Source organism: Papaver somniferum, chromosome 10, assembly GCF_003573695.1.
Source record: "Papaver somniferum cultivar HN1 chromosome 10, ASM357369v1, whole genome shotgun sequence".
Classification (NCBI taxonomy): domain Eukaryota; kingdom Viridiplantae; phylum Streptophyta; class Magnoliopsida; order Ranunculales; family Papaveraceae; genus Papaver; species Papaver somniferum.
The window spans coordinates 7,251,891-7,323,979 of NC_039367.1; the positions used below are offsets into that span (position 1 = coordinate 7,251,891).

At 35.2% G+C, this 72,089-nt stretch overlaps 1 long non-coding RNA gene across 8 annotated transcripts; it reads right to left on the reverse strand.

Moving 5' to 3' along the window:
- Positions 1 to 21,947: 21,947 nt before the first annotated feature.
- LOC113318612 lies at positions 21,948 to 27,890 on the reverse strand. 8 transcript variants are annotated; one of them, XR_003344691.1, is made up of 6 exons: positions 27,498 to 27,880; positions 26,692 to 26,741; positions 26,207 to 26,598; positions 25,440 to 25,522; positions 24,841 to 25,047; positions 21,948 to 22,296 (listed from the first exon to the last, which is right to left on the reverse strand). It is a non-coding gene; the product is annotated as an uncharacterized LOC113318612 (long non-coding RNA). The 8 variants fall into 8 exon arrangements; XR_003344688.1 differs by adding an exon at positions 23,876 to 23,939 and having other exon boundaries at positions 24,841 to 26,598; positions 27,498 to 27,890; XR_003344693.1 differs by having other exon boundaries at positions 24,841 to 26,253; positions 26,447 to 26,598; positions 27,498 to 27,888.
- Between the last annotated feature and the right edge of the window lie 44,199 nt (positions 27,891 to 72,089).

Below are 72,089 nucleotides of genomic sequence, written 5' to 3' on the forward strand. Positions count from 1 at the left end.
GATACTTATCTATCTAAGGAAGAGTTTGGGATGGGTTGTACGGTTCATAAACGTGTAAATAAGTCGGCAGAGAGATTATTTCCGTGACTTGCACGGAAAGGAAGAGAAGAATTTTACTCGAGATTTTTAGGTTTCTGAGGGATATAAAAGGCGTTGTCGAGTTCCAGGGGAATGGATAAAAAGTTACGAACAGTTTGGGGTAGTTTAGATAACCACAGAAATCTCAAAATTGAAATTACAGACATTCAGTTCTGCTGGTGTAGGGGAAGAACACGAAGAACATACTACTCCCAGAGACGGTCGTTTCTTCTACAACAGTTTTCATATATCGTTTCTGTAACAGCTGTTTGTAACAGCTGTTTTGAGCAGGAGTTTAAGCAAAATGGTTGAGGAAAATAGGATTGCTCCAATGGTTAACTACAAAGGAGTACACCCTACCCACATTCTATTTGCAGATGATGTCTTTCTTTTCTTCAATGGGCACAAAAGGAATATACAAAAGGTGATGAAATTATTAAGTGATTATCAATTATCCTCAGGCCAAGTCATAAATCAAATGAAGAGAAAGCTTTTTGTAGGAGGAGTAACTGAAGCAAGGAAGTACCAAATTGCTAATGAGCTTCAAATGAATCTTTCTCCATTCCCAGACAAGTATTTGGGAGTAAACTTGAAACCAGGAGATGTGAGGTCAAGTACAGTTTGGAGTGTGGTGGAAATGATACAGAACAAACTAGCTGGTTGGATTGGGAAGATGTTATCATTCAAGGACAGACTAACCCTTATCAAATCAGTTTTGTGCAGCATTCCCATTTATAACATGTCAGTCTATAAGTGGCCTTCAAGTGTAATGAAAACTTGTGAGAAAATTATAAGAAACTTTCTATGGACAGGGGATCCATATGAGAGAAAATCTATAACTTTAAAGTGGAATGAAACATGTTCACCAATGGAGGAGGGTGGTCTGGGCATAAGGAGAATGGAAGTAAGAAAGAAGGCTTTACTGATGAAATTAGTATGGAAGATACAAAATTCTGAAGTTGAATGGGCAAGATTTATGAGAGCAAAGTATATAAACGCAGATGGTGAATGGATTTCAGGTTATAAAAAGTCTTCAGTATGGCCAGGTTTGAAATGGGTACTAGATTAAGTAAAGTTACATACTAGATGGATCACTGGTTCAGGTGAGCAAATATCACTATGGAGTGATGCTTGGATAAAAGATAAACCACTTAATGAGATATATGAAGAGGATGAATATATGATGCAGAACAAAAACATGAAAGTTGCAGAGTTGATTGTTGCTGGTGAGTGGCTGATTCCTTCTAGAATGCTTCAATATTTTCAAGTAGAAGAATTACCTGTTTTATCAAAAACAAAAGATACTAGGGTTTGGACTGGAACTATGTCAGGTGAGCATTATCAAAAACTGACATGGGCAAGACATGTTTGGCATCCTACTCTTCATCCAACAATAGCAAGCAATGTATGGAAGATAGTGAGGGGTATCTGCTCAACTGATGAAAAAAGAAAAAGCAAGGGTTACAGTTTAGCATCAAAGTGCTATATGTGTGGTGTTGATTCTGATAATCTTGAACATATATTATGGTTTTGTAATTTCAGTCAGATAATATGGAAATGGCTAGGTGGTATCTTCTTGTTCTGCAACCCTGAATCATATGAAGATGTTATGAACTTTGCAAAGAATAAAAGTGGAGCTGTAAAGGATATATGGTTACTTGTTGCTTCCATTACAATGATAGAGCTACGGTTCTCAAGGAATAGAATTTGCTTTGAAGAAGAGAAAGTAAACTTGGGTAATTTCAAGAGAAGAATAAAACAGTATACAAAAGACTGTGCAGTGAGAATAAAAGGCTATATGTGGGAGTGTAGCTATGATTACATGGTCTTTAAGAATTTTGATCTTAAACATCAACCAATAAAGCCTCAAAGAATTATTGAAGTGAGTTTCTTCTTACCTGCAAGAGATCAGATACTCATATGTTGTGATGGGTCATCTAGGGGCAATCCAGGTGCAGCAGGATATGGTTTTGTGTGCAAAGATGAAATGGGAGGTTGTATATATGCTGAAGCTACTGGCCTGGGAATTGCAACTAATTACATTGCAGAATTAATGGCTATTATAGGCGCAGCTGAATGGGAAATACAGAACAACAAACTTGATATATGTATTAACTCTGATTCTAAAGCAGCAGTGAGTGCATACATGTCAGGAAGACTGCCTTGGTTCATGTAGGTAAGATGGAAGAGATTAAAGGATCTATTGAATAATATCAAACTTGTACATAGCTTGAGAGAAGTAAATTTCTCTGCTGACTCCATGGCAAAGAAGGGTGCAGGATTGGTGAGAGGGGGAAAGATCATTTTCAATTCAAAACCAAGTTTCATCCCAGTTTTGGAATCACCTGAGCAAATTTACTATAGGTTTTGCTAAAAAAAAAATTCTTATGTTTTTACAGTTGGACTTTAGGAGTGAGTTTGCCTTATTTTTTCTTTTGAGTTTTCCATTTTATTGGGCCTTGGTGGCTCTTTTTGATGTAAACTCTTTAGTTGGTTGTATTTGGCCATAATGAGTAATAAAATGGTTTTGATTGAGCAAAAAAAAAAACACCGTTGCAAACTGTCTGCTTAACTAGTTTTCTCTTGTTTTTCACCCTTTTGAGCTATGAAAACCAATTTTGAGTATGTGAACAATATGAGGAGCTAAACCCCTTAGCCGAGGCGACGGAAGAAGCCATTGTTCCATGAAAAGTGATATATTTTTATTTTAATTAATTCTTGCAATTTCTTTTATGATTATTTGCATGGAACTAATATTGGAAAATTGATTTTTATTGAATGATTGTGATCTGTTTTGATGGAGCATGCTTAGTTTAAGACTTTTGATGTTTCATGCTTGATGTATACAATTGTTACTTCAAAAATCTACTAGAGGCAATATATTAGAATCACTTTAAACGCAAAGAATTGCATGAATATTGATTAGATTAAATCACTTAATTGGTCAATGGTGGAATCCTCTGTCTCGGTGCTTTTTATAATCTTGATAACAACTTCATCTTGAGTTTTTATTTTAATTTAAGTCTAAAACAAATCTTCACAAGTCTGAGTGAACGACAACCTTTTACCACTATCTACAACAACATAAAAAACTACATCAATTTTTGGCGCCGCCGACGCGGATTTGTATTAGGTTTTAGGTTTTAGATTTATTTTATTTCTTTTAGAATTTTTGTTCTCTTTTACGCCTTTGGTATTTTTCGATTCTTTTCAGATTCGAGCGAAGCTACAACGAAAGAAAAAAGTACTATAAAAGGAAAGCATCGCCAAAGAAGGAAAGAAGAGAGGGGATCCAAAAGGAGTGAAGAATAAGATTTTTTATATAGTTATTTTGTTTTATTTTTAGAAACTGTAAATAGGGTTTTATTTTTTGTAATTTTTCTTTTTATTTTTGGACACTTTTTGGACTTTATTTTTGGACTGGGACATTATTATTTTTTAAACCCTACGGAAGGGTTGGTTTAAATAAAAACTGTGTGCAGAGAAGGACGGTGATTACGATATCGCCTCGGCCCCTCAGGTTTGTACATGACATAGGAGTCGTGGCCCGAGTCGACTTCAGCGGTTCTTCGCCCGTCTGGTACGGGAGGTAAGTTTTTCGAAACACCCGCGAATCCCCTGTCAGCGGGTTTACTGTATTCCTTCGTTTGCATATATGCTGAGGACTTGAAAACGGCTGCTTTAATTTCCTAGTAAAGGGCAAGGACTGGCCATACAAGATAAGGGTTCGGATTTCATCACCGTTCTCTTCTTGCCTGCCTTAGGAAAACGAAACCAAACGCGAACCTAAGCCTAAAATTTTGACTAGAACGAGACCGATAGGGTAACGAGCTTAATAGGAAAGTCGTTCGAAAAATATTGGTTACTCTTTTGAGCATACTTCGAAGTTCATGATGGTTTCTGTGAGTTGAATGCGTGACTGCGCCGCCTTGTAACCGGTGAGGCCTTGGGTATCAAAGCTCCACTGAGCTTCCCTCGCCTCGATTCAACTTACTTTGACTCAGATTGATTCCATAGGGTTTTGCTCAGATTGTAACGAGTTCCTTTTCGAAAGAATAGAAGCTGGTCTAGAAACAATCTAAGTGGAACCATCATGATTTTTGTTTGCTAGAAAATTAGGTTTGATTTGGTTGAGTCAGCCTTGTTTTGTGATTGCATAGAATCCTAAATATCCCGATAGAGCCAAAAATGGCAACTTTAAAAGCTTTGCTGAACCCTACTAGGACTACTCGTCCCTCCTGTATCAGGTTAGCTGAAACTGAAGCAAATTATGAACTTAGGCCTGGGACCCTACAGATGCTCCCAATCTTTTTAGGGAAAGAAAATGAAAACACATACTTCCATGTTAGGGACTTTGAGGAAATTTGTAGTACCCTAAAAATTAGAAACCTTGATGATGATGCTTTGAAACTCAGGTTATTCCCCTTAATCTTAAAAGATAAAGCCAAGTCGTGGATGTATAGTTTGGCTTCCGAATCAATCGAAACATATGGACAACTTACATCTGCCTTTTTGAACAATTTTTTCCCTAGGCACAAAACATAGTCTATTAGGACGCAAATCTGCACATTTTCTCAACAGGAGGGAGAATTTTTTTATAGGTATTTGGAAAGGTTCAATGACTTATTAGCCCAGTGTCCTCATCATGGTTTAGAAAAGGTTAGGCTAGTTCAAATCCTTTATGAGGGTTTAGATTATTCGACAACAACCATGGTTGAGTCTCTATGCACTGGTGGTTTTGAAAACCAAACTGTTGATGCGGCGATGGAATTTTTGAATGAAATCGCCGAAAAGACCCAGCAATGGGAATATAGTAGGGAACCCAAGAAAACAATTCTTCTAGGTAGAGGAAACGTTAATAGGGTAGAAGGAGGCTATGAATCAGATGCCAAAATTGCTGCTATAGCAAAAAGGTTAGAAGCCTTAGAATTGGGTCATATTAGTGGTAGAATAGATCCTTTTTGGGAAGGCCAAAATAATGAAGAGCAAGCCAATGCTCTCTATAATAACGCTAGGTTTGATAACCGTCAGAAGTTTGACCCATATTCAGAAACCTATAGTCCTGGTTGGAGAAACCATCCGAACCTTTCATGGTCTAAGGGCAAGAGTCTAGGTCAGTTTAGTAATTCTAATGCTCCCCCAAATTTTGGTTACACTAAGAATTCATCAGGCCCAGAAAATAAAACGACTAGCTTAGAGGAATCTATTAAGATGTTAGCAAAAACTCAGGATATGTTAGCACAGAGCCAAATTAGTTTTCAGCAGGAAACCAAGCAGAACTTTCAAACTAATGCTCAGAGCCTTGCTAAGCTAGAACTTCAAGTCGGCCAAATAGCTAAGACCTTAAGTGAGAGAAATAACGGAAGGCTCCATAGTCAGACTACCCCCAACCCTAGAGGAATTCATGAAGTAGGTGCAAAACCATTTATCAAGTGAATTCTGTCACAACCCTTAGGAGTGGTAAAACGGTAGACAATAGGGTAGCCAAGCCTAATAGTGGACATACTGTATATCCACCTTCTAGTTCCCAAGATGAGCCCCAGAAGGAGCCACTAACTGAAGAAACCGATAAAATTTCTAGTGATGCCAATGTGGTTCCCGACAGGTCTCATTTTGTACCCAAAGCCCCATATCCACAGTTGTTAGCTCCAACAAAGAGAGAGTCGACTTTCAATGAAATATTAGAGATATTTAAGCAGGTAAACATTAACATACCTTTATTAGAAGCAATTAGGAAAATGCCTGCTTATGCCAAGTTCCTTAAGGACCTTTGTACACGAAAGCGTAAGCTTAATGTCCATAAGAAAGCCTTTTTAGCTGGTCAGGTAAGTTCAATCCTTATGAACCAAACAGATCCTAAGTATAAAGACCCTAGATGCCCCACCATATCTTGTGTGATCGGTAATTATTCAGTAGATAAGGCATTGCTTGACTTAGGAGCTAGTGTGAACTTACTCCCTTATCATGTATACAACCAGCTAGGTCTTGGTAAGTTGAAACCGACTAAAATGACATTGCAATCAGATGATAGGTCTGTCAAAGTACCTCGTGGTGTCATAGAGGATGTTCTGATTGAGGTTGATAAATTTATTTATCCAGTGGATTTCGTTGTTCTAGATACTCAACCTGTTCAGGATCCTAGTGCCCAAATGCCGGTGATTTTAGGTCTCCCATTTTTAGCCACAGCTAACGCTGTCATCAACTGTAGGACCGGACTTATGAACATCTCCTTTGGTAATATGCCCACTGAATTAAATGTCTTTAATGTTAATAGACAACCTTATGACGATTTAGAGGAAGTGAATATGATTAACACTTTAGTTCAGGATCTAACTCAGGATAATTGGGATGACACTTTATTTGGTGATTCCTTAGATGAACTTGATGAGGAAACTCTTAAGTCAGTTAGGTGACCAAACTTTTGAACTAGAAGAAGCTCTTGAGTACTTTAAAGACTCTACAGACCCTGAGATTCAAGCCATAGTGCTAGGCCTTACGGAGAGTAGTGTTGACCCTAAGTTTGGGGGTAATGAACTAGAAGAAGCTCTCGAGTATTTTAAAGACTCTGAGGATTCAGAAATTCAAGCAATAGTTAGAGGTTTGTCCGAGAATACTGACTATCCTAAGTTTGGGGGTAGTAATGGTCAATTATCCCCATTAGAAGTCCCTAACTTGGGATTCGAGCCTAGTGTACCCGAGATATTACTTGAGTCACTTCCGACTCCGCAACCGGATCCTCCTGATATTGTCCATGAGGAAATTCTAAAAACTTGTTGTTCGAATGAGTCAATTTGTCAAGACACACATATGAAGCCCAAATGGGCACAACATAAAAACCCAGTTGTCTTGCAGGAAACCTTGGATGAGGATGTGCTATGTCTGTTCATTTTTCTGATTTGGTGCAGTTGTCTGATAATTGTGGCAATTTTATTTGCTTTTGTTAACCCACAGTTGTTTCGACTATTGATATATGATTTGAAAGGTAATTAGCCATTTTGTGGTATTTGACGTCTGGCTGAAGACTTTAAATTTAGCACTTCTTGGGAGGTAACCCAATCTCATGCAACACGGTGATATCTTTCCTTATCTCTTTGCTTCAAATGGTAACAGTTTCTCCTTGTTCATGCTTTTAATTTTATCTTTAGAACATTCAGGACAATGTTAGATTTAAGTTTGGGGGTATGGGAGAAACTTTTTAGTTGCAATATGAATAAATAAACTCCAGAACCTAGAAATTTATGCCTATTGAGGATTGCACTAACTAATCTAAGTGGATGGAAGCATTTTGATCGTAGGAGTTGAGGAACCAATCTGATTAGATGGAAACATCTAGAAGAGTCTATTCATAAAAGCACAGAGCTCAGGTGTTAGAAATAACATGATAGTTTCACCATATCTCGTTGAGTCCTTTTCACTTCTATTTTTATTTTATTTTGTTTTTAAACCATGTTTCTCTAAGTGATAGGTGGGTCCCACGATTCAAGTTTTTACCAATGCTAGGGTGAATTAGAGTGATTGAGTTACAAAGAAAAAGAAAAAAAAAGACCAGACCAAACGGATCAAAAAAAAAATCAGTGAATAAAGTCGACCACTGGTTCCCTTGTATATGCCAGTTGTGTTGAACTAGAATTAGGATTATCGATCACTGGTTCCCTTGTATATTCCAGTTGTGTTGATATTAGTCAGACTAGTATCTCAATCCATTAGGATAGGTTCATTTTTTCGGAGGCCTTCAGACAGATATGGGAAACGTCGTTCACTTAGTAAACATCAAAACCATCTATGTTTTTCTCTATATCCATCTTCTTGATCTATCCATGTGATTAGTTTTGACTCCGGATATTGATGTCCATAGTGCAACTATCTGAATAGAGCTCTGTCACTTATATATGAATTTTAGTATGCTTGAGTGCAAACTCGTGTACAGCAATTGGAATTTCGCATCAGGGTACTTCCTCTTGTAGTCAATAAGTATGTCAACCAAGGAGATTCTTCAGTGCCTTCCAAGGTTTAGCGTAAATAGCTAGGGTCTGGAGTAAAGGTTTTGTGGATATATCTCTGGTAAGCCCTCCCGAGACTATAACTCGGCCACTAGGGCCACCTAGGGGTTTAAAGGCTTATTGCATACGCTAAATGTAATCGACGATGCTTGCGACAGTGAGTTAGGATTTTATTTATTTCCGTTTTGCTCGAGGACTAGCAAATAATAAGTTTGGGGGTATTTGATGGACACATTTTTGTGTCCAATTTGTCTCGATTCTATATATTGATAGTGCTCATTTTTGTACTTATTATGGTGTTTTATGTGTGTGTAGGTATTTCTGTCCAATAAACATTTTTGGAAAAATCGGCTCGAAAAGTTGCGGGGCACCCCGGAGGACAATTGCTAAACGGACCCCAGGATTGGCTAAGGAGCACCCAGGCTATGTATAGCCCAAACTTGTCCGCAACACCCACTTTTGTCCATAGCACCCAAGTCAGATGATAAAGGCACCCCTACTCTAGATTAGGGGCAACCATCTTCATTATTTGAATTCTGGTTTTTGGCGGGAAAGTTAACTATCATACATGCAGATTTAGGGTTGAAGTTTTAATCGCGTTTTGAGGAGATTCAATGGCTGAAACTTATGGCAAGCATCCGTTAGAGCAAAACAGGGATACTAGGAGTGATTTCGTCGATCGAAAGTGGCTAGAAATTGATTTAGAAGGAAACAGAGGTGTGAAATTTTCACGGGTATTTCAGGCGAGAGCTGGTGAATTTGTTGCCGAATTCAATGGATGTCGTGGATTGGATATGTCTTGCTAGGCTCAAACAGGGTTGGTAATCACTTCAGATTCGGTAAATCAGGGTTTAATTCGTGGGTCAAGCAGCACAGGGGAGTGAGTTTGCACATGTCTCTACATGATTTATTTTTGGAATTCCAGAGAGACTAAAGGCGAGATATTCTGTCCAAAGATACTTATCTATCTAAGGAAGAGTTTGGGATGGGTTGTACGGTTCAGAAACGTGTAAATAAGTCGGCAGAGAGATTATTTCCGTGACTTGCACGGAAAGGAAGAGAAGAATTTTAATCGGGATTTTTAGGTTTCCGAGGGATATAAAAGGCGTTGCCGAGTTCCAGGGGAATGGATAAAAAGTTACGAACAATTTGGGGTAGTTTAGATAACCACAGAAAGCTCAAAATTGAAATTACAGACATTCAGTTCTGCTGGTGTAGGGAAGAACACGAAGAACATACTACTCCCAGAGACAGTCGTTTCTTCTACAACAGTTTTCATATATCGTCTCTTTAACAGCTGTTTGTAACGCTTATACACCATTGAAAATTGTCTGCTTAACTAGTTTTCTCTTGTTTTTCACCCTTTTGAGCTATGAAAACCTATTTTGAGTATGTGAATAATATGAGGAGCTAAACCCCTTAGCCGAGGCGACGGAGGAAGCCACTGTTCCATGAAAAGTGGTATATTTCTATTTTAATTAATTCTTGCAATTTCTTTTATGATTATTTGCATGGAACTAATATTGGAAAATTGATTTTTACTGAATGATTGTGATCCGTTTTGATGGAGCATGCTTAGTTTAAGACTTTTGATGTTTCATGTTTGATGTATACAATTGTTACTTCAAAAATCTACTAGAGGCAATATATTAGAATCACTTTAAACGCAAAGAATTGCTTGAATATTGATTAGATTAAATCACTTAATTGATCAATGGTGGAATCCTGAGTCTCGGTGCTTTTTATAATCTTGATAACAACTTCATCTTGAGTTTTTATTTTAATTTAAGTCTAAAACAAATCTTCACAAGTCTGAGTGAACGACAACCTTTTACCACTATCTACAACAACATAAAAAACTACATCATTACTCAATATTCAACAATTCATCGAATTTACAATATTTGCTCATACGAGCAATATCAACATCATTCAAGAACTATAACATGTTCAATCCATGAATCACTGAGCATTTGTCAAATCATGCTCCATTCAACAAAACTTAGACTCACTGTTTAATCAAGTCAACGACTGGCTTGTCAAATACACGTCTTCTTTGCAAACTCCACGATTCGTGAGACATCAATCACGTCACATGGGGGATATCAATTAGGGTTTTGGTCTGGCGGCCTACAACACGTGTGTTCATCCACGATGGAAACTGTGAGTAAGTCGTGCAAGCGGTTGAGGGAGTTAGAAAATTAGTGGGTGGACGATGAACCAAGTCTCCACACGACACGGAACTGATTTTACCACGATCTCCCACTTCCCACTCTTTCACTCAAGAAACCGTCACACTTACTGTGATCAATGTGTTCGCTATTCTGATAATATAAATAAGTCTCTGAATCCATGATTGAACAAGACATAGAAAATCCACGAGATACTAAACAGACAATCCATCTTCTAACCAAGAATCACCGTGTGAGCAACACTCTCTCAATCATTCGAACTTATTCATCATTTGCAGAAACCTACAACACATCTACAATCCTTGATCATCATTGATCCCACACAATTTTTAGTTTCCCTCCTACATATCAAGGCATCTCCTCTTTGTGACCGAATTGACTCTGGAACGACCATTGACTTGGTTTAGGCCGGAGTCCTACAGATTGATCTCTCGAACTCAAAGCACTCTCGCGTAGTGCATCTGTGTGAGGTTAAGCAGTTTGCTCGGTTGAGGGGTCTCTTCCGAACGATCGTCTCTTCACTTTCTTAAAAAAACAGCAAATCGTTTTTCCCCATCTACAGATCGATCACGCATAAAATGGAGTCTATTAACAATGGATGATCACAACTCAACGTCCGATCTAAAATCAGATCAGAAGTACCGCTAATCTCTTGATCTAGTTTGAGTGACCTTATGTCAGAAGAGAAGGCTCTCAAGAATAATCAAACTAGGTACAATCAAGAGTTAACAACTGTTAGTCAATCAAATCAATAATCGAAAACTAAAACAATAATGCAATTCTAGTTTCCCACCAACGGTACTAGTAGACGCTAATTGATCCCGAAGAAGTTTTTAAACTAGCATACATAAGAGATTTCGCCTAATTAGATTACTCTCCTCTCCAAGATAGTATTACAAGTAGTAATATTAGTCGTCTACAACAGTGACTATGAAACGAAGAGCCTGCATCAGAATAAGTTTATAAGAAGAACAAACTTTACTATTGATATACCAAGGTAGTTTGGATACCAAGGAATTTCCATAATCGATAACATTCTTAAGATGTGCAATAAAGCACCTAAATTCGGTTTTGTCTAATTCCAACAAATGTCCAACAGTATAACCTAAATATTTCTTGGACGACTCGATATTAGCTAGCACTTAACTAATATATCTTTCCAGAGATATGTTTTGCTTGCTGGTAAAACAAAACATATTAATTCAAAAATCTCAAAAAGATTCTCCATTATTTCGTGATCTCACCTTGATTATCAAGGAATATCTTTGAACAATTAATAAATAAGACTTCAACTCATGTTCAAATTACTCATTATGTCGATATCTTGAACTTTCTTATTTTGCAAACCCAACACAAACCCTAAAGTATACGTGACTTAGAGAAATCGTTTTTGCCTATGGGATTGGTCCTACCTTGACTCCCAACATAGGTTAGAACCAGTTGTGCCTTGAATTCCAATATAAGTTAGGATCGGTTCCACCTTGATTTCCTATATAGGTAATGTAAAAGTGGGGGTCTAACAACACCACCCAATATTTCACTTAGCAATCTGTACGGACTAACTCCAATATATTTTGTTAGAGAATCAACTAGACAGTCGGACTCAATCTAGACTAAAGTATATCGAGGAGTTAATATCTCTCTCTTGTTTTGATTTACTCAAACTAATAGAAATCAGCGAGTCTTTAATCAAGCACAAGGAATAACTTGGATGGTAACAAAGACCAATATCCAAGGATCAATCAATGACAATCAACAACCAAAAGTTGGATTACTCTAATTGATGATCTAACGCACAACCTGTATTATTTCAATTATAAAGATAAAACAATATAATGCGGAAATTGAAATAACAAAGACACCGGAAATTTTGTTAACGAGAAAACCGCAAATTCAGAAAACCCCCGGGACCTAGTCCAGATTGAACACACACTGTATTAAGAAGCTACAGACACTAGCCTACTCCAAGCTAACTTCGGACTGGACTGTAGTTGAACCCCAATAAATCTCCCACTGATCCAAGGTACAGTTATGCTCCTATGCCTCTGATCCCAGCAGGATATTGCACACTTGATTCTCTTAGCTGATCTCACCCACAACTAAGAGTTGTTACGATCTAAAATCGCAGGCTTTGACAATAAACAAATCTGTCTCACACAGACAAGTCTATCAAAGGATCAATCTGTCTCCCACAGATAAACCCTAAAGGTTTTGTTCCGTCTTTTGATAATAATCAAGGTGAACAGGAACCAATTGATAATCTGGTCTTATATTCCCGAAGAACAGCCTAGAGTTATCAATCACCTCACAACAATCTTAATCGTATGATAGCGAAACAAGATGTTGCGGAATCACAAACGATGAGACGAAGATGTTTGTGATTACTTTTTATATCTTGCCTATAGGAGATATCAATCTCAAGCCAATCAATCTGATTGTACTCGTACGATAGAAGATGCAAGATCAGATCACACAACTACGATAAAAGTAGTATCGGTCTGGCTACATAATCCCAATTAAGTCTTTAAGTCGTTAACCTGGTTTTAGAAGAAGAAAACCAAAGGTTAAAGGAGAATCGACTCTAGTATGAAAACTAGTATCAAACGTAAGGTGTGGGGATTAGTTTTGCACAATACTAGATGTCTCCTTTATATAGTCTTTCAAATCATGGTTTGCAATCAATGTTAGCTTAGTAACAAAGCATTCAATATTCACCGTTAGATGAAAACCTGATTTAGATTCAAGCTAATATTTCTCAACAGTTAGATCGAAAACTTAGCTTGTTACACGCACTTGACAATGCACGCTTCTAGGTTTGTTAACCGTACCCAAACGTATGCACTTGTTGGTTCAATAATAATTAACCAAAAGGTTAGCCATATGAGCATTTCATATCAACCATGTTCTTCTTCACTATAACTAGTTCAAATGACTTCAAACGAACTAGTTAGAGAGTTGTTCAATTGCAAGGAAATCTTATGTACTACACAAGACACAATTGAAGCAAAGATGATTTTGATTCACTTCAATCGGTTCATGAACTTTTATAACCACGGTTTGCAAACTGCATTCCTTAGTCTTTTTAAGTTTAAGTTCAGAAATCATCTTCAGATATATAACCTTCTTAAGTTCGCAGGCAAGGTTCGTGGACTTAAGCAACCTGGCAGAGTATATAAACTCCAACAGAAAATCTCGGCAAAATACCTTCCGCCGGTTCGCGGACTGGTACTCACGCAACTAGTTTGTCAACTCCAGCAGAATTTCTCGGGATGAGAAGTTCGGAAGTTCGCGGACTTGGCAACAAGCCATTCTTCCGGTTTCTCTTGATCAACAAAGTTCGCAAACTTTGGTTCAAGGAATATGACTTATACATAAATGTGTTTCCACAACAATGCTTATGTCCATCATTGGTTATGTAATCTAAACTCTCATTTCAATCATTGAAACATTCTTATAGGACGTTATATAGTTTTTACACCATTTCTCGTCAAAGCAATTTTCAAAGTGATTGAAACATATAAGGACTTTTGTCACTAGGTAAAGATAAACTTGATCGAAGCGAAAATATTACCAACACATATTTCGAGATATAAAATAGGCGAGGTATACTCGGCTCGAAATACCAAATGTGTATAATCCAAGTCTATATATATAGCATACGACTTCTTGTCTCAAAGAGTAAGAGATAAAGTAGATATACTTTTAAGTGATGATAAGTTCAAGTCTTCACATACCTTTTTGTCGAGAATCTCCACCGGTTCCTTGAGTAGTTCTTCTTCTTGTATGATGAATCGCCATGAAGTCCTTGAGATCAATTATACTTTCTATCCCAGTCCGAGACTTAGCTCTAATAGACTAGAAATCAAGACTTATAGTTTTTATCACTAACATTGACAAACATGCTTGAGATAGCAACGCATGCGAGGTTGACCGAGAAATGCTCTAACAATCTCCCCCTTTGTCAATTTTAGTGACAAAACTATCAATACATATGGAATACAAAAAAGATAAACAAACTTTAGTAGCTCCTATTCCACATGTCTAATCTTCAACATTCCTCGAAATTTTCGGCACTTCCAAGTACTCCAATGATCCCAAAGGTTGTAAGGTTAGGATCACCATTGTTGAATATCCGTAGCTATAACAATGAGAAAGCATCTGTCTCGATCATTGTTAGACAGTGTCATAGTATTATTACACAGTGTCAAAGTTCAATTGTATCACAACTTTAACAATAATACTATGGTGATATGTATCACTCCCCCTTACATAATGATCCGAAAACCATATGTATTTGTAGTATGAACTACATATTAATTCTCTCCCTTTTTGTCAATAAAATTGGCAAAGGTACAAGAACGAGATCCTAATGAAATTTCCAAAAGAGACGTTTTATAGACTAAAAGATGAATACATACCAACTAATTTAGATGCAATCATAAAGCCGAAGTTAAATGCATTCATCAAGGATTTTAAAGATACAAGATAACCCCTCTAATATTCCACAGCCGCACACCCCTCAAGATATGACCATTAAGCACAAGTTCAAAAGAACTCTCCCCCATTTGATGTCATTCCCGGAAGAACAAGAAGAGCGACCTTAATTTCAAAGAAAAGAAGGATTTTATTGGACACCAAAAACCATGAGAATGATTTTCTATATCCAAGAAACTCAATCAAATTAATCACAAGTAAACCCATGATTAATTTAATTGGAATACGCAATCGAGTTAAACACAAGAGGTGATCAATTCAATTGATTATGCTCAACATAAGAGAACTTATGGAGACAAGAAAAATACTCAACTAGATTAATTACAAGAGAACCCATAATTAATCTAATTGGAATAAACAAGCAAACTAATCTCAAAAGTAATCAATTTAATTGTCATTTGTTTTGCTCGACATAAGAAAACTCACGGTGCAATAACTAAATAACCAAACAAGATGATTACATTAGTTCAATATGCTCGACATAACATATCTTACGGAACACCAACTAAGCTAATAAATCAACTTGGTTGTTTAGTGCTCAACATAAGATGCATTACGGAGCCTCACAGTAATACATAAAAATATGGATCAGGGAAGATCAATACTCCGGAATATTCAAGGATTCATTCTATCTTCAATCATTATTTGCATAACGATATTAATAGACATAATCCTTGAAAACATAAGATTTTAACCTATCTTCCATCAAATGTTTGACAATATAGGCTTAACTTTTGTATTTGTCAAAAGTCTATTCATTCTTTTACCAGTACGTGAATACTGATCACAAACGACTTTACTTTTGACAGAGTATGGGACAAACATAGTTCACTGACTAAACACCAATATCCCATAACAAATTGCAATATAACAAATCACAAGGATTAATATTGCAAAAACCTCATCCTCCAAATATTTTTATAATTTAAAAAATAAACTTAAAAAAAAAAAGATGAAAAGTAATAGCTATGTGCAGTCACAATCATTGTTATTCAAGCACTAGTTATTCTTCCAACTAAACCAAAAAGAAAACATACTAGGCAACAAGAACACAAATTACTCATCTTCTTCCACATCGGAGATACCCCAAGATGCTTGAATTGTGTTCAATTCTTCCTTGATCTCGGAAAACTTTGCTGCAACCAATGACAATTGTTCTTGAACACACTTCACCCTTGACTCGACCTTACACACACCCTTGTGAATTTTTTGAAGAAGACTCAAAGAGGTAGGGTCACAATCATTAAGTGAAGGATCTCTTTGCCTTTTGCACACATTCTCCCTTATGCGCTTGAAGGTACACGGACAAACCGGTTTGGGAACTCCGAGAGAGTTGCCAATCGAATCAAGACCACGATCACGGAAGATTTGTCCAACCAAGCAGGGATAGCCTAACATCTTGATGGATGAAGTTATCGACGCCATTTGATAAATGATAAAACCACATATGTCGACACTTTGAGCACCTGAATCAAGGAAATAGACTAATTCCGCAAACTCATGACTCCATCAAGAGTTTTCAATTGTGGAGGGACAAAGATTGGGGATACCAAGTTTTCCAAATGCCATCAACGGGATACTAAAATCATTAGTAGGAAATTTTCCTTGATTCCAAGTCACCTTCTTGCCACAAATCCCAAGAGAGATTTCATCACAAGATGGACGTTCTTCACTTGGTCTTGGAAGACACGCGTTTCCCAACGGAATGTTGGTAATCCTTGAAATTAATTCTCTATCAACAAGAAATCTTTCTCTATTTACCATGGATTTGAATTCCATTTTATCATCATCAACATCATGAATGTTGGCATAGAAAATTCTTGTGAGAGAATCAAAACCTTGGCCAAGACCATCAAAGATGTTTCCAAGCTTGAATTTTTTGAAGCAAGCTAAATCCTCTTCATACCCACTAGAAAGGTACAATTTCTTTTCTAGGATAAAACCTTTAGATAAAATCCTTTCAAAAATTCTAGCACAAGAATCATTCACAAACCTAATCCTAAGAGAATTTTGGTCACAAGGAAAATCCATGCTAGAGGAATATGAGCTTTTGGAGCTTCTTGAGCTCTTAGAATTCATCATGATATCTAAGAAATTGAAGGGAACAAAAGGAATTTACTTACTTGAAGTAAACCTTGAACGCGCTTTCTTTCAATTTCTCTAAGGAGGCTTCAATGGAGGAAAACACAAAAACCCTAGAGGTTCACGTACGCGGACTGGTGATGAAGAAGGAGAGGGTGCGCGAACTTCTTCTTTATAAAAACAATAAAGGACTTGGACCCGTTTGTGAACCGCGACCCAAACAAGGAAAGTGGGATTTTCTTAGAAGTAGAAAGTTTTATTTGTTATTCTAAAAGAGAATTACAAAATTGTACACAACTCAACCATTTCTTGCCCCATTCCAAGATATATACAAATGAGGTAGTGCCAGGCATATTACCAAGAGGCATAATGTGCATAGGATTTCTCATGCAACATCTCTGGTTGATATGTGTGAACAGTCCCCGTGATATAATCAAAATAATGATGATAATCAGGGCAGTCAGAGCTTTATATCCTTCGTTTGATCTGGCTAGAAGGAAAATTCTTCTGATTCCTAGGATGTACAATATTATTTGATAGTTTAACATGTATAGAACCTTTTTCAGAAGAATTCTTAGACTTAACATAATTAAGTTTTTCTAATAGTTTAAAAACGCCTTCGAACACTCTAAATAGATCTTTATCAATTGATTCATTATGATAGTATTCCTTAAAGAGATCAATAGTTAATCTAGTGAGAATCCATATCCTTGAGCGTGACGAACGTTTCCTCATTCTTTCCTTCTTTTTATTTTTTCCTTTAGATTGGTTCTCATCATCCAAATATTCCTTTTTGGATGAGATGAGATTATCATGTGAACCTGAAGGTTTTAACCATAATAATCCTTAAACAATCTTTAAGGAACTCTGGCGTGCGTTACAGATACCAAGAGAAAGTTTTCCAAAGAAATTTCCCATGGGACAATTTTTAAGGAACGAACAAACACATACTTATTAGGTTTAGAGTGTTTGCCTGCTCTGATACCAATTGAAAAAGCGGGGTTCTAACAACACTATCCAATATTTCGCTTAGCAATCTGTATGGACTAACTCCAATATACTTTGTTAGAGAATCAACTAGACAGTCACACTCAATCTAGACTAAAGTATATCGAGGAGTTAATATCTCTCTATTGTCTTGATTTACTCAAACTAATATAAATTAGCGAGTCTTTAATCAAACACAAGGAATAACTTGGATGGTACCAAAGTCCAATATCCAAGGATCAATCAATGACAATCAACAACCAAAGGTTGGATTACTCTAATTGATGATCTAACGCACAACCTGTATTATTTCAATTATAAAGATAAAAGAATATAATGCGGAAATTGAAATAACAAAGACACCGGAAATTTTGTTAACGAGAAAACCGCAAATTCAGAAAACCCCCGGGACCTAGTCCAGATTGAACACACACTGTATTAAGAAGCTACAGACACTAGCCTAATCCAAGCTAACTTCGGACTGGACTGTAGTTGAACCCCAATCAATCTCCCACTGATCCAAGGTACAGTTATGCTCCTACGCCTCTGATCCCAGCAGGATATTGCACACTTGATTCTCTTAGATGATCTCACCCACAACTAAGAGTTGTTACGATCTAAAATCGCAGGCTTTGACAATAAACAAATCTGTCTCACACAGACAAGTCTATCAAAGGATCAATCTGTCTCCCACAGATAAACCCTAAAGGTTTTGTTCCGTATTTTGATAATAATCAAGGTGAATAGGAACCAATTGATAATCTGGTCTTATATTCCCGAAGAACAGCCTAGAGTTATCAATCACCTCACAACAATCTTAATCGTATGATAGCGAAACAAGATGTTGCGGAATCACAAACGATGAGACGAAGATGTTTGTGATTACTTTTTATATCTTGCCTATAGGAGATATAAATCTCAAGCCAATCAATCTGATTGTACTCGTACGATAGAAGATGCAAGATCAGATCACACAACTACGATAAAAGTAGTATCGGTCTGGCTACACAATCCCAATGAAGTCTTTAAGTCGTTAACCTGGTTTTAGAAGAAGAAAACCAAAGGTTAAAGGAGAGTCGACTCTAGTATGCAAACTAGTATCACACGTAAGGTGTGGGGATTAGTTTCGCACAATAGATGTCTCCTTTATATAGTCTTTCAAATCAGGTTTGTTAACCGTACCCAAAGGTATGCACTTTTTGGTTCAATAATAGTTAACCAAAAGGTTAGCCGCATGCGCATTTCATATCAACCATGTTCTTCTTCACCATAACTAGTTCAAATGACTTCAAATGAACTAGTTAGAGAGTTGTTCAATTGCAAGGAAATCTTATGTAATACACAAGACACAATTGAAGCAAAGTTGATTTGATTCACTTGAATCGGTTCATGAACTTTTATATCCACGGTTTGCAAAATGCATTCCTTAGTCTTTTTAAGTTTAAGTTCAGAAATCATCTTTAGATATATAACCTTCTTAAGTTCGGAGACTAGATTCGCGGACTTAAGCAGCCGGGCATAGTTTACAAACTCCAGCAGAAAATCTCGGCAAAAGACCTTCCACCGGTTCGCGGACTGGGTTAGCGGACTGGTACTCACGCAACTAGTTTGTCAACTCCAGCAGAATTTCTCAGGATGAGAAGTTCGGCAGTTCGCGGACTGAGTTCGCGGACTTGGAAACAAGTCATTCTTCCGGTTTCTCTTGATCAACAAAGTTCGCAAACTTTGGTTCAAGAAATAGGACTTATACATAAATGTGTTTCCACAACAATGCTTATGTCCATCATTGGTTATGTAATCTAAACTCTCATTTCAATCATTGAAACATTCTTAGAGGACGTTATACAGTTGTTACACCATTTCTCGTCAAAGCAACTTTCAAAGTGATTGAAACATATCAGAACTTTTGTCACTAGGTAAAGATAAACTTAATCGAAGCGAAAAGCTTACCAACACATATTTCGAGATATAGATAGGCGAGGTATACTCGGCTCGAAATACCAAATGTGTATAATCCAAGTCTATACATATAGCATATGACTTCTTGTCTCAAAGAGTAGGATATAGAGTAGATAGACTTTTGAGTGATAGATAAGTTCAAGTCTTCACATACCTTTTTGTCGAGAAGTTTCACCGGTTCCTTGAGTAGTTCTTCTTCTTGTATGATGAATCGCCATGAAGTCCTTGAGCTCAACTACACTTTCTATCCTAATCCGAGACTTAGCTATAATAGACTAAAAATCAAGACTTATAGTTTTGATCACTAACATTGACAAGCATGCTTGAGATAGCAACGCATGCGAGCTTGACCGAACAATGCTCTAACAGGTTAGGATCGGTCCAACCTTAAGATCTTCAATGAAAATCGGACCTTTAGTCCTCTTGATTTATACCCAGAGGTTCCTACCTGCACTTAATAGACCGAAGATTTTGGACTATTTTATTGTGGCTCTAAAAAAAAAAGAAGTGCAAGATTATCGCATGAGTTATACATGTACCCTTTCAATCTAACTGCAGTATTATGAATCATCAAATTGGTCTTGATTTAAAGTTTTCAACTCGACAACCTTCGCACATCACAGATTTTCTTAACTTCCACAATTCTGATCTCTAGTCAAATTCACCACAAGCTAGAGATCTTTAAATATAATACTTGTTCCTTTAACTCTTTCATAGGAAGCAGGTGGATCATATTCAAGCCTAAGCATGAAAATACCAGCTAACCGATCCAAATAAGTTTTCGTAAAATCACAATCCCTCAAGATATGTTACGAGATTCAGATTCATTCGTACAAATATAACGACAATAAATTATTGGAATACCTATCTGGGTAAGGGTCAGTTTGGAGCACCAATATTAGCAATGCAAAATATTACCTATTACACTAATAGCAATGGCAAACATTTGAACTTGGGGGTTTATACAGGGTCGGACAAGGCTAAGGTGGATCTGGTAACTAGTTCACATTTAATAAAATGGGTCGGGAGGGATGGTCATACACGTGGCTCGTCCAATAGCCTGTCATGTGATTTGGGCTAGGGCAGGCTCGGCCAAGTGGGCCTTGAATGTACAATCATATTATATTATTTTGTAACCCGAGAAAAACTAAAGTTTTATTCACTCAGTAATTATAATATTTTTATTAATATTATTACATAATTAACTAATTGAAAGCCTAACAAACTAAGCTCCAAACAACGTACTACTACATAAGTTGAACAGGTTGTCGTGCTAGCCTACCAGCGAGTTTCATGAGGAACAAAACCGAGGGAGCCGAAACGGATAGTGTGGCTAACGTCGTCGCAAGGGGAGGAAACTAACTCTACCGTCCATGTCAAACTCTGTAATATTGCGTCATTTAGGATTCGAATCTGGGACTTCTTGGAGCGCATGAAACCAGCTGAGTTACAAGCGCGTAATTATTATTTTTTTGAAGAAAAAGGAAAAGAAAGAAAGAAAAATAAGTTTTGAAAAGCATTTTTATTAACTAGAGTACTTCGTTCAGACTTAAATTTGTGAAATACAAGAAAGAGGGGAATTGACAATCCACCATCCTGGTAGATTTTCATAGATAACAAATTGACGTAACTTATGTGCTAACGTGTTTGCATGTTTTGGTACAAGCTTAAATTTAACATCTTCAAAGTTGACAATATTTACTTTTCCAAAATTGGGTCATCTGATTGACTAATCGTGAAATGTATCTAAATTTTTTCATTTTTTTCTCGCCTAACATATTATTATTATGTTGCAACTTAGCTATGAGCAAGGTGATTGGATATTATTACTGGGCTATTGAATCGGGTACTAATAACATACTATTAGACCGGGTACTGTACCGAATAAGAGAATTTGAGTCATTGTGTGTCCGCTCTATTATTTTAAGGGAAAAATAGGGTTTAGTCCAAAAATCAACCCAAAGATACAGTTTAGTCCAGTCTGGGTGAACTAGGTACAAATTAGTCCAAAAATATGGAAAATACAGTAATAACCCTCATTTTTTACTATCTAGTTCAAATATTTGCAATTTAGTCCACCCTGACTCATGATGATGTCATCTATCTTAAATGATATGAAAAATAATTAAAAACAATTTATCTTTTGAACCGCTGGTGCAAAATCGATAAACTTTATATATTTTAAAAGCATTTTCCGAGAGCTACAAAAAGAGTACCCATATGACTATATAATTTTCATTTTTAAAATTTTTTAATTTACATTTGTGTGTACAATTATGTACACCGTTGAAAAGATCCAAAAAAAATCCAAAATTCATGATAGCCAGACTGCCACCCTAGTCCACACAGACTGAGAAAAATACCAACCACGCCAAGCCAAAAAAATCCAAAATTCATGATAGCCAGAATGCCACCCTAGTCCACACAGACTGAGAAAAATACTAACCACGCCAAGCTTCAGTTGAATAACATCCATATTTGGAGAGGTAAGTTTAGCAGATAACCTGCATCGAGGACAGAACAATGAACACAAGAAATCGCAGCTTAAAAAGAAAGTGATTATCCTTTCACTAACATCCACATAAGAAAACAAAGCAAGAAAACGATCAAAATAAAAAGTTAGTCAGTTTATGGTCAGAGACACAATCCATGTGGGCATTACTATATAAAATTAATATGGCTTCGAAACATCCAAGTACAGTAATTCATTGCACTTTACCGAAAAAAGAGATTACTAACATGCACAACAGATCAATCATACTCACAGCCAGATCTACTGTTTCATGAGAAGTATATTGGTACATCAATATATTCATCCATGTGAAACATTCCTAAAACCGATACTTCATAGCCACAAACAAATCTACTTTTCCATTAAAAATACACTGGTGCACCAAGGTGTACACCCCTGCAAAACATGCATAAATTCAATCATTCATATTCACACTCGGACGCACTTTTTCATGGAAATTATACAGGTACAACAATGTGTACACCCCTGCAAACATTCAGAAAAATGATCATTCATAACCACACAAACCTACTTTTACATGGGAATGACAGATGTGCACCACTACGTACACCGCTTCAAAATATGCATAAAGATGATCATTCATAACCACACACAAACCTATTTTTTCATGAGAATTACTTCCCACAGGTGCACCAATATGTACACCGTTGTAAAACAAGGGAAACCTACTTTTTCATAAGATTTACACAGGTGCACAAATATGTATACCCTATAAAACATGCACAACACCAATCATTCATATTAACAATCAACAAGTGTACAACTATATACACATTAACTATCTACTTGTGTATAATTATGTCATTAAACGAAGGTTGTACTTATCAAATTCAACTAAGAAAGTCTAAAGCACACAATCATGTTATCAGTTAGGACCAATATTAAGGTAGGAATAATCAAGGGAACCAAAGTATACAACTAGAACAAATACCTAGCACCATGTTGCATCTTCTTGGGCTACAAGCATAGCAACATAAGTTGGGAACTCATCTTTATCATTATGTACAATTATATACACACCTACAAAATGATCCGATTTTTCCATATCTCCCCATGAGTTAACATCACAAATCATATTAAAGATGTAAACATAAAATAACAATAAATCTAAAACGAAAGATTCTTGTATAGTAAGAAGCATATTTGCGACTATGTACACATTAACAATTAACATGTGTATGATTATGTACACATTAATAATCAATAGGTGTACAACTATGTACACATATTGTCTACACATCTATCCAAAACATATATACCTAAATCATCCTATCTTTCCATGTCTCTCCCAACTATCATTGGTGGTCAAAGAGAACTTACAGCTGATGTTAATGCGGACATATTAAAACATCCAAAATTTAATAATAATAATTTGAAGGGATAAACAGTAAAAAGCTTCAGGACAAGTAACAAAGAGTTTTAAAAGAATTTGATGTTAATGTGTTAGTTTACGAACATAACTGATGTTGATGTCAAAACATAGAGATTTATTAACACAAACCTAAATGTAACAAAGGAAAATAGTCACCCAAGAGCTAGGTTTTACTCACATCAAAAGATAGAAGTTGGAGCCACACTAGAAATGCAAGCTTAAAGTTATAGTACATGGGACACCTGGAAACAAATAAAAATTTGCATAAACCTGAGTTTCATGCCTCCAAATCATTTCTACTCTAGTTATTTACCCAAGCATAAGTTTATGGAGTCATTATTTCCATATATCTACCGGTTTGTACACCCTAGTTATTTATCCAAACACAGCTCATACAGTCATTTTTTCCACTGTGTACCAGTTTGTAAACCCTTCTTAATTACCCAAGCATAAACTTATGGAATCCTTTTTTCACATTTGTACCGGTTTGTACCCATAGTTGTTTACTCAAATATTGTGTTTTTTTCTACGTGCAAACCAACTTGAACACATAGTCCAAGTGTATAAAAAATCATATTTTTGATTAGTGCACCAAAAAGTACACGTGCATAAAATAATCTTCTTTAAACAGGTACGCTAAAAATTATAAGAAAACAAATAAACAAATACTGCATAAATAAAGAATAACCAAAGCACAAATAATGCTGGAGCACAAAAAGAAAATCATACATGACATAAATTGCATGAATCGGATTGGCAATGTTATGCTTAAGTCTCATAATGCACATAGCTTCCACTTCTCTAGGACTATTATGTACACATCAATATGTGTATAATTATGTAGACATTAAGAATCAACGTGTACAATTATGTACACATTAAGAATCAACTGTCTAATTTGTGGAACTCACGATCCTAAAGTAAAATAAGATGAACACACTAGATATCAATCATCAAGAGTTATACAAGATAAGATTCAAAAAAAATAAACCTAAACATATATCCATTAACCCTAAGAATACCATTCAGAAGTAAAACTAGTACATGGACAGGAAAAGCAAATAAATTATGCATGGAAAGATGCATGGTAAGACATGAGAGCATATATTTCATCCAAGATTCCAACTATGAAAAATAAAATACCTGTTGGGTATTGGGATCAATATCAAAAACTTTGGTGGGGCTACTTTCAACCCAACTTTGTTTTCTTCAAGAGTTAAGGTTGCCATCACATCCTCATTAATGTGGACGTCTGGTTCATATATACATGAATGTAATAGTAGTCGTGGGTGACCTATTAGCATGATCTTTCCCAATCCCTTTTCTAGCTATAGCCCTCAATCTCAATTCCTGCCCACGACACAGCTTCACAATTATATCCTTAAAAACAAATGAAGACTCCCAAATTACAAACACACATAAACCAGATTAATCAGTACAAAATGAAGACCCTAGAAAAACAATGTAACAATTTGACTTGAATATACTCATGCATCTAATAATTGACCTGCATAACTCAAACTCAACTAAATCAAATGTACTACGAACCAACAAAGTAATATCATCTTACTGAACTAAGATGCAAAAATATAAACTTGGAATACAGGTGCACCAATATGTACACTTGCACTGCGTACAGGTGCACCAATATGTACAGTTGCATTACGTATAGGTACACCAATATGTACGTCACTGCTGGGACAGATCATAGTTGGTGCATCTTTGTCGACCATTTTCCTTACCGAATCACATAATGGTCCAGCAGCATTAACTACCACTTTTGCGTATGTAACGAAATCTTCACCTGATGCAGTTCGACGGACAGCTAGGATATATTGAAATATTTTAGTTACATAGGCTACTTAAACGTCACATATCTATAAATCTTTTAATAAAATCAAAATCAAGCTAAGAAATTGAGAAACAAAAGACGACACAGGGCGTGTCCACTCCTCAATACCCAAGGACATCTAGAACAGCTAACCAATTATAAAATAGCAGACATATTCTATTATTCATTAGTTGGTGCATCTTTGTCGACCATTTTCCTTACCGAATCACAGAATGGTCCAGCAGCATTAACTACCACTTTTGCGTCTGTAACGACCTCTTCACCTGATGCATTTCGACTAACTACTGACTATCCCTATTTGTCCCAGATTTGTTTTTTACTATATATATGCTCATGACCGGTAAGTGCAAATACTTCACCATTGAAAAAAATTACTTGGAAATGAACCTAATATATAGCCCCTGACAATATGTGTCTAATTTCTCCAATTAGTTTTGGATCCAAAATTATGCACACAACAACCATGATAGAGGTCCCAAGACTATATACATTATCCAGTAATTAAAATGAGTTGATTTTTTAGGATGGGAAATAGCACAAACGTCAGCTCTTTACTGTTTCATTACCAAAGTTCAATAAGTAAAAGAAAAGAAAATTTCAGCTAGATAATTTTCTAAGAAATTGAATAATTCATATATGTAAGACAACATGACTTACCTCATTGAAGCATTCAACCAAACAACTTTGATACAAGACTTGCACTCCTGCTATAAGGCAACGTAGAACTACCAATCACTAGTATTATTTATACTAAATCAAAGGCAAATACTCAAAACTTCCTAGCTAAAGTAGGCAGTAGAGCATTTTGTTAAAAGATCCCCAATCCTGAAAAGAAGATTTCGAAACACCATTGCAGTTTCAGGAATACATAATTAGGTTCTAAAGGCATGACATTACTTGTTTATGGGAGTGCCAGCAAACTCGTGGATGAACTAATTCCCCTCGCCCATTATCTGGATGGCAGTGACCATTTCCCATGTTATTCGTGGCTTATGTTTTTCATTAGTGCCTTAATCTCCCATACAAAAACCCTTCCGTCTATGCTTGCACTGCAAAAGAAATTAACATACCACAAAATTTCAAGGACCATATAAGCAATCAAACCTATATTAAGTAACAACATTAAAAAAATGAGATATTACCTTGCCAAAAGATGCACATCTTCCGCAAAGGATGCCATGTCGGTCACCCTCTGACAGGAAAACATTATTTAAGATGATTAGTAAAGCTTGTGACAAACCTTTATACGCAGCATTTTTAATAGTACATATTCTATTAAACCAGAAAGGGGAGAGACTGAAGAAATGAAAGGTTACACAAATTACAAATTGATGGTGCTCCGTGTTTCGAGTTCCCTCCTTGGTGCCTAAATAGGAATCATGAACTATGGGCCAGCAAATGTATTATGAGTTCTTCTCTGATCAATATATCATCTCAGAATTCATTAAGCACAATGTAACACAATGATCCTATTCAATATTGACGAAAGTTCACTAAGCAGTTTAATGTATTTTGAGTTCTGTTCTAATCAACGGATTATCTCAGAAATCATTAAGCATTTCAATATATTCACATTGATCCGTTTCAACAATAAACCAAAATAAAAATAACATGTAAAACATATTCAGTAATTCAGTGAGCTCTACAGTGATCACACTGACATATAACTCTCTTTCTATCTTTGAATTCTCCAATAGAGGAGCGATGGTTTTTGAGGATGGCGAACAGAAGAAAATTTACTAATAAAATCTGATTAAAAAAAAACAAACATAAGAAACATTTTCCCAAACAACGATATGTATCTACACTCATAGATTGAATGAGAAACTGAAATTGAAATCAAATTAATTAGGTTTTTCAAATCGTAATTTTTTTTCTGAAATCGATTCCGAATCGATAAATTAACAGCTGCAATCAAATTCAAATGATAAGAATAGATTACACTTACATTCCCAGTCGCTTTCAAGGATGAGCTCTTCAATAATTTAATTTGAATCTCATCTAGTTTTCCCCTGGATTGATTAATCGTCAATGAAGGTACTGATGAAAACGATTTAGGTTTTCAAGTTGAATCAAATTGAACCGATTGTTTGTTTGATTCTCAGATTTATTTTTGGGATTCAAATTTCATTGAAAAAGATTAGGTTTGATTTGTTATTCACGGGAGAGTTGTTTCAAGCATTGAAAATGAAAAAGAAGAGATTAGGTTTGATGGAGAGTTGTTTCGGACATTGAAATGAAAAAGAAGAAACTGAATTAGGAAGAAGAAATTTCAATGATGGGTATTTTCGGCAGTGAAAAACATCGATTTGGATTAAATCGTTAAAGACTGGACTGATTCGTTCTGAATATGGTGAATTTGGACCTCTCAGTACTAAGCTTGAAAGGACAGAAAATTTCTAAAATCCAACTAATTTGGGATTAAATGTTAATTTCTACTTATTTTAATGGGCAAAGTTAGGCCAACCCACAACGAGCCATGAGCTTCGGGGGCCTGGGCCGGACACTTAAGGTCTTTGAACACCGGGAAAATCTAAGTCCCTATTTGAATTACATAGATTATAGTACAAGACCACATTCAATGCACACCGCAAAAGGTAAGCATGCAATGTAGGCCTTTAACGGTAGTAAAATACATGTAGTTGTTGTGTTGTGTAAATGGGCTCATGCAAAATATTGAATGTATCTTTTGGATATACCCTTTGACTACATTGCCTCCTTTTATTACATCGTTTCTAAGCATGTCATGCGCCATAAGATACCGAGGTCTTAGGGTTTTGCAATTTTGAGCAGCCAACAAAAGTTGAAAAAGATTTCTCCAAAGAAGCTCAATACCATCCAAAAAAACATGGTGATTTCTTATTGTTTCAGCTACAGTCTTAACTGAAAACTCACATAAACAGTTTGGCATCTAGAAGGTTCATCCAGACAAGTTAAATCAATATCAGACCTTGGCATAACTAACCTAATAGGTCATCTTCCATTTTTAATCAATCTTTTGGAATTTAGGAAACCAAGTTTAAATGGATAGATAATTATCACCATTACGATTATAAATCTGAAAAGACGAGGGTACCAAAATATACCTCTATCTAAAACTTTTTCGCCTATAAGTCCTTTCTCCGAAAGTGATTGTCTATAAACTGAGTCGAGATAATACAGCGAATCGGTTCACACTTCGTGTGATCGTCTATGGATACAAGATCGAGACAATACAACAACGAAGTATGATTACTTGATAATAGATTCGGACTTAACCAAACACTATAGGATTGCTATCAAGTAATTAGGAATTAACGTTTGTGTATTTTACTTCTAATTATAATAAAAATAATTATAGTTGCGGAAATAGAAAAGTAAAAGACATAACAAGATTTTGTTAACGAGGAAACCACTAACGCAGAAAAACCCCGGGACCTTGTCAAGAATTGAATACTCTCAAAATCAAGCCGTTATACAAAATTAGACCAACTTCGTATAATTGAGACCAAGCAACTAAACCTATATTTCACCTAGTTCCCTCAGTATCCCTGCGCCTCCAACTTGTAATAAGTCACGCACTTGGAACAATTCCTTTGGTTTGTATTCCAAACAGTAAAGGAACAACAAATCTGTTCGTAACAACTTTTTTCAAACAACTTGATATAAGTTTGACAAAGGCTCTTCCTGTTTAACTAATAAACTCCTTTGTCAGGGTCCGAGATCTATATAAAAATACAACTACCAAAGTAGTTGGGTTTAGATTTTTCAATCAATACTCTTAGTCACAAAGACAATATATTGATGCCGATCTACACAACTAATCAATCAAGGTTATCACAAAGATAAACCGGTTATAGTTTAATCCCTTGAGCCGATCAAGTTTTGTGCACACCAGAGATTATGAACCCAAATACCTTCTTTGTCTTCAAATCTTCTTAGATCTTCAATAAACACCTGCACACAAACAACTTGAATCTATTGTGATCAATCACATACAGAACGGAGTCTGTTAACGATGGATTATCACAAGACGTCTTTAGATCTACAAACAGTTCTAAAGATCCCCGTCGATACTTCGATCTAATTTAAGTGAATCTTATATCAGAAGAGAAGACTCTCAAACATAAGCAAACTAGGTGAAATCAAATTTCACCAACTGTTAGTCAATCAAATCAATCGAAAACTAATAATTAACTGCAACTATCTAGTTTCCCACCAACGGTACTCGTAAATCTTCTCAACCCCGAAGAAATCTTTAAAACGAGCGGTCGTAAGAGATTTAGCCTAATTAGGGTACTTTCCTCTCCGAATAGACGGCTCCACCAGTAACAACACAACTAGCTAGTTTTGATGGCTCCGATGATTAGTTTGCTCGAAATGCAAACTTCAATATTTATAGACCAAGGAAGTTTGGACACCAAGGAATTTCCAAAACCGAATATTCTCAAAGATATGCAATAAAGCCAAAATCGGTTTTCATAAATCCTGGAAATGCAGTGTCCAAATATTGACCGAAATCTCAGTAGAAAATCTCCAATTAGTAAATGCACGTTACCAATTTTTATTTTCTAAAGATATGCATTTAATTGCTGGAAATTAAAAACATATAAAAACTAAAAACTTTAATTAAAAGATTCTCAATTTATTTCGATCCGGGATTCTCCTTTAGTTATTAAGGAATATCTTTGAACAATAAAAGATAAGATTTACTGCACATGTTCAAAGTATGTCGACATCTTTACTTTGTAAATCCTTTTTCATATTTACAGTCTTGGAACCGATTTAACACACTTCCAAAAAAGTTTAGAATTGGTTCATCTAACTTCCAAGAATTATGTGATTGATTATCCTATCAAATCACCATAAATGGGTTTCACGGTTCAACCAAAACACAAAGCTTCGGTTCTACCTCCATGTGGGTACTAGGATTGGTCACACTAGCTTTCCAAGATTGGTTGACTAGGCACTAGGATAGGTTACCACATTATTATGGTATTTACTTGTGATTGGTTGCAAAAGACATAGGATCAGTTACAAATTACTAAGACTTGTTGTACCTCTTATAAGGATCGATTCCACATACTTGTGATCGGTTGCACCTCTTACTAGGATCGGTTACCCAATATCTAAGTTGGTCATACCAATTACAAAATATCGATCATACCATCTCAGGTGATTACTGAAAAGACGAGGGTACCCAAATATACCTCAATCTAAAACTTTTCCTACCTATAAGTCCTTTCTCTGAAAGTGATTGTCTATGGACTGAGTCGAGACAATACAACTAATCGGTTCACACTTCGTGTGATCATCTATGGATACGAGATCAAGACAATACAACAACGAAGTATATTTATTTGATAAACAGGTTCGTACTTAACCAAACACAATAAGATTCACTTATCAAGTAAATATGAATTAACGTTTTTGTGATTTACTTTAATTATAATAAAACATTTATAATACGGAAAATAAAAGTAAATGACACAACAAGATTTTGGTAACGAGGAAAACCGCAAATGCAGAAAAACCCCGGGACCTAGTCCAGAATTTAATACTCTCAGGATTAAGCCGCTACGCAAAATTACACCAACTTCGTATAGTTGAGACCAACTAAACCTATAGTTCACCTAGTTCCGTCTGTATTCCCACGCCTCCAACTTATAAATAAGTCACGTACTTGGATCAATTCCTTTGGTTCGTATTCCAAACAGTAAAGGAACAAAAAATCTATTTGGTATCAACTCTCTTCAACCAAGCGATATGAGTCGGCCAAAGGCTCTTCTGTTTATCTTAACATAAACTCCTTTGCCGAGTCCTTAGATCTATCTTATGTTCAATTACCAAAGTAATTTTTAAGATTTTGCAATCAACACTCTTAATCCAAAGAATATTTTTGATACCGATCTACTCAATTAATCTATCCAATTCTATCACAAGGATAAAACCGATTATTAATTGGATCCTCTTTTTACCGAAACAAGTATTCTGAACACCAAAGATTATGAACTCACAAATCAGAAATCTTCAATATCATCTTCGTATGCAAATCTTCTTAGATCTTCAGTAAACACCTGCACACAATCACTTGAATCTCTTGTGATCAATCACGCACAGAACGGAGTTTGTTAACAATGGATTATCACAAGATCGTCTTTAGAACTACAAACAGTCTAAAGATCCTTGTCAAAACTATGAACTAGCTTGAGTGAATCTTACATCATAAGAGAATATTCTCAAGCATAAGCAAACTAGGTGCAATCAAAGTTCAACCACCATTAGTCAATCAAATCAATGAAAACAAAAGATAAACCGCAATTATGTAGTTTCCCACCAACGGTACTTACTAGAGCTTCTCAATCCCAAAGAAGACTTTAAACCGAGCGGTCGTAAAATATTTCGCCTAATTAGGTTACTCTCCTCTCTGAATAGGCGGCTTCACCATTAGCAGCACAACAAGAGGTAGTTTGCTGTTACGAAGGATTAGTTTGCTAGAAATGCAAACTTCAGTATTTATAGACTAGGGAGTTTGGACACCAAGGAATTTCCAAAACCGAAAATATTCTCAAGATATTCATTAAAGCACAAATTCGCTTTCCATAATTCTTGGAAATGCTCTGTCCAAAAATAATGATCGAAATCTCTCAGAAAATCTCTAATTAGTAAATGCACATTACTAATTTTTATTTCCCTACAAAATGAAATTAATAACCTTAATTAAAAGATTCTTAACTTATTTATGTTTCGATCATGAGATTCTCTTCCCTTAGCTATTAAGGAATAACTTTGAACAATTAAATAATAAACATTCACAGCACGTGTTCAAAGTATGTCGACATCCTAACTTTGTAAGTTCTCTTTCATACTTACAACCTTGAAACCGATTTGCCACACTTCCAAACAAGTTTAGAATTGGTTCATCTGACTTTCAAGAACTATGAGATTGATCAAATAACATACAATCACAAATCATGGGTTTAACGGTTCTACCAAAACAAGTTTCGGTTCTACCTCCATGTGAGTATTGTGCATAGTCACACTAGCTTTCCAAAATTCGGTTGACTAGGTACTAGGATCGGTTCCCCACATATATATGGTATCTAACTTGAATGTGTTACACATGTCCATAGGATCGGTTCCCCTTTGCCTAAAAACGTGTTGCACATGTCCATAGGACCGGTTACCCTTTCTGCTTTAAACCTTGCTGCACCTCATACAAGGATCGGGTCCCCTTTGTGATGTGTTTCACCTCTTACTAGGATCGGTTCACCTTTTCCCAGTTTTGGTCAGACATAAAATCACAAACCCGATAATACCATCTCAGGTGATTACTTAAGATCGGTTTCACTAATAAAAGCCATACCAATACATAAGTCAGGCCTTTTTGAATAGTTCTACCAAGAACACAAACAAGTTGTGAGCGGTTATACTCAATCACACATATTGGTTGTTCATAAGATAATCGATGAATAACAAAACCAATAACACCTAGAAATTTCTTTTTCTGTTCACAAACAAGTTTATGAACTTACTTCCTTAGAACACATGTAAACATTGTTCCCTAGGATGAAATCCTCACCTCATACCCATACATAATCACAATAGCATTCAAATGATTATGGCGATGTATTATCTACAAAGTTTAATGGTTAAGCAATAAACCTCGTATTGTACTCCTTAATACTATGTCTATATAGAGTTCAAATATGCTTCTTAGTTTTGTTTTAATATGCACGACTTGAAAGATAGGTTAGGGAATGAAATAGTTCAAGTAAAATATCACTAACCTCAAGTGGAAGGATGATTGTTATCGTTGTAGCTCCTTTCTTCTTCAAGTCTTCGCAATACTTGTAATGTCTCATATCCTAATACTTTCAAGATAACCTATACGAAGTTGACTCTAGTACATAATCAAGCGACACTTAACATGAGTTTTGATTCACTAAAATATGACAAGCAAACTTGACATACCAACGCTTGGTGGGTTCAACCGAGCTATGCTCTAACAATCTCATCCTTTGTAAATTTTAGTGAAAAAACTCTTACATCATATGGATAAACAAATTACAAGAATTCATTACGCATACGCTTGATTTCCAAGTTCAACAGCACAGTAAACTGCATACATTCAATCCTCAAAATATCGATGTTGACATTATAATAACAAAGCTAATACTTCCCCTAAGGAAGATAGGTATATATTCAATCCGCACGTCTTTGTTATGCCAGAAATATGATATGTTACTCCCCCTTAGTTTGTGCTTTCACTCTTTCTTTAGATAAACGTTCAAGCACCAATGTTCTTTTCCTTAGGGATACCAATCAATATAAAATCAATGCCAGTATCACTTGTTTACTCTATATATTTCTCCCCCTTTTTTTCACAAAATGACAAAGAAACGAAAAAATAAAGGACAACACGAAAAGAATCTTACAAATCTCAAAATATACTTGCAACCTGTAGAGTTAGGCACGAGGGTTCCACACACCATGTTCTGTTAACCAATACAAGTAGTTTTATTTTGATATGTTATCAAGGAAACAATTGTCCGGAAAAAAAATTCCACTTTAGTTTAGCAAACCAAAAATCAATTAAGTACCTTAGTTCCTTTGCTAAACCGATTGTACAAAAACAATCGCTTATTCGATAAGACCAAAATAAATATAACTCTATTTTTCTCATCAGGTTCTAATTATCCATAAACTTAGACCTTTCAATTTTAAACAAGACAATTACTAGGTTAGTTAACTAGCATTTTTGTTAAGGCATTCGATTAAACTTGAATAACCGAAACCTCACTTCGATAAGTCTAACTAAGATCAGAATTAACTTAGTTTCTCTTATCCGGAATCGAATTGGACTAAACAACTCATCACGTAAAACTTTTATTTCGTTAAGCCATAAATAATTCATACGAACCAAATAAATCAACTTGCATAATTATTCACCTCAACCGGAAGCAACTGAAACAACATAGACATTAAAGCACCGCAATTGCACCGAAATTTTGTAAGCCTAAACAATTGATATCACACAATAAAGCAAGATAACAATAGTTTTCTTAACCGGAACCAATTGAATCACACATACATCTATACACACATAATGGAATAAACATCAAGTGTACCGAAATTTTGTTAAGCAAAAGCAATAAATATATATGAAATAAACTAAGGCTTTTCTTAAATAGGAAAATAATTAACTAACAATATTTTTACCTCAAATTTAGCATCCACTTCTCCAATAAATTTGCATCTTCGTCCAGGGAGAGTTGATATCGAAATATCATCATATTGTCATCCTTATGCAAAAACAAAAGAATAACAACAACCAACCTTTACCAGAGAAAGGTTGAAACTCGGTTTTAACAATTGCAAGCAAAAGTTGAAAACCGTCGAAACACATATGCTTTTATGATAAACCAAAACCGATTCAATATATTGTGACTTTTTTCACATATTGCTTCTATCAGAACCCCTCATGATTCTTTGATAAAGCCTACCAATATGGGCTAGAACTTAATCCTGCTAAATCAAAAAGTCACCCAAACCACAAGGGTTCACAATATATGAGATCGAATATTAAGGTAGTAAAACCGAAATAAAACATCCCATAAACATACATAGCAATAATGTAAAAGCATTCAAGCATAGGCTATGTAAACCAAAAATTATCACAAGAAAATTAAAAATCAAATAATTTTATTCATAATAGACCAATACAATTATTGAAAGAAATCAAAAATTGATGTCTATTTTTCTCTTTTTTAGTTCTTATGACGATTGCTTTCAAAAACTGGATTTAAATTCTTCTGAGCACTTCCCTTTTCATTAGTAGAATTGTTCATCTCCAACAGTTGAGAATGAAGATTAGCTAGTACTTCTTTTGAATCCTTTATCATCAGCTCATGATATCTTATGCAACCTTTAACAGAGAGAATCTGTTTTCTTAGAGAATCTTGAGAGTTATCATGAAGAGGAACATCATGAGTTTCAGTCATAACTGATGCACATAATGCTAAATCATCAAGAAATGACCCTTCTTTTACCGATTTCTCCATTGAAATAAGATACTTCTTTCGGACAAGAAGAAGATATATAAGATGGGAGAAAATCAAGAAATAATTTGGTTTATGAAACCGAAACCATTTTTCCCAAAAATAATAGATATCTAATATTTTTTCACTTAAGAAACAGTCATGATCAAACTGCCCAGATTTATGCTTCCTCACAATCAGAATTTTGGCAATAAGTGAGGATTCATTCTTCAACACAATCAGTTTGTGTTGAGGTGAGAATTACTCTCACCATAGGTAAGAAAGACATCCTTTGGATGAATTATAAGCACAATAGACTGTGCTTCCTTGCGTTCTTTCTTTCTCTTGTGATTGCATGATTTTGCAATTTCCTTTTGAGATCTAATAAACTTATCAGCCTTCAAAAAATTTATCCCCTTAAGAAGAGTCTTGATAAATTTATTTTGATGGAGGATTCCACGAGAGATTGTGGTGTGGTTATTTCCTCCAATTAAAGAACGTGATGCCTATTATCAGAAGTACTAGTTTCTGATTCTTTTGGTATTTCACAAAATTTTTCTTTTTCAGATTTACCATACATGTTTTATCTGAAAGGAACTTCAAAATGTTTTCAAGTACCAGGATTAACCTTTCATTTTCCTTAATTCCCAACTCACGTTTTTCTAGGAGTTGATTAGACTCACCGGAATCATCACAGTTAGAGTTGACAAGAAGTGCATCAGAATTGGATATTTCTTCATTAGATTCTTCCTCCGAAATATCATCAAGGGTGGAGACATACGCCCTATTTCACTTTCTAGTTCTTCTGTTGGAATAGTGTTTTGCCATATGTCAGAATCTACGACACTTGAAGCATTGAAGTTCATCATCACCCTTTTTATGGCAAACAGATAATGTATCAGGAACACGTTTATCAATAGATAAAATTTTCTTAATCCGTTGCGCTAGAAGCACAATAGTTGAGTCAAGATCCTTTTCAACAGGTGCATTAACCTCTTGGCAATGTTTCTCAGTTTGATTCTTCAGCAGAATTTCTCTATCAAAGATCTTTAACTTTCCTATAAGAGAGCTTCGAGAAAGTGTAGAAAGATCATTTCCTTCTATTATGGCATGTTTCTTAGACTCGTATCTGGATGGTAACGATCTGATAATTTTGCATACTATTTCCTTTTCAGGTATTGCCTTTCCAAGGAAAAAATATGCGTTAACAATCTCAGAAAGTTTAGAGTTAAACTCCTCTAAAGTGTCGTTATCATCCATATTGAGATGTTCATATTCAGATGAAAGGGAAAGAAGTCTAGCTTCTTTTTCAGATTCATCTCCCTCGAATACAGTCTCAAGAATATCCCATGCTTCTTTAGAAGTTCTACAAGCCAGTACATGATGTAGAAGATCATGACTAACTGCATGAATGATGGCATTCAAACCATCAGAATTCTTCTTTGCAAGAATCCTTTCTTCAAGAGTATAAGACGCTAAGCGTTTAAACTCTTACTCCGAATAGTCTATCGGACTTTGGTATCCGTCTTCGATTAATAACCATGTAATTAAATCTCGGGATTGAAGAAAAGCTTTCATAGCCGATTTCCATAATGGGTAATTTGTCTCATTAAATCTTGGTGGTACGTTAACTGAATCACTCATTAGATTCATTTCTTATAGGTATCGCACCAAACAAAGATTGTTAGATCTTTTCGTGTTTGCCTGCTCTGATACCAATTAAAAAGATGAGGGTACCCAAATATACCTCAATCTAAAAAAAATCCTACCTATAAGTCCTTTCTCCAAAAGTGATTGTCTATGGACTAAGTCGAGAGAATACAACTGATCGGTTCACACTTCGTGTGATCGTATATTGATACGAGATCGAGACAATACAACAACGAAGTATGTTTACTTGATAAAAAGGTTCGTACCTAACCAAACACAATAGGATTCACTTATCAAGTAAATATGAATTAACGTTTGTCTGATTTACTTTAATTATAATAAAACAATTATAATGAGGAAAAAAAAGTAAATGACATAGCAAGATTTTGTTAACGAGGAAAACCGCAAATGCAAAAAAAACCCGCGACCTAGTCCCGAATTGAATACTCTCTGGACTAAGCCGCTATACAAAAGTACACCAAGTTGAGACCAAACAACTAAACTTATAGTTCACCTAGTTCCGTCTGTATTCCCACGCCTCCAACTTATATATAAGTCACGTACTTGGATCAATTCCTTATGGTTCGTATTCGAAACAGTAAAGGAACAACAAATCTGTGTGGTATCAACTCTCTTCAACCAAGTGATATGAGTCGGACAAAGGCTCTTCTATTTATCTTAACATAAACTCCTTCGTCAGGTCCTTAGATCTATTTTATGTTCACTTACCAAAGTAATCGTTAAGATTTGCAATCACCACTCCTAATCCAAAGAATTGTGTTGATGCCAATCAATCCAATTCTATCACAAGGATAAAACCGATTATTAATTGGATCATCTTTTTACGGAAACAAGTATTGTGTACACCAAAGATTATGAACTCACAAATCAGAAATCTTCAATATGTTCTTCATCTTCAAATCTTCTTAGATCTTCTATAGACACCGGCACACAATCACTTGAATCTCTTGTGATCAATCACGCACAGAACGGAGTCTGTTAACAATGGATTATCACAAGATCGTATTTAGAACTACAAACAGTCTAAAGATCTCTGTCGAAACTCTGAACTATTTTGAGTGAATCTTATATCAGAAGAAAAGATTCTCAAGCATAAATAAACTAGGTGCAATCAAAGTTCAACCACCGGTAGTCAATCAAATCAATGAAAACAAAAGATAAACCGCAATTATCTAGTTTCCCACCAACGTTACTGACTAGAGCTTCTCAATCCCAAAGAAGACTTTAAACCGAGCGGTCGTAAGAGATTTCGCCTAATTAGGTTACTCTCCTCTCTGAATAGGCGGCTTCACCAGTAGCAGCAAAACAAGAGGTAGTTTGTTGTTACGAAGGATTAGTTTGCTATAAATGCAAACTTCAGTATTTATAGACTAGGAAGTTTGGACACCAAGGAATTTACAAAACCGAAAATATTTTCAAGATATTCATTAAAGCACAAATTCGGTTTCCATAATTCCTAGAAATGCTCTGTCTAAAAATTATGATCGAAATCTCTCGAAAAATCTCTTAATTTTAAATGCACATTACTAATTCTTATTTCCCTATAAAATGAAATTAATAACCTTAATTAAAAGATTCTTAACTTATTTATGTTTCGATCCTGGGATTCTCTTCCTTTAGCTATTACGGAATAACTTTGAACAATTAAATAATAAACATTTACAGCACGTGTTCAAAGTATGTCGACATCCTAACTTTGTAAGTTCTCTTTCATACTTACGACCTTGAAACCGATTGCCACACTTCCAAACAAGTTTATAATTGGTTCATCTGACTTTCAAGAACTATGTGATTGATCAAATAACATTCAATCACAAATCATGGGTTTAACGGTTCTACCAAAACAAGTTTCGGTTCTACCTCCAAGTGAGTATTGTGCATAGTCACACTAGCTTTCCAAAATTCGGTTGGCTAGGTACTAGGATCGACTCCCCACATATATATGGTATCTAACTTGAATGTGTTGCGCATGTCCATAGGATCAGTTCCCTTTTTCCTAAAACCGTGTTGCACGTCCATATGATCAGTTCCCCTTTCTGCTATAAACCTTGTTGCACCTCATAGAAGGATCGGTTCCCCTTTGTGATGTACTGCACCTCTTACTAGGATCAGTTCCCCTTTTCCCAGTTTCGGTCAGACATAAAATCACAAACCCGATCATACCATCTCAGGTGATTACTTAAGATCGGTTTCGCTAATAAAAGTCATGCCAATACATAAGTCAGACCTTTGTGAGTAGTTCTACCAAGAACACAAACAAGTTGTGAGCGTTATACTCAATCACACATATTGATTGTTCATAAGATAATCAATGAATAACAAAACCAATAACACATGGCAATTTCGTTTTCGGTTCACAAACAAGTTTATGAACTTACTTCCTTAGAACACATGTAAACATTTTTCCCTAGGATGAAATCCTAACCTCATACCCATACATAATCACAATAACATTCAATAATTATGGCGATGTATTATCTACAAATTTAATGGTTAAGCAATAAAACCTCATATTGTATTCCTTAATACTATGTCTATCTAGAGTTCAAATATGCTTCGCAGTTTTGTTTTCAATATGCACGACTTGAAAGATACGTTATGTAAGGAAACATTTCAAGTAAAATATCACTAACCTCAAGTGGAAGGATGATTGTTGTCGTTGTAGCTCCTTGCTTTTTCACATCTTCAAGTCTTAGCAATACTTGTAATGTCTCATATCCTAATACTTTCAAGCTAACCTATACGAAGTTGACTCTAGTAAATAATCAAGCGACTCTTAACATGAGTTTTGATTCACTAAAATATGACAACCAAACTTGACATACCAACGCTTGGTGGGTTCAACCGAGCTATGCTCTAACAATTACTTAAGATCAGTTTCACTAATAAAAGTCATACCAATACAAAAGTCAGGCATTGTGAATAGTTTTACCAAGATACATAAACAAGTTATGAGCGGTTATACTAAACACACATATTGGTAATCCAAATATTTGCAACGAATAACAATACCGATAAACCTAGCGATTTCCCTTTTGGTTCACAAAACAAGTTTATGAGTTGTACTTCCTTTAAACGAATATAAAACATTGTTTCCTAGGACGAAATCTTCACCCATACCCATACATAATCACAATAGCATTCATACGATTATTTCGATGTATTATATACGGAGTTCAAAAGATAAACGTTATACTTCGTATTATAATTCCTTAATACTATGTCTAACTAGAGTATAATCATTCACAGCTTCGCGGTTATGTTTTCAGTATGCACGACTTGAAAGATACGTTAGGAATGAAATAATTTAAGTCAAATATTATTAACCTCAAGAGGAAGGATGATGTCGTCGATGTATCTCTTTACTTCTTCACATTCTTCAAGTCTTCACGTAATACTTGTAAGTCTCATATCCTAGTAACTTTCTAGCTAACCTATACGAAGTTGACTCTAGCATATAATCAAGCGACTCTTTAAATGAGTTTTGGTTCACTAAAATATGACAATCAAACTTGACATACCAACGCTTGGTGGGTTCAACCGAGCAATGCTCTAACAATCTCCCCCTTTGTCAATTTTTGTGACAATACTCTTATATCATATGGATAAACAAATTACAAGAATTCATTATACATACTCTTGATTCCAAGTTTCAACAACACAATAACCTGTATACATTCAATCCATAAATGCCGTTGTTTACATTATAATAACAAACCTAATACTCCCCCTAAATGTAAGATTACGTAGATTTTCAATCTGCACGTATTCGTTATTCCCTTTGTAGTTAAGATAACCACAAGTATCAATATGATACGTTACTCCCCCTTAGTCTATGCTTTACTCTTTCATTAGATATAACGTTTAAGCACCATTGTCCTTTCCTTAGTGATACCAAATCACTTGTTTACTCTATATATTTCTCCCCCTTTTTGTCACAAAATGACAAAGGTACGAGCAAATAAATAACAAACCAAAAGGATCTTACAATCTTAAAAGACTTGCAACCTATAAGAGTTAAGCACGAGGGTTCCACACACCATTTTAGATAACCAATATCAAAATCAAAACTAAAAAGTAATTTGTTTTGATATGTTACCAAGTAAACAATTGCCCGAAGCAATTTTCTCTAATGGTTTAGCAAATCATAAATTGACTATGTACCTTAGTTCCTTTGCTAAACCAATTGCACAAATACAATCGCTTGTTTGATAAGACCAAAATAAAGATCAGAGTTAAGTCTCTTTTTCTCATCAGGTTCTAATTATTCAAATAATAACTTAGAACTTTCACTTTTAAACAAGGCAGGTACTAGGTTAGTTAACTAGCATTTCTTGTTAAGGCATTCGATTAGACTTGAATAACCGAAACCTCCACTTTGATAAGTCTAACTAAGATCATAATTAACTTAGTTTCTCTTATCCGGAATCGAATTGGACTAAACAATTGATCCCGAAAACCCTTTTTGTTAAGCCATAAACAAATTATACAAACCAAATAAATCAACTTGCATAATTATTTATCTCAACCGGAAGCAATTGAAAAAAACATAACATTAAAGTACTGCAATTGCACCGAAATTTCGTAAGCCTAAACAATTGATACCAAACCATAAAGAAAGATAAGAATAGTTTTTCTTAACCGGAAACAATTGAATCACACACACACATCCATATACAAATAATTTAATAAACATAAATTGTACCGAAATTTTGTTAAGCAAAAGCAATAAATATATGCAATAAAATCAGGCTTTTCTTAAATAGGAAAACGATTAACTAACAAATTCGTTACCTCAGATTCTGCATCCTCTTCACCCCTGAAAGATATATCATTAAGCGCCAGTTCACATAGAACTCTCCCCCGTTGTGTTGTCATCCTCCCGTCAAAACAAAAGAAAAACAACAAAGACCAACCTTTACCAGAGAAAGGTTGAAAATGAGTTTTAACTAATGCGATGCAAAAGTTGAAACCCTGAAACACATATGCTTTTATGCTAAACCAAAAACTATTCAACATATTATGACTTTTTCACATATTAGTTTCAATCAGAACCCCTTATGATCCTTTGATAAAGCATACCAACATGGGCTAGAACTCAATCCCTCTAAATCAAAAAGTCACCCAAACCATAAGGGTTCACACCATATGAGATCGAATATTAAGGTTATGAAAACCGAAATCAAACATCCCGTAACATACATAGCAGTAATATAAAGCATTCAAGTACATGCTATGTAATCGAAAAACTATCACAAGAAAAATTATAAAATAATAGTTTTATTCATATATAATAGATAGTTTTATTCAAAATAGACTTTATTGAAATAATAAAAAACTAATTCCTATTTTTCAACAAATTTTTCAAAGATCATCTTCAATTTCCTCAAAATTTTCAGGATCTTCATCAACAGCATCTCGACTGATATCTCGGATTCTGCACACAGTACCTTGATTATGTTCACAGGCTAAAGCATTAACCTTTCGATTAATATTCCGAGCATACTCCCTATTACCGATTCCAAGTTTAATCAGCTTTCTTTGGTTACGGATAACAGTTCTTAGTAGTGCTGCCTAGCATCCAAACTATTTTGGACAAGGAGATGAGTCATATATTCCTTTTCGTTTTCTTTATCTTCACAACCAGATTTCTTGAAGGTATTATCGAGATGAATAACTTCATTAGGATTCATTCCACTCAAGGCTTTCAGAAGTTTTGCTTGAGATCTGGTTTGAGGACACATCATGTTACCATAGGTTCTCAAATAATATGAGTTCATATATTCGAGAAACATCTAACACATTCCAAACATGTGAGTCGACCTTAAATAAACATTTCTGACCAGATTTGAAAATATTTCGCATCTGATGTGTTAGAAAATCACAAAGATTCTTTAGAAATAATCAACCTTTTAGATCAGACATCTAAAGGTGTTCTCAGATGAGAAGATTTACCCTGTTTACACAAGTTGTTTTAAGACAACCTTTCTATACTTGAAGACATTTTAAGCATCTCTAGGTAGATTGTGTGTACTCTCTATAATGAATAAGAGAAGTTGACAGGATACCAATTGCGCAGGTATATGTGCTTCCTTACATTAGTAGATTGGGTATTGTAAGGATGCACATTCCAACGCAATTAAGCATTGGGGTGAGGATCTTCCTCACCGAATACCTTTTGAGTAATTTCTTCCTCCTTATATATAGGGACACTATCATGTTCCATTGTGCGGCCTTTGAATCCATCCTTTTCGTTAGGAAGATTGCGAGATGCCATATCCTTGGTTACATCTTGTGCCCAGGATGGTATGTTCCTTGAACTTGAACCCGTATGGTCTAGATCTGCCATCCGAAACATCGATGATGTCGCTTGTTCAAGACATTCTATATGTGCTCTTAAGGTATCCATTCCTTGTTGGAAATGTTTTTCTAAACACATGTCTAGATACATCTTTTGACATGTCTCTGTAAGAAGTTTCTCAATAAGGATCGTATTCCTTATTTGTGAATGCTCTAGCGATCGAGTAAGAAATTCACACTCTGTAATCTGTTGATGAACTTCGTTGCACAAGCCCAAATTTTTGTTCCAAATAATCAGCCAGATTATTTTGAAGACTGAGTGTTTCTCGCTTTCCTTCACAAATTCTTACATTCAATTGAACAATAATTTATAGGACATCATCTAGACTGTCAACAGTTTTTCCCTTTTCTGAATAGTTTTCAACATGTTTGAAAAATATTTCTAACACTTTACGAAATCCAAAACTTGGGAAGACTAGTATATCTAATCTCTATTCACATTTGGAAACAAACGATTTTTCACTAGAGATTGGAGTCGGATCTGAAAAAACGAGGGTCTAACAACACCACCCAATATTTCACTTAGCAATATGTATGGACTAAATCCAATATACTTTGCTAGAGAATCAACTAGATAGTCAGATTCAATCCAGACTAAAGTATATCGAGGAGTTAATATATATCTCTGGTTTTGATTTACTCAAGCTAATAGAAATCAGCGAGTCTTTAGTCTAACACAAGGAATAACTTGGATGGTACCAAAGACCAATATCCAAGGATCAATCAATAACAATCAACAACCAAAGGTTGGATTACTCTAATTGATGATCTAACGCATAACCTGTATTATTGCAATTATAAAGATAAAACAATATAATGCGGAAATTGAAATAACACAGACGCCAGAAATTTTGTTAACGAGGAAACCGCAAATAAGGAAAAACCCCGGGACCTAGTCCACATTGAACACACACTGTATCAAGCCGCTACAGGCACTAGCCTGCTCCAAGCTAACTTCGGACTGGACTGTAGTTGAACCCCAATCAATCTCCCACTGATCCAAGGTACAATTATGCTCCTATGCCTCTGATCTCAGCAGGGTACTACGCACTTGATTCCCTTAGCTGATCTCACCCACAACTAAGAGTTGCTACGATCCAAAATCGCAGGCTTTGACAATAAACAAATTTGTCTCACACAGACAAGTCTATCAAAGGATCAATCTGTCTCCCACAGATAAACCCTAAAGGTTTTGTTCCGTCTTTTGATAATAATCAAGGTGAACAGGAACCAATTGATAATCCGGTCTTATATTCCCGAAGAACATCATAGATTAATCAATCACCTCACAACAATCTTAATCGTATGGTAGCGAAACAAGATGTTGCGAAATCATAAATAATGAGATGAAGACTTTTGTGATTACTTTTTATATCTTGCCTATCGGAGATATCAATCTCAAGCCAATCAATCTGATTGTACTCGTACGATAGAAGATGCAAGATCATATCACACAACTATGATAAAAGTAGTATCGGTCTGGCTTCACAATCCCAATGAAGTCTTTAAGTCGTTAACCCGGTTTGAGAAAAGAAAACCAGAGCTTAAAGGAGAATCGACTCTAGTATGCAAACTAGTATCACACGTAAGGTGTGGGGATTAGTTTTGCACAATACTAGATGTCTCCTTTATATAGTATTTCAAATCAGGGTTTTGCCTTGGTCACAAAGCAAACAATATCCACCGTTAGATGAAAACCTGATTTAGATTCAAGCTAATATTTCTCATCCGTTAGATCGAAAACTTAGCTTGTTACACACACTTGACAATGCACACTTCTAGGTTTGTTAGCCATACCCAAACGTATGCACTTGTTGGTTCAATAATAGTTAACCAAAAGGTTAGCCATATGAGTATTTCATATCAACCATGTCTTCTTCACCATAACTAGTTCAATGACTTCAAATGAACTAGTTAGAGAATAGTTCAATTGCAAGGAAATCTTATATACTACACAAGACACAATTGAAGCAAAGATGATTTGATTTACTTAAATCGGTTCATGAACTTTTATATCCATGGTTTGCAAACTCCATTCCTTAGTCTTTTTAAGTTTAAGTTCAGAAATCATCTTCAGATATATAACCTTTCTCAAGTTCGTAGATTAGGTTCGCGGACTTAAGCAACCGGGCAGAGTTTACAAACTCCAGCAAAAATCTCGGCAAAAGACCTTCCGCCGGTTCACTGACTGGGTTCGCGGACGCAGCTAGTTCGTCATCTCCAGCAGAAATTCTCGGGATGAGAAGTTCGGCAGTTCGCGGAATTGGCAAAAGCCATTCTTCCGGTTTCTCTTGATCAACAAAGTTCGAAAACTTTGGTTCAAGGAATAAGACTTATACATAAATGTGTTTCCACAACAATGTTTATGTCCACCATTGGTTATGTAATCTAAACTCTCATTTCAATCATTGAAACATTCTTAGAGGACGTTATATAGTTTTTACACCATTTCTCGTCAAAGCAATTTTCAAAGTGATTGAAACATATCATGACTTTTGTAACTAGGTAAAGATAAACTTGATCGAAGAGAAAAGCTTACCAACACATATTTCGAGATATAGATAGGCGAGGTATACTCGGCTCTAAATACCAAATGTGTATAATCCAAGTCTATATGTATATAGCATACGACTTCTTGTCTCAAAGAGTAAGAGATATAGTAGATAGACTTTTGAGTGATAGATAAGTTCAAGTCTTCACATACTTTTTTGTCGAGAAGTTCCACCGGTTACTTGAGTAGTTCTTCTTCTTGTATGATGAATCTCCATGAAGTACTTGAGCTCAACTACACTTTCTATCCTAGTCCTTGACTTAGCTATAATATACTAGAAATCAAGACTTATAGTTTTGATCATTAACATTGACAAACATGCTTGAGATAGCAACGCATGCGAGTTCGACCGAGCAATGCTCTAACAATCTCTCCCTTTGTCAATTTTAGTGACAAAACTATCAATACATATGGAATACAAAAAAGATAAAGAAACTTTAGTAGATCCTATTCTGCATGTCTATCTTCAACATTTCTCGAAATATTCGCCACTTCCAAGTACTCCAATGATCCCAAAGGTTGTAAGTTTAGCATCACCTTTGTTGAAGATCCGTAGCTATAACAATGAGAAAGCATCAGTCTCGATCATTGTTATACAGTGTCATAGTATTATTACACAGTGTCAAAGTCTAATTGTATCACAACTTCAACGATAATACTATGGTGATATGTATCACTCCCCCTTAGTCAATACTACATCTCACATGGAAACCACTCCCCCTAACATAATGATCCGAAAACCATATGTATTTTTAGTATGAAATACGTATTAATTCTCCCCCTTTTTGTCAATAAAAATGGCAAAGGTACAAGAACGGGATCATAATGAAATTTCCGTAAGAGACATTTCATGACTAAAAGAAAAATACATACCATCTAATTTAGATGCAATCATATAGCCGAAGCTAATAGCATTCATCAAGGAGTTTAAAGATACAAGATAACCCCTCTAATATTCCACAGCCGCACTCCTCTCGAGATATTACCATTAAGCACAAGTTCAAAAGAACTCTCCTCCATTTGTTGTCATTCTCTAAAGAATAACAAGAGCGACCTTAATTTCAAAAGAAAAGAAGGATTTTATTGGACACCAAAAACCATGAGAATGATTTTCTATATCCAAAAAACTCAATCAAATTAATCACAAGTAAACCCATGGTTAATTTAATCGGAATACACAATCGAATTAAACCCAAGAGGTGATCAATTCAATTGATTATGCTCAACATAAGAGAACTTACGGAGCATACGACTATCATAACCATTAGAAAATGAATAGGATAGTCGTTCATATACTCAACATAAGAGAGATCTTACAGAGTATGAAGATACTCAACTAGATTAATTACAAGTGAACCCATAATTAATATAATTGGAATACACAACCAAATCAATTGCAAAAGTAATCAATTTAATTGCCATTTGTTTTGCTCGACATAAAAAGACTTATGGAGCAATAACTAAATAACCAAACAAGATGATTAATTTAGTTCAAAAATGCTCAACATAAAGTACCTTACGGAACAACCAACAAAGATAATCAAAAAATAATCAACTTGGTTGTATGGTTCTCAACATGAGACACATTACGGAGTCTCCCAGTAATACATAAAATATGGATCATAGATGATCAATGCTGCGGAATACTCAAGGATTCATTCTATCTTCAATCACTATTTGCATAACGATATTAATAGACATAATCCTTGAAAACAAAAGATTTTAACCTATCTTCCATAAAATAATTGACAATATAGGCTTAACTTTTGTACTTGTCAAAAGTCTATTCATTCTTTTACCAGTACGTGAATACCGATCACAAACGACTTTACTTTTGACAGAATATGGGACATTCAAGTTCACAGACGCAAACATACATATCCCATAACAAATTGCAATATAACAAATCACAAGGATTAATACTGCAAAAACATCATCCTCCAAATATTTTTAGAATTTAATACCAATAAACCTAAAAGAAGATGAAACATAATAGTTATGTGTAGTCACAATCGTTGCTATTCAAGCACTAGTTATTCTTCCAACTGAATCAAAAAGAAGACTTACTAGGCATTGTAGATATTTATCAGAGCATCTACAAAAAATTCCTTCTCATTATTGACAAACCCATTGATTATGGGATCGTTCAATTCCTCTAGATCTTCAGAAAAATCAGTTAACTCACTAAGTTTTCTTTTTAGATCACGCAGGGTATTCTTGGTCAGAGACAAACTTTGTTCATAGTGAGTTATCTCTTCCAAAGAGGAAACAATTTGAGATTTTAAATTATTTCTCTTGTTGATGAAACCTTTCACCATGCCTCTAACCTCATTATCAGAATGACAAACAGATAAGAGACAGTTAGAGGAAGAACCTTCTCCAATGTTTGTAGCCTTCACTTTATTCACCCTTGAGGAGGAAATTCATTTACACAGATACACTTTTGCTGCCTCAAATTCATCCCTGATTGTAGTACCTCTAGTTACAAGATCCATGAAACTATATATTTTAGGAAGAAGAAGGTCTACAAATGAATACAGACAGACTTATGAACGTCTAAACCCTAGAAGAACAAGTCTTCTGTAGTTTAGTGATCTATTATCTATATTGTTAGGAGAATATTTTCTTAACAAAAATAAATACAATACTTGAGCCAAAAAGACGCAAATCCTCATTTTATCAAGTTAAAGATGAGGATGCGAACATCTCTGGAACTAGACAGAGATGTTATGAGCCAAACGCTCCCCTTGTTTTCCACATAGTGGTTTACCAATGTTTGTTGTGTAAACAGATTTCCTACCTTTTCTGAATCTGGAAGCACTGGTTTTATGATTTCCCTATTGATTATCCAGATTCATCTTTTCCATGTTCTTCTGCAGTTTGGTGACTTTCTTATTGCTCCTTTTAAATTTCCAGCACGTGCTTTGAACATGATTTGCATTTCCACAAAACAAACAAATCAGAGATCCTTTGTCTTGTCAAAGTACCTTCTGTTTATCACAACTGTCAACCTTTAATCCATGATTAATAGAAGCAACAAGGTTGACAATACCAGCATTTTTGCCTTTAGATCATAAACCATTTGTGTTTCCAAAGGACTTCTGACCAAATAGCATTGCTGAAATTTTGTCAGAGCTTCCAGACAATATTGTAGATCATCCTTAAGAGTTTTAATCTCTTTTTCCTTTATAGAAATGGTTCTGGTGATTTCATCATTGAGACGATCTATCTCAAGAGTTTTCACCTGAATTAATGATTCTAGTTTCTTCAATGAAGCTTTTAATTGAAGATTTTTTTGAAGAACCTCTATATTCAAGAATTCAAAAATATTTGTGTCAGACTCAAATTCCGAATCAGGACTTGAGCATGAGGATGTTTCGGTTGCAAGAGATGAGGATTCATCACATCTATCAGACGTATTCAACTCGTTGACACTTAAAGATTTTTCCCTCACAGAATCATTAACGGTAAATGCTGACGAAAGATGTAGGTCACATCTAAGGATTCTGTTCACAAATTCTTTGATTCTTTATGTCATTAATGGTTTGTCAAACCAATCACCATTAGAGCAGCATTCATCATCCCATGACAAGCTAGAAGTTTCACTTGTGTCGGAAACAACATTGAGTGCAAAGGTTTGAACAAAATTATGATCAAGAATTTTTACCTTTTCATTTGGAGGACAAGATACAAGATTCCATACTTCTTGTCCTTGGAACTGAGTGAACTCTTCATGCATTGCATTTTCCCATAAGGGATCTCTTAGAGTTTTATCAGTATTCCTTTTGAAAAAGACAGGGGTTTTAGAACACTCCCTAAGATTGTGATTTATTCCTGGTGAATCGCTCATAGAGATTTTATCGTCCATAGAGTCAGATCACTACAAACACAGACTTCTAAGGTCTTGAACGTGTTTGCCTGCTCTGATACCAATTGAAAAAAAGCGGGGGTCTAACAACACCACCCAATATTTCACTTAGCAATCTGTATGGACTAACTCCAATATACTTTGCTAGAGAATCAACTAGACGGTCAGATTCAATCCAGACTAAAGTATATCAAGGAGTTAATATCTCTCTCTTGTTTTGATTTACTCATGCTAATAGAAATCAGCGAATCTTTAATCAAACACAAGGAATAACTTGGATGGTATCAAAGACCAATATCCAAGAATCAATCAATGATAATCAACAACCAAAGGTTGGATTACTCTAATTGATGATCTAACGCACAACCTGTATTATTTCAATTATAAAGATAAAACAATATAATGCGGAAATTGAAATAACACAGGCACCGGAAATTTTGTTAACGGGAAACCGCAAATGCATAAAAACCCCGGGACCTAGTCCAGATTGAACACACACTGTATTAAGCCGCTATAAACACTAGTCTATTCCAAGCTAACTTCGGACTGGTCTGTAGTTGAACCCAAATCAATATCCCACTGATCCAAGGTACAGTTATGCTCCTACGCCTCTGATCCCAGCAGGATACTGTGCACTTGATTCCCTTAGCTGATCTCACCCACAACTAAGAGTTGCTAGGACCCAAAATCGCAGGCTTTGGCACTAAAAAAATCTGTCTCACATAGACAAGTCTATCAGAGGATCAATCTGTCTCCCACAGATAAACCCTAAAGGTTTTGTTCCGTATTTTGATAATAATCAAGGTGAACAGGAACAAATTGATAATTCGGTCTTATATTACCGAAGAACAACCTAGATTAATCAATCACCTCAAAACAATCTTAATCGTATAGTAGCGAAACAAGATGTTGCGGAATCACAAACGATGAGACGAAGACGTTTGTGATTACCTTTTATATCTTGCCTATCGGAGATATCAATCTCAAGCCAATCAATCTGATTGTACTCGTACGATAGAAGATGCAAGCAAACTTGACAACCAACGCTTGGTGGGTTCAACCGAGCTATGCTCTAACAATCTCCCCCTTTGTCAATTTTAGTGACAAAACTCTTACATCATGTGGATAAACAAATTACAAGAATTCATTACACATACGCTTGATTCCCGATTCAACAGCACAGTAAACTGCTTACATTCAATCCTTGAAAATTCCGATGTTGACATTATAATAACAAAGCTAATAATCCCCCTAAGGAAGATAAGTAGATATTCAATCCGCAAGTTTTTGTTATACCAATTCATATGACATGTTACTCCCCCTTAGTCTGTGCTTTCACTCTTTCGTTTAGATAAAACGTTTAAGCACCAATATTCTTTTCCTTAGCAATACCAATCAATATAAAATCAATGTCAGTATCACTTGTTTAATCCATATATTTCTCCCCCTTTTTTCACAAAATGACAAAGAAACGAAAAAAAATAAAGGACAACACGAAATGAATCTTACAAATCTCAAAATAGACTTGCAACTTGTAGAGTTAGGCACGAGGGTTCCACACATCATGTTCTGATAACCAATATCAAAACCAAAACTACAAGTAGTTTTATTTTGATATGTTACCATGGAAACAATTGTCCGAAACAATTTTTCCAATTTAGTTTAGCAAAACAAAAATCAATTATGCACCTTAGTCCCTTTGCTAAACTGATTGTTCAAAAACAACCGCTTAATTCGATAAGACCAAAATAAAGATAACCCTATTTTTCTCATCAGGTTCTAATTATCCATAAACTTAGACCTTTCAATTTTAAACAAGACAAGTACTAGGTTAGTTAACTAGCATTTCTTGTTAACGCATTCGATTAGACTTGAATAACCGAAACCTCACTTCGATAAGTCTAATTAAGATTAGAATTAACTTAGTTTCTCTTATCCGGAATCGAATTGGACTAAACAAATCATCCCATAAACCTTTTATTTCGTTAATCCATAAATAATTCATACAAACCAACATAAATCAACTTGCATAATTATTCACCTCAACCTGAAGCAATTGTAAAGCCTAAACAATTGATACCACACAATAAAGCAAGATAACAATAGTTTTTCTTAGCCGGAACCAATTGAATCACACACATCATGGAGTAAACATCAATTGAACCGAAATTTTGTTAATCAAAAGCAATAAATATATATATATTATAAACTCGGGCTTTTCTTAAACAGGAAAACAATTAACTAACAAGATTGTTACCTCAAATTTCACATCCACTTCTCCAATATGATTGCATATTCGTCCAGGGAGAATTGATATCGAAATATCATCATGTTGGCATCCTTATGTATAAACAAAAGAATAAAAACAACCAACATTTACCAGAGAAAGGTTGAAAATCGGTTTTAACAATTGCAAGCAAAAGTTGAAAACCGTCGAAACACATACGTTTTTATGCTAAACCAAAACCGATTCAACATATTGTGACTTTTTCACACATTGTTCTACCAGAACCCCTCATGATTCTTTGATAAAACCTACCAACATGGGTTAGAGCTTAATCCTGCTAAATTAAAAAGTCACCCAAACCACAAGGGTTCACAATATATGAGATCGAATATTAAGGTAGTAAAACCGAAATCAAACATCCCATAAACATACATAGCAATAATATAATAGCATTCAAGCACAGGCTATGTAATTAAGATAGTTTTATTCATAATAGACTTTATTGAAATATATCAAAAACAACTGTCTATTTTTCCTTTCTTTTTCAACTTAATCATTGGGAAGAACATTCCCTGGAACCAAGTGCTTTTTGTCGTTCTTCTTCAATTTTTTATTCTTGGTCCCAAAACTCTGATTCAAATTTTTGAATTCCTTTAAGAGTTTCTATGTCTTTTCGAGCAGCAAAGCCCAACTGTTTATGAAAACAGTCAAGTTGTTTACCTAAACTTTCAAGGTGAACAAGAAGAGTCTTCTTGTTAGAATTTGGAGAAATTCTTCTAACAACATCATAGTGGGTTTGTACCCCAATCATTTGACTTATAGTATTATTAATCATAGCATTAATGCTTATCATCTCGTCAAAATCTTCTCCTCCGAATGATTCGCAGATTTTGGTAATTATGCACGGAAAACCGAGATGTCTCTTGATACCAAAAGATGAGATAGAATATGATATCTTGATCATTTGGCTGACAATGATACCACAAAGATCTATTTGAGTATCCTCTTTCAACGGAAAATAGACAAATTCTGCAAACATCTTATCCTATACTGATTTATCTCTTGCACTTGAAAATATGGTTGCTAAAGCAAGTTTACCGAAAACCCTAAGATGAAAGGGTATATTCTTTGTAGGTAATCTATCATTTTTCCATGCAACCTTCTTTCCAATGAGACATGTTGAAATGGTATCGTGATCAATTTCAACTCTGGTAATCAGGTGATTACTTCCCTCACTGTACTTAATAGCATTAGAAATTGTCTTACGATCAATATAATAGATACATCGACCAACAAAAGTCACAAAACTAAGTTTCTTGTTATCAACATTGTGTATATTGGCATAGAACACTCTTACTAAATCAGGTGAATATTCTTCAAGGTTAACAATATTCCCCCAGTTTCGATCTTGAACAAAATTCACATAATCCTTGTTTTGGACATCTGGATCAAACTTCTTTTCAGTGGTAAAATCCATTTCCTAAAGTGCTTCGCATTTCCTGAAGCACGAGCTATCAATAAAACGTGCAAATTCATGCTTGTTGTCAATACTGTTAGGAAATTTGATTTCATCCATATTTTCAACTCTGATCCGTTTATTAGCGGATTTAGTTCTTGATTTCCCTTTTCTCATACCTGCGAAAATATGAAAAACCCTAGTTACTGTTTTGAGCAATCTTCCCCAATATGTTTGGACACATAACAAGAGATTATCTTTTATAGGAATACTTGACATCAAAAACCAGAAATAACTAGTTTTAGGAAATACACTGATGTGATTTGTAGATAGTGGTAAAAGTGGTTCGATTCTCAGACTTGTGAAGGATATTAATTAGACTTAAATCCTAATATTAAAATAGAAAACTCACTAAAAATTATTACAAACCCAATCAAAGATGATATCAATACTAAAAGAAACACTGAGGCTAAGATTCCACTATTTTCCAAGTTCAAAGTGATTAAACCAATACTTATATTTATGCAATTTTCTTGTTTAATTTGATTCTAAAATATTGCAACAAGTAGATTTTCAAAAGTAATAATTGTAAATACCAAGTATGAAGCATCAAAAGTCTTAAAACTAAGCATACTCCATCAAAATAGATCACAATCACTCAAATAAAAATCATATTCAACAATATTTCAAGGAAAATAATCATATAATTATTGCAAATAAAAAGATAAAATAGAATATACCACTTTTTGTTGGAAAAATAGCTTCCTCTATCGCCTCAACAATGGGGTTTAGCTCCTCATATTAATCATGATCTCAAAATATGTGTTTGTTGCTCAAAAGATGATTAAAAGAGTGAAAAGTAATAACACAGACTGTTTGCAACAGTGTATTGGTGTTGCAAAACAGCTGTTACAATGGAACTGTTGCTTTGTCGCTGATTTTAAGACCCTAGAATAAGACTGCCCTGAACAGCTTAATGTTTTTCAACTGTTAAACAACGACACTTTTCTGCGACTGTCTACCGAGGGTCAATGTTCTTCTCGTTCTTCTTCTTCAACAGCAGCAGCAACAGAAACAGAGTTTGGTAAAGCTCTGATTTCTTCTTCTCTGGCTCTCCTTCGGTTCCCAAACTCTCGACACCTCTTCTATATGACCCAAGACATCTATTTATATCAAAAATACCGATTAAATCTCTCCCAAATCTTCCAAAATCTCTTTCCTTCTCTTCACGGCCAAGTTGCGACAATTTCTTGTTTTATGATTTCTACGTGTTTCTGAGCTTTCCTTTTTATTCTAAACTCTTCCTCAGATAGATACAAATCTTTGGGAAGGTTTACAGCGTCTTAATCACTCTAAAATTCCCTAAAACAGGTCACACACGTGACTTTCCATATTTTCTTGTTGTGAGAAAAATCCGTCGATTGAGCCCAATCTAATCGATTTAAACACCCATATCAGATTCCTAGACCCATAAGGAGTCTATCCTATGAAAATCAGAGGTTTAATCGACCTCAAACTCTTCCAAATCACGATTTCCAAAACTGCTCTTTAACTACAAATTTTTCTAGCCAAAATCCTTTTTTTTGAATGTTGAAGATGGTTGCCCCTTATCCAGAGTAGGGGTGCGATTAGCAACTGTCTGGAAATGGGATTCTCCTTAGTAATTAGGTTATCCCTTATCCAAAGTGAGCGTCTGAATAACAAATGTCCTCCGGGTGCTTTCCGACAACTTTTCGAGCCATTTTTTTCCAAAAATGTTTATTAGCCAAAAATACCTACAAATAAATAAAACACCATAATAAGTACAAAAATGAGCCCTAACAATATATAGAATCGAGACAAATCGGACACAAAAATGTGTCTATCAAATACCCCCAAACCTATTATTTGCTAGTCCTCGAGCAAAAATTAAATAGAAATAAAATCCTAACTCACTGTTGCAGGCATCGTCGATTGCATTTAACGTATGCAATAAGCCTTTAAACCCCTAGCTGTCCCTAGTGGCGGAGTGTTGTCTCCGGAGGGCTTCCCAGAGATATACCCACAAAACCTTTTTACTCCATACCCTAGATATCTACACAGAACCTTGGAAGGCACTAAAAAATCTCCTTGGTTGGCATACTTATTGACTGCAGGAGGAAGTACCCTGATACGAAATTCCAATTGTTGTACACGAGTTTGCACTCAAGCATACTAAAATTCGTATGAAGTGACAGAGCTCTACTCAGATAGTCGCACTATGGACATCAATATGCGGAGTCAAAACTAATCACATGGATAGATCAAGAAGATGGATATAGAAAAACATAGATGGTTTTGATGTTTACTAGGTGAACGGTGTTTCTCATATCTGTCTGAAGGCCTCCGCCAAAATGAACCTATCCTAATGGACTGAGATACTAGTCTGACTAATATCAACACACCGGCATATACAAGGGAACCAGTGATTGATAATCCTAACTCTAGGTCAACACAACTGGCATATACAAGGGTTCCAGTGGTCGACTTTATTGAATTTATTCCAGTTGGTCGGGTCTTTTTTTTTTTTTTTTTTTGCATCTCAATCACTCTAATTCATCATAGCATTGGTAACAACTTGAATCGTGAGCCCCACCTAATCACTTAGAGAAACATAGTTTAAAAACAAAACAAAATAAAAACAGAAATGAAAAGGACTCAACGAGATATGGTGAAACTATCATGTTATTTCTAACACCTGAGCTCTGTGCTTTTATGAATAGACTCTTTAGATGTGTCCATCTAGTCAGATTGGTTCCTCAACTCCTACAACCAAAATGCTTCCATCCACTTAGATTGGTTAGTGCCATCCTTAATAGGGATAAATTTCTAGGCTCTGGAGTTTAATTATTGCAACGAAAAGGTAACAAAAAGTTCTACCCCACCCCCAAACTTAAATCTAACATTGTCCTCAATGTTTCTAATCAAAGAACAATACCAAAAATATAAGTAACATGAGGAAATAGTAAAGAGAGAAGTCGTAAAGATAGTACCTGGGTGAAGTGTAACCAAAAACCTACAAAAATATTATACAACATACAAAATCGCCTCGATGGTCAATCAAGGTAAACATGGTCCTCCAGAGGGACCTCCTCAACATCACCTATAGGAAAAGGCTCTAAAAAGGGCTTCAATCGCTGACCATTAACCTTCGAAGAACTACTACCATCTGGTGTCTCAATCTCAACAACTCCATGAGGAAAAACAGTACGGACCACAAAAGGACCGGTTCACCGAGAGCGCAACTTCCCGGGGAATAGATGCAAACGAGTGTCATACAGAAGAACTTTTTGACCTGGAGAAAATGACTTTCGTAAAATATTCCTATCATGCACAAGTTTCATTTTGTTCTTATACTCCTTAGCACTATCGTATGCATCTCTACGAATCTCGTCCAACTCATTGAGCTGGAACTTTCTTTGAGTTCCTGCCTTGTCAAGTGAAAATTTTAAGTTCTTAATAGCCCAATAGGCTCGATGCTCTAACTCAACAGGCAGGTGACATGCCTTTCCAAACACTAAACGATAAGGTGACATTCCAATGGGTGTCTTAAACGTAGTACGGTAAGCCCATAAGGCATCAGTAAGCCTCGACGACCAGTCTTTCCTATTTGGATTAACTGTTTTCTCTAGAATACGTTTAATTTACCTATTGTAAACCTCTACTTGACCACTAGTCTGCGGGTGATATGGGGTTGCTACTTTATGGGTAATACCGTATTGTTTCATTAAAAGATAAAACGGTCTATTACAAAAGTATGAACCTCCATCACTAATTATAGCTCGCGGCGTACCAAAACTTGTAAGTATATTCTCTTTCAAAAACTGGACTACGACCCTGTGGTCATTCGTTCTACACGGAACCGACTCAACCCACTTAGACACGTAGTCTACAATGACAAGTATGTAAAGATAACCAAACGAAATAGGAAATGGGCCCATAAAATCAATGCCCCACACATCAAAGACCTCAATCACTAAAATAGGGTTCAAAGTCATCATATTTCTACGGAAATGGTTCCTAACTTCTGGCAACGCTCACAAGAAACACAATGACTATGGGAATCTTTAAACAACGAAGGCCAGTAAAATCCACACTGCAAAATCTTAGCAGCATTCTTCTTAGCACTAAAATGACCCCCACATGCATGTTCATGACAAAAGGAGATAATACTAGACTGGTCACTCTCAGATACACATCTCCTAATAATCTGGTCCGGACAATACTTAAACAGATAAGGATCGTCCCAAAAGAAATGTTTAACCTCTGCTAAAAACCTAGAACGATCTTGCTTACCCCAATGTTGAGGGGTTCGACCAGTAACAAGATAATTCACTATATTTGCATACCAAGGTGATTGGGAAACAGAGAACAATTGTTCATCAGGAAAGCTATCCCTTATAGGAAGGGAATCACTATGGGAACTAACAACTAGCCTAGACAAGTGATCTGCTACTACATTTTCTGCACCCTTTTTGTCTCTAATGTCTGGGGAAAATTCCTGTAACAATAGGATCCATCTAATCAATCTAGGTTTGGTATCCTTCTTAGATAAAAGGTGTTTCAAAGCAGCATGATCTGTATAGATTATGATCTTAGAACCTAATAGGTAAGACCCAAACTTATCCAAGGCAAACACGATGGATAAAAGTTCCTTCTCGGTAGTTGTGTAGTTCATTTGAGCATCATTCAGAGTTTTGCTAGCATAATAAATAACATGAAGTAATTTGTTTTCTCGTTGTCCTAAAACGACGCCTATAGCATAATCTGAAGAATCACACATAATCTCAAAGGGTAGGTTCCAGTTAGGTGCCTGGACTATCGGGGCAGTAGTGAGTAAAGTTTTAAGCTTCTCAAAAGCCTCTAAACAAGCATCATCAAAGAAAAACTTAACATCTTTTGCAAGCAAATTGCAAAGAGGTCTAGAAATCAAGCTAAAATCCTTAATGAATCGACGGTAAAAACCTGCATGCCCTAGGAATGACCTAATATCTTTTACGGTTTTTGGGACCTGTAAAGTCTTAATAAGGTCAACTTTGGCTTTGTCTACCTCTATACCCTTTGAAGAGACGATGTGCCCTAATACATTTCCTGATTTAACCATGAAATGGCAGTTTTCCCAATTAAGCACTAAATTTTTTTCCTTACACCTAGTCAACACTAATGTCAAATGATGCAAGCACTCATCGAAAGATGAACCAAACACTGAAAAATCGTCCATAAAGACCTCTAAGAACCGTTCTACCATATCTGAAAATATGCTCATCATACAACGCTGAAAAGTTGCAGGGGCATTACATAGCCCGAAAGGCATGCGTCTATACGCAAAGTTACCAAAGGGACAGGTAAAAGTTGTTTTCTCTTGGTCTTATGGGGCAATAACGATCTGATTATAACCGGAGTAGCCATCTAAGAAGCAATAGTGACTATGTCCAGCTAATCGCTCTAGCATTTGGTCGATAAAAGGAAGGGGAAAGTGATCCTTCCTTGTGACCTTGTTCAATTTCCTATAGTCAATACACACACGCCATCCCGTGGTCACTCAGGTTGGGATTAATTCATTATTATCATTCTGGACTACAGTGATACATGATTTCTTGGGGACAACCTGAACAGGGCTGACCCACTTACTGTCTGAAATTGGGTAAATAATACCCGCATCTAACAACTTAAGCACCTCTTTTCGAACTACCTATTTCATGTTAGGGTTCAGTCGACGTTGCATCTCCCTAGAAGGTTTGGAGTCTTCCTCTAAATGAATCTGATGCATACACACAGTAGGACTTATACCCTTAATGTCTGCTATAGTCCACCCTAAAGCTTCCTTATTGTCTTGAAGTACATTTACCAGCCTACTTTCCTGATCACTATCCAAATTGGAAGCTACAATCACAGGTAAAGTCTTAGATGGGCCTAAAAACACATACTTTAGAGTATCGGGTAGTGGTTTAAGGTCCAAATTTGGGGGCTTTTCTAAAGAAGGAATTAGGGTAGTCTCAGAAACTGGTAACGGTTCGAACCTAGCTTTCCATCTATCAGTGTCTAAAACAGGGGTAGAATCTAATAGAGCATTCACCTGTTCAATAGTGCTATCGTCGTCAAAATCTAAACCAAAATGGGATAGACAACTCTCTAATGGGTCTTCAGAAAAGATGTTTGGTAATGACTCCTGAACTATAAAGTAAATGACACAGCAAGATTTTGTTAACGAGGAAGCCGCAAATGCAGAAAAACTCCGGGACCTTGTCCAGAATTGAATACTCTCAGTATTAAGCCGCTACACAAAATTACACCTAACTTCGTATAGTTGAGACCAAGAAACTAAACCTATAGTTCACCTAGTTCCGTCTGTATTCCCACGCCTCCAACTTATAAATAAGTCACGTACTTGGAACAATTCCTTTGGTTCGTATTCCAAATAGTAAAGGAACAACAAATCTGTTTGGTATCAACTCTCTTCAACCAAGTGATATGAGTCGGACAAAGGCTCTTCCATTTATCTTAACACAAACTCCTTCGTCAGGTCCTTAGATCTATCTTATGTTCAATTACCAAAGTAATCATTTAAGTTAAGCCAACAACACTCTTAATCCAAAGAATTGTGTTGATGCCGATCTACTAAATTAATCAATCCAATCTATCACAAGGATAAACAGATTATTAATTGGATCCTCTTTTACCGAAACAAGTATTGTGCACACGAAAGATTATGAACCCACAAATCAAAAATCTTCAATATCTTCTTGGTCTTTAAATCTTCTTAGATCTTCAATAATAACCTGCACACAATCACTTGAATCTCTTGTGATCAATCACACACATAACAGAGTCTATTAACAATGGATTATCACAAGATCTTCTTTAGAACTAACAACAGTGTAAAGATCCCTGTCGAAACTCTGAACTAGTTTGAGTGAATCTTATATCAGAAGAGAAGATTCTCAAGCATAAACAAACTAGGTGCAATCATTTTTCAACCACCGTTATTCAATAAAATCAATCGAAAACAAAATATAAACCGCAATTATCTAGTTACCCACCAACGATACACGCTAGAGATTCTTAATCCCAAAGAAGACTTTAAACTGAGCGGTCGTATGAGATTTTGCCTAATTAGGTTACTCTCCTCTCCGAATAGGCGGCTACACCAGTAACAACACAACAAAGAGGAAGCTTGTTGTTACTAAGGATTAGCTTGCTAGAAAGGCAAACTTCAAGTATTTATAGACAAGGAAGTTTGGACACCAAGGAATTTCCAATACCTAAAATATTCTCAAAATATACACTAAAGTACAAATTCGGTTTCCATAATTCCTGGAAATTCTCTGTCCAAAAATAATGATCGAAATCTCTCGGAAAATCTAATTAGTAAATGCACATTACTAATTCTTATACATTTCCCTACAAAATGAAATTAATAACCTTAATTAAAAGATTCTTAACTTACTTATGTTTCGATCCTGGGATTCTCTTCCCTTAGCTATTAAGGAATAACTTTGAACAATTAAAGAAATAAACATTCACAATACGTGTTCAAAGTATGTCGACATCCTTACTTTGTAAGTTCTTTTTTACACTTACAACCTTGAAACCGATTTGCCACACTTCCTAACAAGTTTAGAATTGGTTCATCTGACTTTCAAAAACTATGCGATTGATCAAATAACATTCAATCATAATCATGGGTTTAACGGTTCTACCAAAACAAGTTTCGGTTCTACCTTCCATGTGAGTACTGTGCATAGTCACACTAGCTTTCCAAAATTCGAATGACTAGGTACTAGGATCGGTTCCCCACATATATATGGTATCTAACTTATATGGGTTGCACATGCCCATAGGATCTGTTCCCCTTTGCCTAAAAACATGTTGCACATGTTCATAGGATCGGTTCCCCTTTCTGCTATAAACCTTGCTGCACCTCATACAAGGATCGGTTCCCCTTTGTGATGTACTGCACCTCTTACTAGGATCGGTTCCTCTTTCCCATATTTTGTCAGACAAAACACAAACCCGATCATACCATCTCAGGTGATTATTTAAGATCGGTTTCACTAATAAAAGTCATACCAATACATAAGTCAAGCCTTTGTGAATAGTTCTACCAAGAAAACAACAAGTCGTGAACGGTTATACCCAATCACACATATTGGTAGTTCATAAGATATGTAATGAATAACAAAACCAATAATGCCTGGAAATTTCCTTTTCGGTTCGCAAACAAGTTTATGAACTTACTTCCTTAAAACACATGTAAAACATTGTTCCCTAGGATGAAATCCTCACCTCATAAACATACATAATCACAATAGCATTCAAATGATTATGGCGATGTCTTATCTACAAAGTTTAATGGTTAAGCAATAAACCTCGTATTGTATTCCTTAATACTATGTCTATCTAGAGTTCAAATATGCTTCGCAGTTTTCAATATGCACGACTTGAAAGATACGTTGGGGAATAAAACAGTTCAAGTCAAATGTCACTAACCTCAAGTTGAAGGATGATTGTTGTCGTTGTAGCTCCTTGCTTCTTCACATCTTCAAGTCTTCGCAATACTTGTAATGTATCATTATCCTAATACTATCAAGCTAACCTATACGAAGTTGAGTCTAGTACATAATCAAGCGACTCTTAACATGAGTTTTGATTCATTAAAATATGAGAAGCAAACTTGACATACCAACGCTTGGTGGGTTCAGCCGACCTATGCTCTAACAATCTCACCCTTTGTCAATTTTAGTGACAAAACTCTTACATCATATGGATAAACAAATTACAAGAATCCATTACACATACGCTTGATTCCCGATTCAACAACACAGTAAACTGCTTACATTCAATCCTTGAAAATGTCGTTGTTGACATTATAATAACAAATCTAATATTCCCCCTAAGGAAGATAAGTAGATATTTAATCGCACGTCTTTGTTATACCAATTCATATGACATGTTACTCCCCCTTAGTATATGCTTTCCCCCTTAGTCTATGCTTTCACTCTTTCGTTTAGATAAAACGTTTAAGTACCAAAATTCTTTTCCTTAGCAATACCAATCAATATAAAATCAATGCCAGTATCACTTGTTTACTCCATATATTTCTCCCCCTTTTTGTCACAAAATGACAAAGAAACGAAAAAATAAAGAACAACATGAAAAGAATCTTACAAATCTCAAAATAGACTTGCAACCTGTAGAGTTAGGCACGAGGGTTCCACACATCATGTTCTGATAACCAATATCAAAACCGAAACTACAAGTAGTTTTATTTTTATATGTTACCAAGGAAACAATTGTCCGAAACAATTTTTCCAATTTAGTTTAGCAAAAAAAAATCAACTAAGCACCTTAGTCCCTTTTCTAAACCGATTGTTCAAAAACAACCGCTTAATTCGATAAGACCAAAATAAAGATAACCCTATTTTTCTCATCAGGTTATAATTATCCATAAACTTAGACCTTTCAATTTTAAACAAGACAAGTACTAGGTTAGTTAACTAGCATTTCTTGTTAAGGCATTCGATTAGACTTGAATAACGGAAACCTCACTTCGATAAGTCTAACTAAGATCAGAATTAACTTAGTTTCTCTTATCCGGAATCGAATTGTACTAAACAAATCATCCCATAAACCTTTTGTTTCTTTAAGCCATAAATAATTCATACAAACCAACATAAATCAACTTGCATAATTATTCACCTTAACAGGAAGCAATTGAAACAACATAAGCATTAAAACACCGCAATTGCACCAAAATTTTGTAAGCCTAAACAATTGATACCACACAATAAATCAAGATAACAATAGTTTTTATTAACCAGAACCAATTGAATCACACACAGTTTTTCAGTTGCTCTCTATGCATTTCAAGAAGTTTTTCTCTACTTCTAGTCCTAGTCATAATGATATTGAGGAAGCCTTAAGATATGTTAATCCTATTATTAATGATGAAGTTAATGCCTCATTGATTGCCATTCCCACCTCTCAGAAAATTAGGGATACAATTAATAACCTTACCTCCTGGAGTTCTCCGGAGCCTGATGGATTTCAGGCTGCATTCTTTCAGGATAACTGGGAGATTGTGCAAGCTGAGGTTGTTTCGCATGTTCAGAATTTCTTCAAACATAGATTTCTGCTAAAACAAATTAATTTCTCTTTTATTGCCTTAATTTCCAAAATAAAAAATGCTTCTTCTCCTCATGATTTCAGGCCAATTGTCTTATCAAATACGATTTATAAAATAATTTCCAAAATCTTAACAAATCGCTTGAAACCTTTTATGAATAGTTTATTTTCACCTTTTCAATCTGCTTTCGTTGCCATTCGCCAAATCCATGATAATGTGGTCATTACTCATGAAATTCTTTACTCCTTTAAAAAGAGGAAGAAAAACAATAAGAATGACTATCTGTCTATTAAACCTGATCTTTCTAAAGCATTCGATAGATTGGAGTGGACCTTCATTATTATTATTTTCACAAAGTTGGGTTTTTCCGAGGAATGGTGTCAAATGATAGATCAGTGTATTAGAACTGTTTCATATTCTGTATTAGTCAATGGCTCCCCAGGTGAAACCTTTTACCCTTCTCGTGGTATAAGGCAAGGTGACTGCCTATCGCCTTACATCTTCATTCTTTGTATGGAAGTTTTATATCAGCTGTTGGTGAAAGCATACGATAAGAAGTTGATACAAGGCTTCAAATTTAAAAAGAACATCCCTTCTATCTCTCATCTTTTTTTTGCTGATGATTATATGCTTTTTTGCAAGGCTTCTGTCTCTTATGCTAGGAACCTCCTCAAGATTGTTAATATTTTTGCTCGGGCATCAGGTCAGGCAATTAATTTTGAAAAGTATGGATTTATTACTAGAAAAAAAGTGCATCATAAACATATTAAGATGTTGGCTAAAATTCTTAAGATGAAATTCCTTAGCAATGCTGAAAAATATCTAGGAACCGCTCTTTTTATTGGAAAAGATAAAACCAACTCGTTCAATTTTCTTATTGAAAACCTTTATTCTAGATTAGGTACCACAGAAAAGACTAACCTCAATGTGGCAGGGAGAACCATTGTTACTAAACATGTTCTGTCTAGTTTAGCAGTCTATCATATGGCATGTTTCCCTCTTCCGAAGACCGTTACTTCAAAAATGGACTCTATTCAGAGATCTTTCTGGTGGTCAAAAAAAAATCCCAAGAGATCTGCATATTATCGTTCTTGGGGGGATATAGGTAAGTCCAAATTAAATGGTGGCCTAGGTATTAGAAACACTTATACTATGATAGAGTTTTCATTTGTAAGCTCGGTTGGAGAATTGTGAAAAATCCAAATTTATTGCTTTCTCGTTTTATGAAAGATAAATACTTTCCTAATCAAAATTTGTTGGAAATTGACAAAGAAGCTAATTCCTCATCTTGGATCTGGAAAGGTATTGTAAATGGTTTGCAATTTATCAAAGCTAAATCTGTGGTTAAAATTAATGATGGGGTTTCTTCTCGTATTTGGTATACTAACTGGATTCCAGGAAATTTACATCTCCCTGTGCCCAGACTTCCTTCACATAGTGAGTATGAGTTTGTTAATGAGCTATTAGATATTCAAAATGGTTGTTGGAACGACAGTTTGCTTTCGATTCTATTCTCAGATGAGGATGCTACTAGGATTAAGTCTATTAGAATAAATCTTCTCCAAAGTGACTCGTTAATGTGGGCACATCCCAGCAATGGTAAATTTACCATTAAATCTGCTTACAGAGTTTATATGAATGACTTTCCGTCAACTGCTGACTCGGTTTTCTGGAGGAAAGTTTGGGCCATTGATTTCTTGCCTAAAATTAAGTTTTTCTTGTGGAGAATCTTTGCGTATATGCTTCCTGTTAATTCCATGCTTCAGTTTTACAACCCTGAAGTTGATGTTCTCTGCCCTCTTTGTCAGAGGTATAAGGAAACAGTTATGCATCTTTTTATAGATTGTACCGTGTGAAACACATATGGTTTGGTCTTTCTTTGCAGCACTTGATTCACTTGGATTTTGATTGGATTGATGACTAATTTCTGTACTGGCATGATGCTGATTTAGGTGTTTCTCCTTATAATGTTCCTTGGTCTACAATTGGGGCTATTGTCTTATGGTGTATTTGGAAGATAAGATGCGAAGTGATTTTCAAGAATGTTTCTTTGGATCTGGATAAGATCATTTTGGATACTAAGAGAATGATTAGCTCTTATATTTCTCCGCAGTCTCATTCAAATAGTTCACCTGTTGTGGTTAAAATGATCCCTGCTACTGAGGTGGATCATTTTTTGTTTATTGATGGCTCTTTTAAAGATTATAATATGGGTTTGGGCGTTATTTGGTGTGATACTGCAGGTAATGTAAGAAGCTCTCGATCAGACTATGGTTTGATGTCAGATGCAGTAGGTGTTGAAGTTGCTGCTCTAATTTTGGCGATCTCTTGGGCAGAAGAGATGCATCTTTCCAGTGTAGTCTTTGTCAGCGACTGTTTTCAGCTAGTACAGTTCAATAATGGCGTCAACATTAACTTTGCTTGGAGAAGCAGTGATCTTGTGGAGCTTTGTCGGAGTTTAATTTCAAGTTGTGTGTCTTTTAAAACTATGTATATTAAGCGTACGAAGAATAAACTAGCAGACCGGCTTGCACGCGGGGTTAGGAAACTTGGTCTTAAGGATATTTGGGTCTGTTTTCCTCCTTTTTTGAACTCTCTTATTAGAAAGGAGAACCTAAACGATATCTGTAACTCTTTGCTTTCTTAATCTATCGGAGTGTGGTTTTTAGCAAAAAAAAAAAAAAAGAAAGAAAGAAAGAAAGAAAAGCTACATGTCTATTTTAGTCCCTATGGATATGATTAAAACCACATAAGATAAGAGAGTTACTTCTCTAAATGGTAACCTAAATACACTCTCTTTATTCTCTGAAACGATACGATAAATGGATCCATGGCTTAAAATTTTACAATGAATGGAATCGTAAACAATTACCGTAAGTTGAATTCTTATTTTCTTTTCTTAACGCGAAACTAACATCATGTTTGTTTTTTCCTCTATGCAGAGGCTAACCTCTATTAGTCTCTATATAGTGATGGGTCCCATTTATTTGGTGTTTGTTTTTTCCACTACCTCTACAAAGATAGAGGCAAATCTCTATCTATATAGAGGAAATCAAATAGCACCAATGAGATGCTATCTTTGAGCCTCTACCTCTATTAAACCTTCAAATGACTAATATATCCTCGAACAAATTTATAATGTCCAAAAATAATTACTTAATTTAAAATCTAAAATTTTACATGTTTCAAGAAAAGTGATACTTTCGCCCGTTTCAGAAAAAGGGATATTTTCGCGCTGTTTCAGAAAAAAGTGATATTTTGCTCCGTTGCAGAAAAAGTGACACTTTAGCCCCGTTTCAGAAAAAGTGATACTTCCCCCGTTTCAGAAAAAGTGATACTTTCACGCCGTTTCAGAAAAAGTGATATTTTCTCCCCGTTTCAGAAAAAGTGATACTTTCGCATGCTTCAGAAAAAGTGATACTTTCGCGCCGTTTCAGAAAAAGTGATATTTTTGCTCCGTTTCAGAAAAAGTGATTTTTTCCATGTTTCAGAAAAAGTGATATTTTTGCCCTGTTTCAGAAAAAGTGAAATTTTTGCCCCGTTTCAGAAAAAGTGATATTTTCGTTCTGTTTCATAAAAAGTTATGTTTTTGCCCCGTTTCAGAAAAAGTGATTTTTGCCCTGTTTCAGAAAAGGTGATTTTTTTTTTCCGTTTCAGAAAAAGTGATACTTTCGCCCGTTTCAGATAAAGTGATACTTTCGCCCGTTTCAGATAAAGTGATATTTTTGATCCGTTTCAGAAAAAGTGATATTTTTACCCCGTTTCAGAAAAAAGTTATACTTTCGCTCCGTTTCAGAAAAAGTGAACATCTTTGGTTGTATTTTCTAATACATTTTTTTTCCTTTTGGAATTTTTGAACATCTTTGGTTGTAATGGATATTCATGGATTTTTTGAATATTATAAGGGTAAAATGAGAAATATATAAAATTGAGTACACAATATAGAGTTGTTAGATAATGGTCAAACAAACATGATTTTAAAAGAGATTATATAGTGATATTTATATAGATATAGAGGTAAACCTCTATATAGAACACTCTACCTATATAGAGGAAAAAACAAACGTGGTGTAAAAGTATTTTAATTGATTAAGATTTTCATGGTGGTCTTAATATTTTTTGGTGTTATTCGATCTTAATATCAGTAGGTATATACAATCACCATTGAAAATATTCTTTAGTTGATCAAAATCCTAACTTAGCTTATACTTGGAACTGTTCATCACATCACGTCAAAAACCACTCATCAAATTTTTTAGTGATTTTTTTTAAAAGTCTCATAGAATTTCATTCATGATAAAATAGAGATGACATGGACTTCACTAACATCAAGATCAAAGATCTAAATACAATCAAAATATAATAACAAAGAGTAATTCGTGAAGAAAAGTAACCAACTACCAACAAGAGTACCAAGCAACCCGAAGATTGAAAGAATGGTTTGGGATTATAATCCAACCATTTTGATATGGTTTTAAAAAAGATCTTCTCATAAAAATATGTCCAAAGTCTTGAATCTTGATCACTACACTTGAACTTCCACCAAAAATCTCCATTAAAATCACAAAGAAACGCCATAAGAGTGCATAGAAAATCTCCATAAAAGAAAAGACATAAACAAAAAGGGCAAAACGCCTACGAGAACACCATAAAAATCTTTTAAAAAATGAAGATTGAAACAAAAACTTTAAAATATCTAATTCAAAATACTAGCTATCTAAGAAAACAAGAAAAAGGAAAGGAACCTTCTCAGATCTAGCCCAAAATGACCTAGATCTGGGCAGTAAGCTTTAATGATGGTGAGGATTTTTTAGATTTTAAAAAGGAGCTAGAAGGCAGAGAGAAATTTAGAAAGGGTTTTTTTGTCAATATTTTTATCTTGATTAAGATGTAGCTAATGCATGAAGTGGCAGGGACGAATCTACGTGTGGGTACACTTAGGCACGTGCCCACCTGAAATTTTCCAAAAATTATCGGCCCTATTAATATTTCCCACTAAATATCTAAAAGAAAATATTTTGTTTGTTATTCTAGTAAATCTATTTATATTTTTACCCTTCAAACCTTCGAATCAAATTTTTTCTATCTTATATAAGTAACAAAATAATTAGTAATTAATGCATATAATATCTTTTTTGCTACAAAATAGGCAAACACGAAAACTTTCTTAGTTTACGGTTTGCAAGCATATTAGTCATCATCATAAATACCAATTCATTAGTCCTCTGCTGTATCAAAAGCTACAACGATAAAATGTGCAATATCCGTCATTGTGTGTCCTTATTCTACAGAAATTCCTAAAAGTTTGGAGATATATACAAACAGATGACTATCCAAAGCGAGTATCATCAACACCAAGTAATTCAACGGGAATAAGTGAGACAGCAACACAAAGCAATTCAAGAAACAATTATCAAGATGAAGAATCACCACAGTCTCATACATTTCATTTTAAGCAGAGAATTTCTCTTTATATATATTTTTTGATTAGTAAATTTAAAATAGGTTTTATCAAGTTCAATATTTATGTGGCTTTTGATTAGTAAATTCAAATCGCCTTTCCTTGCATGCTAGATACTTCCCAGGACAAATTCGAAGCCATTTTGAAAGAGTATTTTCTATTATGAAAATTATGATGACTCGACTATGCAATCAGATGGAAGATGAGTGGGTGAATTATATTTTGTATTGTTACAATGAAAAAGATATCTTCGATGTTATAGACAATAAACTAATCATACAAGGATTCGAAAGTATGAAATTTCATAGGGGACAATCATGAAATGTATTACCTCATTATAGAGATTATTAATAAATTAAAAAAAAAAATCTTACAAAATGCATCTACCAATATAAAATTCTAGATCCGCCACTGTCAAGTGGGTCACTTGACAGTCGACTGTACTACTCAAAGGGTTCTTGTTATGCCATGGTTTATATATAAATGTTAATGCATGTAAGGGTTATTAATGAAGATTATTGAAGAAGAACTATTACCATTTGAAATGATCAAATATTTGGAAGTTGGATCCCAAGATTGAAAACGTGTTTTCTCACGTGAAGGGAAAAAATGTCAACTTAGAAAATGTTTATAAGGATAGTCAGTGTGTGCGATTTGCATAAACACCAAGTTAACAAATTTTTGGAAAAAAAACTGAAAGTATGGGAATTTATAATTATTGGATGGAGAATGGATAACTGCATATTCAATTAGCGAAGTAGGGTAACTGCATAGTTCCCCTTAGCTCAATTAGTTGATTTATATATGGGTTAGAAATAATTGAGACAGTGAATCGGTAGGAAAAGTTTTGGGAGAGGGAAAGCTTTTTGAGAATTTGATAAGATGAGTGATTCTAATCATAATTCTGGAGTGGGGATCTTCTTCAACTCATACAGATGAATCTATATATGCTAATCTTAGAAACGATCCGCAAATGGATTATTTGAATGATCCTCACACATATTTTTCCAGCATTCAAAGTGACTATGTAAAATGCATAAGAAAATAACCCAAATGAAGAATTCGGAGCTACAAATAATCAGGTACATCTGATATGATGAAAAATGTGATTTTGCAGGTTGAATTCGTCAAATGATTTTCACTTTTTGTTACCAAGTGCCATCGAGGTTGAAAAAGTGGGGGTACAACAACCTCACTCAATAATTCGCTTAGCAATATGTATGGACTAACTCCAATATACTTTTAAGAGAATCAACTAGACAGTCACACTCAATCTTAATAAAAAGAATATCAAGGAGTTATATCTCAATTTCTCGATTCAATACTTACTCAAGCAAATAGAGATCTGCGAGTCTAATTGAATACAAGAGAAATTAACTTGAACGGTACCAAAGACCAATGTTCAAGGATCAATCAATTTCAATCAACAACAAAAGGTTGGATTTACCAATTGATCGATTCAATGCACAACCTGTGATATTTCAATTATACAACAAAATATAATGTGGAAAAGAAATAACACACACACCAGAAGTTTTGTTAACGAGGAAACCGCAAATGCAGAAAATCCCCGGGACCTAGTCCAAATTGAACACACACTGTATTAAGCCTCTACAAACTAACTTCGGTCTGGACTGTAGTTGAACCCCAATCACACTGACCCAAGGTACAGTTGCGCTCCTTACGTCTCTGATCCCATCAGCATACTACGCACTTGATTCCCTTAGCTGATCTCACCCACAACTAAGAGTTGCTACGACCCAAAGTCGAAGACCTTAATAAACAAATTTGTATCACACAGAAAAGTCTACAGGAATAGATAAATCTGTCTCTCACAGAAATACCTATGAGTTTTGTTCCGTCTTTTGATAAATCAAGGTGAACATGAACCAATTGATATATCGGACTTATATTCCCGAAGAACAACCTAGAAATATCAATCACCTCACAATAATCTTAATCGACTAGTGAAACAAGATATTGTGGAATCACACACGATGAGATGAAGATGTTTGTGACTACTTTTATATCTTGCCTACCTGAGAAATTAATCTCGAGCCAATTTTACAATTGTACTCAACACGATAGAAAACAGCAAGATCAGACCACGCAACTACAGATAAAATAGTTGGGTCTGGCTTCACAATCCCAATGAAGTCTTTAAGTCGTTAACCTACAGGGTCTCAGTAGAAACCTAAAGTTAAAGGAGAATCGACTCTAGCTTATACAACTAGTATCACACAGGAGGTGTGGGGATTAACTTTACTAGTTGCTAGAGTTCTCCTTTATATAGTCTCCAAATATGGGTTTGCAATATAAGTTACCTTGGTAACAAAGCATTCAATATTCACCGTTAGATGAAAACCTGATTAGATTCAAGCTAATATCTTTCAACTGTTAGATCGAACTTAGCTTGTTATACACAAATGAAATGCACGACCATTTAGGTTTGTGTAACCGTATCTACACGCGTACACCTAAGTTGGTTCAACAGTAGTTAACCAAATGGTTAGCCATATGAGCACTTTCATATCAACCTTATTTATCTTCACCATAACTAGTTCAAATGACTCAAAAGAACTAGTTAGAGAGTTGTTCAATTGATTAGATCTCATAGAAGTATATAAGACACAATCGAAACAAAAAATATTTTGATTCACTCGAATCGATTCATGAACTTTATAGCCACGGTTTGCAAATATGCATTCCTTAGTTTATATAAGTTAAATTTCACGAATAAACTGTTTTTAAAAATAACCCACTCAAGTATGCATACCGTCACG